Source organism: Hippoglossus stenolepis, chromosome 22 (genome assembly GCF_022539355.2).
Source record: "Hippoglossus stenolepis isolate QCI-W04-F060 chromosome 22, HSTE1.2, whole genome shotgun sequence".
Taxonomy (NCBI): domain Eukaryota; kingdom Metazoa; phylum Chordata; class Actinopteri; order Pleuronectiformes; family Pleuronectidae; genus Hippoglossus; species Hippoglossus stenolepis.
The window spans coordinates 2,512,424-2,579,817 of record NC_061504.1 but is presented as its reverse complement, the minus strand read 5'-3'; the positions used below and the strand labels follow the sequence as shown (position 1 = coordinate 2,579,817).

The following is a 67,394-nucleotide window of genomic DNA, read 5'->3' as shown; positions in this document are numbered from 1 at the left end:
GTTCTAATGGAGACTCATTCTTTATAATGGTTACAGTAACAAACAAATATGGTGGTTACAAGTAAAAAATGATCACTGTCGGTTTCAAATGAGAAGTGTTCCATATGACGTTTTCTTTAATCAACCAACAAGTCCACAGTAATCTCCTCCAAACACATTCTTTGTCTCTCTTCATGTAACCTGACTTCCTCCTTTTGCTCTTGTCATAATTATCACATAATTATGAAATAGAACTGTGGGTCATATGACCTATCAGACCATTTCTGTTGAAGTGAAGCAGGGAGTGATTTTGGTACAAGTCAAACCAAACAATACTTTTAAGACTATATTTTTTGAATTTCAGAGAAACTTTGGAAAAGCAAAGTCATCAGATGTATGGTGTGTTAGACCTGGGACACAGTCAAACTCATTTGTCATCTCCAAGATGAATTTTCTTTACAAATTTTAATTTTTTTTGTCAGTCTTTACCTCTGAATGTGACCACTATCAGCGGTTGACAAACCGTTATATCCTGAGCTGGCTGATGGCACATTAATTAAAAGCACAGTGCATCTTGAAATTGAAGAATGGATTTACAGCACACGTCTTGAATCACATAGTTTTTTCCTCTTCAGGCTAGGGGAGGATATTAAGTCATTCAGATGAAGTGATGTTTCCGTTAAAAGTTGAGCTGCAAGTTTATTCTCATTTTGTCGTCTGGCTATCATTCAGTCCCAGGCAGGTGACTCAGCACCTCTGACTCTTACTAATTACAGGGACAATAATCTACTTAAGAAAAGGTCATGATTATGAGATTGCTGACCTCAGATATATCTCAAATGTTCTTTTCTCAGGTATCCTTTGACAAAGTCTTACCCCACAAACTGGGTACTCAGCTTGTTTCCAACAGGCAGCTATGGAAAAAAAGCACAGACAAACCAAATGTATCTGCTCAGCATCAAACTACAAAGTCACAGACTAACTGTTGAACATAGTGGAGTATATAGCAGCTAAATAGACAAGACCAGAACTAAAAGAGAGGAAATGTTGGACTGGATTCATGAACTGGCCACAAAACATGTCAGAATGAATGATAATGCTGCTTTATGCCTGCAGGATGTGGAAATAAAAGCCATTTGCTCACATGGGCAAAAGGTTCTTTGAGTTTTAATGGTGCCTTTGTTGTGGCTCCATCCTCAATTTACTTTTATCTCCTCTACTCATCCCTACTGATCCATTAATCAATGTCACTCATTCTGTCGAACACTTTAGTGTTTGAGGTACATCTGCGGCCCAGAGAAGCTTTGAGTCATGTTCGTATATCCACCGGCTCTTAGTCATCATGACAAACGTATTTTTTGTCCCTGGTGAGAAGAGCTGTACGTGTCCGCATGATGAAGTAAAATGTTAAGTTTACAAATTAAACCACATGTGGAGGTTTGCTTGTTCAGCGCTGCTGGTGTAGCTGAAATGCAGGAAGGTACTCCAATTCCAACACTTTCTTTGTGTTCACTTTTTATGTTTCCCCACCAGAGTCCATGCTGTCAGGCCCTTTTACTTCTGGTGGGAGCTGTCAGGCAGTGACACTCTCCTGTGGAGGGGAATGTTTAAAAATGTCCAGAGGAGTCTGTGGCTGAAGTTTCTTTTCTATCTGGCGCCCTCTTCTGTTCATAAATGGTAAATACACTATAAAAATAACAGATGACTGCTATGATTCAACAATATGTGAAAAGATATATGACCTCGTGGGTCATGGGGCCCAGAGTGACCAATAGTGGTTGAAAGTTGTGTCCAGGGCGCGTTTTAACACCTCGGTGTGAAGTTGAAGCACCCAGGGAGACTGAGTTCTGGAGGCTCTGTTTTGTGTCCAGAACAAAGAAACATGTGTTCAGGGTTTGACTACACATGTAGGCCGAACTGTAGTTCACAAATACCAGGTCCCAACACAAGGCTGGTAAGTACCTCTATGTGAGTGCAGTGAGTGGTTAGGCACAATCCCCCCCACCTTTTACCTTGTCTTCTCCCTATTTTGAGGTCGCGTGGGCCGAAGCAGTCAACACAGTTCTTCCCGTGGTAGGAGGTTATTGAGAGCCATCTTTAACATTGCAAACTCACGGGGGGGCCTCATGTATGAAGTTAGGAAATGAGGGCGCTTCAATGTGTGGAGCATATCTTGGTCGGTCGTAGTTTCCAGCCTGCTGTTGCCAAGCTGGAGCTGGTCAGGGTTGTGGTATATAGGGTAACTGGTACTGATACAACTGATCAGGTTGGGAAGGGGGAGCAGGCTGTGATGAAGATGCAGACGGGGGTGGACATACAGGCTGGTATGGGTAAACATGAAGTGGGATTTGGGCAGCGTGTGTTGAAAGTCCATGAGCTGACTGTAAAGAAGCTATCGGTGCTTGGAGAGGAGGTAGATGAATATGCTGTGAACGAGTTGTTGGCACTTGACTCGAATGCACATGGGTCAGTGGGATTTGGCCTCGGGGTTTCATGGGCTACAGGCTGTTTACTCAAATGCACTGTGGTTATAGGCCTGAAAGATGCTTGGGCTATATCGGCTTGGTTGATAAGCACAGGAGCTGAAGACAGTTTGTTTGGAGTGTGCATAGGAAGGCTGCGCTTGGCTGAAAGGTGCGTGAGCTGGGGGCGCTTGGCTGGCAGGTAGAAGAACTTGGGGCACTTGACTGGCAGATAAAGTTGCTGGAGGCGTTTGACCAGCTGGTAAATGAGATCGATTCTCATTGACTTGAGGTGCGGGTCGGTTGGGCTAAGGTTTTCAGAGGTTTGTGGGCTGCGTTCATAAATTGTGCAGTGTCATGCTGTGGTCCACTCTCCTGCTGCCATGGGAGTGTTTGCACTGACTGAGAGATCCTACCACATTCGGTTACATGTGCAGACTCTGAAAGTGCAGGCTCTGAATTCGCTTTGTCATAAGGTGTGTATTTCTCTTTGTAAAAGGGCTTGTGCTGTTCACACACGTTCTCTATTAAACAGTTCGTCACTTCTTCGCTCCTCATCTTCTTCAGAATTACTCCGTTCATATTGTTCAAGTCTATCTTTAAGTTCATTAACCGTGCTTTTCAACTGTGCCATTTCTTGCCTTAATAGAACCGTCTCTGGAGGTGAAGGGCAGGTGGCTCCGTCCTGCGTGAGGGCCTGGTTGTACGGTCGTCTCGGAGATAACCAGGTGGCCTCCGCTCTCGGCGAGGCCTTCCACTTCTTTCTTCATCTGAACTCTATCTGGTTTGGCTCTTGGATCCATATCCAGTCTAGAGGTTCACTCCGGCTCAAAGGACCATGAGATAAAGATTATAAACTATATTTGATTCGGTTGTGCCGTATGACTGGACCATAGAACCTCGAGCTGGTGTGCACAGTCAAACACGAGGATCCAAGAGCCATTTAACCATTTACTAGTGGTGAGGTTGATGAAGGGATGGAGGAAGGGTAGGAAGGATGGTATAATGGATGATTTATATTAATGCGTTCTCTAGGGTAAGAAGTAATGCTTCAGGCCTTCCTTTGGTCAGGTTCTCTTTAAGGCTTCTGCCTGCTTGGTAACGATATAGCTTGGTTGGTGTGGCAGCATGGTCTCAAACAAAGGGATTTGAAGAGGACACACCCAGCCCTTATATAGCCTCCCCTTCTCTAGTCTCCTCCCCCGTGACAGGTAATTCTCTCCGCCCACTCCCGGTCTCATCGGATGAACAATTGGGCTTGAGATTCTTCAACAGTCTCCTTCAACAGGTGGTTGACCACCACAGCTCCAGTTCACAGAGCATGAACTCCATCCAACATTATATATGTTTTTTTCCTTACAATACATTAACTGCGGACAACAGATCGTGAAACGACTCATTTACTTGAGGAGCTTTTGGGCTGTTTCCATACTGAGACGCGTGGACTCCTGCAGCAAAGGGAAACATATAAAAATAAAAAATAAAAGTATTATAATCTCCCCATGTCACAGTGAATCCATTAGTTTTGTGAGTTCATCTCACAAAACCATTGTTGTGCCTTCTCTATCTGTCTCCAAAAAAGTGTCCTCTTGCAGAGATATTATCAACCTTCCTCCAGTTGTTATCTATCTAGCGTCCTATAACTCAACCTTGGGTCCTACACATTCTGCAGTGGAGAGAAGGGGACTCTTTATTATAACATACATTTAGGATGGATTAAGACAGATGCCTCTGACTTTACTCTTATCTCTGTTCGAGAGGCCCCCCAAAAAAATAACACAATGCATACTCTGTGAAAAAGAACAAAATATGCCTACAAACATTTCTACGACAAGACGGACCGTTTCTAGGTGAATTGCCTTGACCATGTAGCGACACATACAAGGGAACAATTAAATCAGCATAAATTATATTTAATCTGAAGCCATTGCGACCACAAACAGCTCCAAGCAGTTCAGCAGTTCAATCCCTGTCTCCCCATTCTGCATACCAAAGTGTCCTTGGATAAGATACTGAGCCACAAATCCAGCTGTGCAGTGCACTTATGATAGATAATGAGACGGACGCACCCTTTGAATGTGTATGTGAAAGAGTGAATGGTCAGACTGGACTGTGCAGAGCCTCGGGAACATCTGCCTGCTCTGTTTACACTGTGTCTGCCTGTCCAGCCTAGTCTGTCCGATCCAGAACCTCTGCACAACAAGTTTCAAATGTTTATAATCGGCAGTTTAAAAGTCTCTGAGCCTGTTGTGCAGATGTGAGTCTTGTCCCTATAATAAAAACAGTCATAACACAAATCTCCTGCCCAAATTCTATACACCGTACAGAGAAATACGGACAAATGTAAAAAAGAAAATGCAATAATGGACAATGTCAACAAGGTAGATCCATCATTCAGAGTTTGGTGTCAGGTTGTAGTGTTTTGACTTCACAGGACCCACCAAAGAAGCAGCAGGCAGTGCATGCAGCGAAGACTATTTGTTTGAAAAGGCAGACAGGGTTTGAAGGTAGGCAGACACAAAGAAAACTCAGATATCCAAACTCAAAGTGTAGACTCGCACGCACTACATTTCTGAAATTGGCCTGGTACTCACTGGTAATCAATTTCTTACGATATCATCCATAAGGCACTTAGATTGAACACGTATGATGTTTTTGTTCTAACAAACATTTCCGCTGCCACCCCCAGTGGAAAGTTCATTTGGCAACAAATCAGGATGAAATAGAAAGGCGCTCAGTAGAGTGAACTCCACAGGTGGCTCCTCTCGCAAAATAAATTGGCCATACTCTTGATATTAGTTTAACTTTTGACATTCCAGTCTCCAAAGTCCACATCCTAAACCCAGTGTCACAAGCAGGCAATTCTCTGATGCCTCCTCCTCTACTTTCATTACAGCTCCCCCTGCTGGTCTGGCCACAGAAGATCTAATGAGAATATTCAGTTGCACTAACCCTCACACATAAATTCCGTTTAACTCCATAACTGCAGTTGTGGAGAAGAACTGAGCAAAAAAAAAAGGAAAAAGTCTCACCAGCATCTGAGATCCTCTCTCAGCTACCAACAATTTATTCTCTCACATCATCAGATATATTCAAACACGCCAACAGAACCAAAGTGTCAGGGTTTAATGTTTGAAGGACCCAAATAACAAGCAAAGATTTAAAAAAAAATGAAATATACAGACTTACAGTCACTGGAAGGCAGGTAGACAAACTAGAAATACAAAATTCCAAAAGGCAAAAGAACAAAGTAGAACAACGATGGAGGAGTGAAACTGAAACGTCAGGAGCACAAAACCGAACAGACCACCTCCTTAAGACAAAGGGAAACTTTACAGAGACTCTTTACACAAGGGAGGCAGGATAATTGAGCACAGGTGAAACACATGCAGACGAGGGACATACAGGAAATGAGAAATTCAAAAGGGAAAACACAGACAAATCCAAAAATCCAAAAGCCCAGACACAGTTACTGATTTCCTAACGTAAAAAAGTCAAAAACAAACTTTACATCATGTCCTTACATCTTGGAACTGATCATCCCCTCTTCCATCTCTGGTCTCATCAGATGTGCTGGCCCACCACTGTCCATTCAACACATCCAGATGAAAAAAAAGTTGAAAAGAGGTGTTCAAGCATTTTAATTTGTTGGCTCTAAATTGTGGAATAATATACCACTGACAATTTGTCACCAGGTGGATGATGATGTTGTTCAACTTTGAAAAGGTGCGATGTGTGTTTGGATAAAAGCCATCATCACATTAGAAGCAGCTCTTAAAAAACGAGTAAAAATTCACATACGATGACTAAAATCCTTCATCCAGTCAAAACATCTAGATTCAAGATTCAATACTTTATTGCAATATCAACAAAGTTTATTGGAACTCACCCAAAAGATGTGGAAGATGTAGGCATGATGAACTTACGTCAGTACGTCTTTCTGAAGACAAACTTCTCCCAACAACTGTCACAGCTCAAACTGTCACAGAAATCCCATGTGTGAAAATACAACTGCTTCTGACACAAAGATAAAGGATTGTGTTTGGGATAAGCCCAAAAATTATTCATTCAGGGGTGATGGTGGTGATGATGGAGGTTGGAGCCAAATCAAGTTGTGCGTTTGTGTGTTTCCTTCATGCATATTGATAATATATGCAGTTTTTTTCTTATAGTGTACTTTATTAAGCAAGTATTTCAACAACTCTTTCAGTGAATGCATGATGCAAAAAATGAATCACCTTAACTACCATTTATTGATACATGTGTATATGTATGTATATTTGTTTTATTTTATATTCAACCTCCACATTCAAATCCACCCTGTACACTTTAATGCAATTAGCATTTACACTAAAATATCTGTTTACTACGTATATACCTATATTATTTACTATGTCTTTTTTTTCAGTGAAGAAGATGAAGATGAATACATTTGTAAAATGAACACAAATATTATTATTATATTTCAAACGCGAACTATACAACTTAGAGCGAATCGAAAAGCGGAACCTTGTGCAAGGTTCAACAAACTCACGGCTCTTTAATAGCGACGGACTTCCTGTCAGGGCTTGATCACATAACACAGACATTTAACTACACATGTAAATGCGGCCATTCCGGGTTATTAATTCTTCTTTATGATCGTGAATCATTTTCACATCCTTGTGAGTTTTGTAGAAGCGGTATATTAGAAAATAAAATAGCGGAAAACCGGAAGTGAAAGCAACTGACCAATCAGCTCCAGGGAAAAGTGTCATGCGCGTTAGAGCCTGAGATAGTGTGGTGTGTGTGTGTGTGAAGGTTACAGATTATACTGGAGCTTCAACATTAATAAGAAACAAATGGAGCTGTGGTCATTCAGCTAAGACTTACTTTCAATTATTCTTCACCGACTACAGACTGAGGTAAGACGCCATGTTGTTGAGAAGAAGTGAACATGTGAAGTCAGGACCCTGCTAACACTTAGCTCTAATGTGGAAGCTACCAAAATATAAACACATACAGTAACATGAACTCTTTCACTTCTACAGTTAAAGATATGGCTTCCACGTGTATCGTTGAAATCATGAATCAGATGGAACGATTTGCTTAAACTAGTGTGAAGAACCGAGAGGGGATTTTCAAGCATTTGATTTTATGCCCTAAAACAATGATATTTGTTCATTGTATGTTTGAATCGACAAACCAGTTTTCATGTTCACTACATGACTGGTGCCAGACCATAAAGTCTGCAGGCTGCCATCTTTGTTTTGATTCTGAAGTGCAACTTGGGAGATGCAGAAAATATCTTTTCTGCATCTTTCAGTGAACAGAGAGAAGAATATGGAAACGTCTGAGGGTGTGAACCTAGCAACAGGTTAAGAAAATGAAGAGTAAAACAATGTGAAACAACATTTTTAGTGTCTAAAATTGTATTTTGATTAGTTAGAATGATAATTAAGGAAATATATAGATACACTAGGACTAGTCGGAATTGCAGTCCAAGAATATGTGCAGTTGCTGATCCTGTCCATCTTGAAAGACATATTACCAGTCGGTACTCAAATTATTACAAAGATACATGTATCTCAATTGTAGTTTTGACTCATCATAACTTCAGTTTCTGATATAAAAACAATTATTGATAATATAAGTATAAATATTAGAAATAGTACACAAAAGCTGGGGATGTCCAAAATGAATTCTGAGCAGTTGAAGCCAAGCATGTTAGTAGATATCTTAAATCCTCATCCCGAGTAGTCAACATGCAATAGCATATATCTTGAATTATAATTGTTCTTATTATCAGAATGCACTTTTAGTTGGGGCTCACTTATGTCTCTTAATTCTCAGCATCACTTTCAAATGTTCTGCTTCACATGTAAAATGTTGATTGAAGGGAAACTGCACTGATTTTATTTTTCAAGACTCAAAACTCCTACAAACACAGAACGTCATCACAACCCAAACATATTCACCTTACAATTGTGAAGGACATAGAAGAGTGGCAAATTCTTACAATTGAGATTGTGAATATCAAAATTGATTAATTGACCAATTGCCTGAGGTCCAAGGACATTGCAATACAGAAAGAAATAGAATATAGTCAAAGATTTGAAGTCATTTAGACATGGTGTCTCCATCCCTTAGTTTGTCCACCAGACAGCACTTACAAGTGTGTTATTACTCTGTCCTGCTCACTACATACCTATGTGGTTAAAAACTCAAAGCATAAAGCTCAGTATCTCACTGGATCAAGTTTAACAGCATATGCTAATACCGTCGTATCTGTTCCCTGTGTGACAAGTCTCTCTGCTCTGCAGCCATGGCCAGTCTGTCCAGCTACGCCGTCCGCATGGCCAGGCTGAGCTCGCAGATCTTCAGCCAGGTTGTGCGTCCGACAGACCCCAAATCCATGAAGGTGGTCCAGCTGTTCCAGGAACCCCCCATGGCCAAGACAAAGGAGGTGTACGAGTGGTACCCTCATCACAAGATTTACTTTGCCATGACGCAGAAGCTCAGGTTCATGGGACTCTTCAGGTACTGTAGACACTGGTGACTCGGGTTGTGACTTGATCTTTGACAATATTTGCCTTGTTAAAAATAAACTCAAATGTTATTTTATGTATTTCTTTCAACATGCACAGCTGCTGATCACAAAAAATTACTGATACTGGCGCATTTGCACTTTAAGGGATTACACTAATGAAAGTGAATGGATGCCATTGAAATCATTCAATCAAAACAATTCAAAGCAAATAAAAAAAGATATAAGTCCCACATTGAGAAAATCTGAGTTAAAATCACTATAATTTACAACTAAATGTGTCTCAATTTCATTGATTATTTTAATTCAGCTTTACTTTGCAATGGTTTTTTGTTTTGATTGCTGCAATACTTCCTGCATTAAAAGCCCACCAGGGGAGGGAGGTATTAGATTCTTCGAGCTGCTGGAAAGGTTTTTAATGTGACACACGGGCTAAATGCAGGAAGTGTTAAGTTTCATTGGTGGTAGCTTGGCAGCAATCAAACAAGATGGCTGAGTTCAATGAATCAGTGAGAAAATCGGAAATATAAGTTTGGTTGTATCAGCATGGACACATAACAAATGTTTCCCCCTTCCTTTTCAGAGATGAGCATGAAGACTTCAAAGACGAAATGCGTCGCCTGAGGAAGCTAAGGGGAAAAGGGAAACCGAAGAAAGGAGAGGGGAAGAGAGCGGGCAAGAAGAAATGAGCTGTGACATGTCTGCGTTCTGCAATCGTTTTACAGGACTTACCATTTTTCTTTTGCCTTTTTATGGAGGCAGACAACAGTCGACTGTGTACACTATCACTATGTGTGTATGGGGGGGGCTGCTAATCCTGAAAGAATTCCATTGGTCGGGTCATGACTGTCCTGTTGCTTTGTCTGAACCTTCACTATGTTGCCATGAAGAATACCCAAGATCAGCATGAAACATACTCATCTACGTCTGACGTGCTCACGTGAATGCCATCCTTTGATAGTTGAACGTGGATGAGCTCTTGTATTCCAGTTGCAGGGGTTGAAAAAGTATGGAGAAGAAAATATTGTTATCTTACCATACGCTAAGGTCTTTAGGTACAATGTGATATAAACACACTGGTCACTATGATCGTACAGACAGACAGACATACAAGTTCTACTGTCGTGTCTTTTCAAGATTCATGGATTAATCACACTGCCCTCGTACCAGCTCAAGTTGTTAGCCGGTGCTAGCTCAACTTTCAAAGGAATGGTTGAAAAAGGATGTAAAGAAACTGATATCTTTTATGTTTTTCAAAATAAAATCAATGTGAGAAATGCATATCGTTACAAAGCCTATTGTTTAACACAATACATGGATGTTGGTCATTGTGCTGTGCATCGTGATAATAATGGCGGATCCTGTATCGTGTTGGCATCTGATAATGGTGGTGGACCACGGCCGAGGTGGCAGCTGATGGTGGATCCTGATGGCGGCAGTGGACAATGACCGTGGACTATGATTACAGCAGGACTGCTCGATATATATAGTATTTCTCCTCAGATACTCGACCATTACTGACAATAATCCATCAATTCATTGACCTTCAGTTATGCTTCAAAATGTTTATTCTTATCAATGCTGCTAAAACCCTTATCTTGATGATGTTCTCCTTTACACTTGACATCTATTGCACTTCTGTCCGTCCTGGGAGAGGGATCCCTCACATGTGGCTCTCTCTGAGGTTCCTACCTTCTTTTTACCCTGTTAAAAGGGTTTTTTTTGTAGTTTTTCCTTACTCTTGTTGAGGGTTAAGAGCAGAGGATGTCACACCTTGTTAAAGCCCTATGAGACAAATTAAGATTTGTGAATATGGGCTATACAAATAAAATTGATTGATTGATTGATTGATTGATCATGTCTTCCAAGTTTTGCTTTTAAGCTTTGGCAACAGAAGTGTCTCTCTGCTCTGTCTAACCATGTAGCTCCAAAACTCAAGGTCTTGGGAATAATCTGAACCTGCGCTGGGTCACTGCTAACTACTTGGGTAAATGGTGTGTGTTTAAAGAGCATCTAGTCTTGATGACCACTCAAAGCTCACTCCAGTTCAGTTTGTTTTGCCATTCACCCATTCACACAAACATTCATATAGTGCATCTATGTGCAGCACTTTCTCTAATCACTCACGCAGCCACTACAGATGTCAGGGGCAATTTGGGGTTCAGTGTCTTGCCCATGGACACTTCAGCACGTGGAATATGGGAGACTGGGATTGAACTGCCAACCTTCCGGTTCCCTCTATACAGCATCACATACAGAGGCCTACCTCCACATCTGGATCATACATTCAAGTGCACAGGCAGACAGCCTTTCTGGATGTCAGCTGGAATCAGATGGAAAACTCTCATTTTGATATCTAAGTCAATCAGATGTGGTCAATTTCCAGTATTCTATAGTTTTTTTTTTAAATAGTTGAAATTGTGTTATTTATTTTTATTTAAGAATGCACTATTTCTTACTGGAACATTTTTCGTAAACCTTTTAAAAACATTTCGGTCTCACAATTAATACTTTCTTCCCCTCAAAATTGTGTTTCTTAGGACAAAGTTCTGGGTTTTTATCTCAGAATTAAGACTTTAATATTCAAATGTCTTTCCATTGCAAACATGATTAGATCAAACTAGACCTTATTTTCTTGCATACGATAAACATGAAGAGAACCAAAATTCAGCATAAACTGTTTTCATAGTAAAGTGTGGATTTTAACCCAATTTTTTTTTTTGTTATAGCACCACGTGGTCACTTGATCGGGTATTTTTAACCTCGGCTAATGAGTTTCACTTTTCCCATCATCCAGTGGAAATTCTAGAGAGGGCTTGTATAACCATCCAGGCCATAATAACGACAATAGTGATGATGATCGCATATATTTGTGTGTAGTGGTTGTGTGCCATCCATCCACAGACCAGCGCTGTGGTCCTGCGCCTCCCTCTCTGTCTCCCCCTCCTGTCCTCAGCACCAGCCTGCGTTTCCCTCTATTATTTTCCACTCAGTTTCTCGCAGTTTAAAATGGCGGCGTTGAGCAGCGCCGAGTCCCCACCGCCCGTCTTTAACGGAGACACCGCGGAGCGGGAGCCGGGCAGGGAGCCGGGCCTGGAGGAGCTGGGCGCCGGGCTGGACGCCTCCTGCGCGCAGGGGATCCCCGGAGGTCCGCAGGATGAGGAGGTAAGCGCGCGCGGCGGCGGGTTAGCGGGTGGAGGCTAGGCAGGGGACACGGGCTCCGAGCGGAGGTAATTGGATGTAAATGTTCAGGAAACACCGGCTGGAACACGGATCGTGGGGGGCTGCAGTGCAGGGGGCAACGGGCGATGGGCTCAGTGTGAGCGAGCCGTCGGAGTGCCGGGTCTCCCGCGGCCCACGGCTTCCAGCGGACAGAGCGATGCGACAGAGCCGAGTGAGCGGGAGGGGGGAGCTTTTATTCGGCCGAGCCTGTGTTTATTTCGGGCCTTTATTCCACTCGCTCCTGGCTTCATTTTCCAGGCTCGCTGCAGCTGCAGCCTGGTGCGCCAACAGAGCGCGCACACATACACACACACACACACACACACATCGCACTCACACACACCTACCTCACGCACACACACACACTTGTCCCTCTATAGTTGTGAGGGCATAATACATTCCCTAGACCCTCACCCTAACCATCACACCTAAATGCCAAACCCTAACCCAAATCTAATTCTAACCCTAAACCCAAGTCTTAACCCACAAACAGCCCTTTGAATTGATGACCAGCCAAAATGTCCTCACAATGATGGTATTGAACCAAAAGTGGTCCTCATAAGTATAGATAGACACACACACAAACACACAATTACGCTGCTGTCCAATGCATTTCGTGTGTGTGCAGTCTGATGTGCACACATTTTAATTTTCACCAGAGGCTCCTCACCTCAGAGGGCTGATGATGATGATGATGATGATGGTGATGATGATGATGGAGGAGGGAGCCAAATCAAGTCGTGCTTGTGAGTGTGTGTGTGTGTCCGTGTTGTGAAGTGCAACTGAGATGCACAGGCTACTTTTATGCATATTACAGGCTTTACAATCACTGCCCCCATACACACACACACACACGGACACACACATTGCCCCTTCTCGTAAGAGAAAGTGCTGCAAATAGACATACTGTATGAATGGGTGAATGCCAAAAACCTAAAGCGCCTAGAGTGGCTATCAAGACTAGAAAAGCACTATATAAATACAGACTGTTTACACACACACACACAAACACACACACACCATTTAAAGCACAGTGACCATGTCCCATGTAGCCCGGCCTGGGAATCCGTCTCCAGTCTGCAAATCTGAGGCCTCACTGCTGGACCATGACAGCAAACTTAATCCCACCAGCAGGACATTTTAACATTCGAGAATCAATCGCGCTATGTTAAAGTTTCTAATACGCAACATCAGTGCTGAAATCAGGTGTTCGACCTCTACGTTAAAACCGGCTCACCATCTATTATTTCCCATCTCACTTCTGTGGCCTCTAGCCAAGTTGTAAAATCTGCTCATCACCCCAGTAAAGAGTTTTCCTGTGGCATCGTATGTTGGGGCAGCCGGCTGTCATCGTTACCATCTCTGTCATCGCTTATTCAAAAAGTCCATGGAGGGCGATCTCCCTGCTGCTCCTGTCGTTAAAGTGCTGTTGGGTTTGGTTTTTATCAGACAATGTAGTGATCATGAAACTATCAATTTGTCTCCAGAAAGGGCTAGAGCTTATCCTGAATGGAGATCTCCCTCACTCCTCTGTCTATCGGAGTGTGTGTGTGTGTTACTCTCTCGACTGTTACACAGACAGAAAACTAGTTTATGCTGCACGAGTTGAAACGGAGTCAGTTACAAATGAAATGTATAATTGAAATAATGTTAAGTCCACTGTCAATGTTAACAGATGTTTACTGGACACAAAAATATATCAGGCCTCTTTCAAGACCAAGCAGAAATAAACTCACACAAAGACAACACCAGCACTTTGTAACTTTGTTTTGAAAAGTGCAAAATGAATTAATATATTATCATTATTGTTATTATTATTATTAAGGCACATACAGGGTCACGCTAGCTCACAGACCTGGTGGAAACACACACATATGGGGCGGCTGTGGTTTAGGGGAACGTCAGTGGTTTGAAAAATGTCATGTGTACAAAAATGGCAAAAAACAAACTGTACTGTGAAGCGCTTTGAGTCATCAAGACTAGAACGGCGCTTGGAAAATGCAGGCTATTTACCATTTATACACACACAGGCTACAAGCAAGCATGAGCAGCAAATCCATGTTGAATGAACGTATATTATTACTTTACCCTAGTTCCGATTGATGCTCAGTCGTTCCCAAATATGGCCGGGGACCTCAAAACAAGATGAGCGTTGTGTCTTCAATTAGCCGTATTCCATCTGATCACCAATGGCCACACCTAGGGCACCGTTTCCCAGTCTGTCTTCAGGGAGAGCTCCTGGAGGCTGATTAGATATGTGCAGACTTAAAGGAAGTTCAATGATAAGCCGGTTGTAAAGTTGGGGGACTCGCAACAGACGGATATTTGTCACAGGCAGAGGAGTGATGCTCGTAAGTAAACTTGTGCTTATGTGCAGGGGTTTCCCCTTAATTTAATTTCAAATGACTAATATGTCAAGTAGATATCTTCATGTCATGTTTAAACCAGCTTTTAGCATTTCAATCATAGGATCAGGATTTCTAACCAGCTGCTGCCTCGGTGGAAGAGGAAACACTTTCAAAACCAAAGCACAAGTATTGTCTAATAAAGGTGTTATTGCACAAGAACAGGGTATTTTTTGATGATGTGTACATTTAGTGTTGTAGATTTAGTTTTGAAATGCTTCAATTTTCTGCAAGCCCAGCAATCCATGTCTCACAAGTCAAACCGTCTCTCATTTAGAAAAAGTATGAGCCTTGGTTGTCCCTCCAAATTGTGGTCAGCTGCGTCCCCTCTGCTTTAATTGTCAATGTGATGTGTCCAGAATTTGACCGGAGTCTATATCTGGCAAATTAAATTGGTTGGGGATGGTTTAGAAAGCAACGCAAGGTCTCACACTTCAGACTGCATGTCAGAACAAGACACGAAGTCCAAGGAACTCTCTGTGGTGAGGCATGCATCAGGGTTTTTAGCATAAAACAATTTCTAAAGCTTTGAGTGTCCACAGGAGCACAGTGACATCGATAATTTGGAAATTGAAGACATCTGGAACCAATAATACAGCCGTCACTGTAACAGAGCTTCGGAAGTTGTCTGCAGATATGGGAGAACGTACCAGAAGGACAGCTCTCCATCAATCAGGCCTCGGTACAGTGGCTAGACAAGTCAATTTTGAGTACAGAGCACATGACAGCCAGAAAGGGGGACAAAAGGGAACTCCGACCAACATTAGGCCATGGTCTTCACCCGGCTGATACATCCCTATGGTGAAAGCACAAAGGTGGCATAATCTTATGGAGTTGTTCCTCAGCTGTAAGGACAGGGAGACTGATCAGAACTGAGGAATAATGAATGCAGGGACGTCCTTGAGGAAAACCTGATGGAGCATCAGAGGATCTGACAAGAAGAACAGGATAAACTGAGCAAAGCTTGTAGAGACTTAACCCAGGATGATTTGAAGGTTTCTACAAAAGCAGCTTTTACATAGGACTGAATTAAGGGACGGAAAACTCTGGTAAATCAGAGATTTCAGTTTTTTATATTTTTTTAATAAATGTGCAAAAAATTGTAGAATCAATCGAGTGTAGACTCATAGGTCAAAATGTCCATTTTATCACTTAAAAAGCATGCAAACAGAAAAAGGGCCTGAGTAATTTCTTAGGACACTTCACATGTTGCACTGCGCTTTGAACTAAAATATCAACAAGTCCAGTGGTTTCACATGTGCAAGCAGGTTGTCAGTACTTTAAAGAATACCTCTTAACTTGATTTCCTTTTCTTTGGCCAGACTTCAGTTCATTTAAGTTCCAGATAATAAATGGCTGCATATGGATCATCCAATACTTAATATCTATAGCCCTTGTCCTGTGACTGTATTATGTCACAGGAATCCAGGTCAGGTCCCAGGTCAGTAAGGTCTGAATCCAATATTTATTTTCAGAATTTATTTACGTGCAGATTATTTTGTGAGGATAAGCAATTCATAGTTTGACAATAAAATATCAGTAAATGGTGAAAGATACTATTTTATTTTTTCAGAAATCAGATCTACAGATGTTTTGTCTAACTAACCCAAAGAGATTCCGTTTGGTACAACCCTTTAGGTTGGGACATTTTGTTGGGGATGACCTATATTTTGACTTGGGTACATCCGGATTAATTTCAGGAAATTCCGGCCTTACTTCCTAAAATGTTTTTGTAACAGTGCCTGTTAGCTTTAAGATTATGCGTTTTCCCCTTCTCTAATTGACCCCGAGCATCTTTTTTGGCTTTAGGTTATATCAAAAACAGGGTTAGTTCACATTTGACATCAGTACTGATCTATCTGATTGACTGATATTGATCAATGAAATCGGTCAACCAGTTGGTAGGGTCGTAATGTTTAGTGGTGCTAAGTAGAATTTCAGCTTTCAAAAGTGTCAGTTTTAACTTACATTGTCAGTAAGAGAGATACTAGCATTAATCCTTCACGCCGAGTTTGCTTTCATTATGAGGGTTAATAGAATCTTACACTGACTGAAATCAAGTAATGTCTCACTGTTGTTGTAGATTGGTGTTGCGTCACCTGTACCATCTCCGTGTTGCCAATTGCATCAGGGTCAGGAGGAAGCTAGAGAATGTGGTTTCTACCAAACTTTCAGATACGAGCAGTCAGATACAAGCTAAATTTGACCAAAACAAGACATCTTTTCACATCAAATTTTGCTTGGTCTATTTTTCATTAAATAGTATCGACAAATAGGAGAAATACTGTGTATCAATCACAGCCCTGCCCACATATTGTCAGGTTAGCTCAGGTGTATACCCCGCATCATACTCTCATGTTACTTCATCTTTCTTTATCATCTGGAATGTGAAAACATCATATTTCTGCATGGTCGAAGAAAACATTGGTGTCTCGGTCATCTCGGTTATGAGCCACACTGGTGTCTCTCGTGATGGCTGCTGACAGGTGCCAGAGCTGAGGGCTGGAATCAACAGAAATCGCTGCCCTCTTTCGTCCTGCCTGGTGTTGTGCTGCCTTCCCGTTTCATTACCTATCTGTACTTCCATCACAGTTGGATTTGTTATTCATGTTACAGAAAATTCAGTTTGTAAAGTTTCCAGCCTCGTTGTTCTTAATGATGAATTGACTTGCTGTCTTTTAGGGGACAGCCCTGTAAAGTAGAGGTGAATTCAGATTTACAGTGACCCGTCACATCATTATAAGGCAATAGCTACATATGAAAACAGGAAACAAAGAAAGAGAAAGAAAGTTAGTGAATAGTAACACTTGCTTCCAAGTAACTGAAAACAGTTACTTTAATTTGGGGTTCTGCTAGAATAGTTGTACATATTGTACTGCTCAAAATCAATATTTGTTCTCATACTGTACACTTCTGGAGTGCCTGTTTTCACCCTCTACAATGCTCTGCTTTAGCTCTTGAGTCACCTCCCCAAAAACCCACTTCTGATTGGCCCACTCTTTTGTGATTGTTCAACCACTTAGTGTATGTAGGAAGTGTCAGGGCCCGTTACCCAGATGCTTCCTGATCAGCAGTAAACACCGCTGTAGCCACGGTAATGATGGCGTCAGTTCTGCTGTACCAACTCTGCCTTCCTTCATCCTTCCTTTTGCGTTTGACGTCAGTCTAGACATTTTGTTGGGTTATAAAAAGTCCCAGAAGTATCACATCTCTAGTACTTTACAACATCTGCAGTACCTTTAGTACAAACTGTACCTTTAGAAGAACAAGCAACATGTTTTATTACAGAAGCATTGGTTCTACTGGCATTACCATTTATGAGCATTGCACTGCTCATAACTATAACTTAGTCATAACTAGTCCCTCTGGTTGCAGTAACTTGTACACTGATTTAACTGTTTGTTTAATTAAATGCTTCACCTGAGTAATGAACCATTAAGAGTGTTTGGCACCTTTTTTTTTTTTTCTGCACAACCATTTCCAATATGACCAAAGAATGAATATTTTGCTCTTTTGTGTTGCTGTAATGTCTTTGACTATTCACCTGATATAATTCTGATAGCCTGAGTAATTTCACTGGGTTGTGCGAAAAGTCTTCTTCTGGGTCATTGTGTGTCAGGTGATTAATTCAGCTAAAATGCTTCTTCTTTGTCATTGTGCGTTGTATTTTTTTGAAGTCGTGAAAGCTCACAGCCAACATGTCGCCCGCCATGTCACCCTGCCAAGTCGTGGCCAGAATTTGCGACTAGAACCTACTGTGACAGATTGGCAATATTAAAAGGCAAAAGTACGACATCAACGGAGGCCGAGTCATGGACAGATTCATTCTATAGACCTCAGACTAAGGCTGTTGTTCATTCGTTGAAAGAAACCAACTCTGTAACGTTGTTTGGTGTGTTGTCCCCACAGATCTGGAACATCAAACAGATGATAAAGTTGACACAGGAACACTTAGAGGCTCTTCTGGACAAGTTTGGAGGAGAACACAATCCCCCCTCCATATATCTAGAGGTAAGAGTGCTTTGACTTCGGTAAATATAACTTTGGAGACAACAAATCTTATGTATGACACTATAGGTTTTGAAGCTGTCGAGTCAGTGCTCTCTGGTGTGTCGCCCCCTTCAGGCCTATGAGGAGTACACCAGTAAGCTAGACGCCCTGCAGCAGAGGGAGCAGCAGCTGCTGGAGGCCATGGGGAACGGCACAGACTTCTCCTGCTCTCCCACAACCACGCCAGACCTTCTGGAGGTCAAGATGGGTGGCTGTGGGGCTGGGGGGGGGGCTCAGGCCTTTCCTTCTGCCCCCAACACATTGGATTGCCTGCAGACCCCCACCGACGCCAGCCGAGCCAACCCTCGCTCCCCGCAGAAACCCATCGTGAGGGTCTTCCTGCCCAACAAACAGAGAACAGTGGTACGTCAGGAGGATTTAAGAAACCATTTATTTTTTGATTTGCAATAGATATTTATTTTTATTCGCAACATTATACCTAAATGTTACCATTTGATGCTTTGTACTATACCAGGCTAGGGCTGATTTTCTGCTGCAATCCCCTGGCAGGTCACAGATAAAAGTTAAATATAATGACGAAATAGCACTAAGCAAACTAGACAAAGACTAAAACACATAATACAGCTTACACACAGCAATGCATCACACACCTTGTCTAACTTGAAAGTCAGAGCGCAGAAGAATCTAGACATGTCTGACCCATTTAAGGCCTCATCATACTCAGCAGTTCTGGGTCGTTCTAGATGAAAATTGACAGATGCGAGAGAAATGTGGTGAAATCTTTAGTTATCAATCAAAAGCATCGGTGTTGTGAATGTTTGATGAGCTCAAACCTAGCAGTTACCCCTCATCCAGCCTCCTCTGCTGTGCCGCGTCACTTCAGTGAGTGTTGTTGTGCTGTGCTCAGGTCCCAGCCCGCTGTGGGATGACTGTGAGGGACTCGTTGAAGAAAGCTCTGATGATGCGAGGCCTCATCCCCGAGTGCTGTGCCGTGTACAGGATACAGGATGGGTAAGTGTGTCTCTATTGTACTGCGGAGGAGACTAACTAATAATGCATATGCTGATACTTGACCCTTTCTTTTGTTGTGTGCTGTCCACACACTGGTATCAGGTTAGACTGTCTTTGATATCCAAACGCACTATATTTTCCCTTGGATATACATTTGTATATATTATTATAAAATGTACAGTGTTGTCCTGAACTTAATTTACATAAATTACCGTTCGTCTCTTAACTGTTCTGCTTTCAACCTGTTTGGAAAATTCTGCTTTTATATTTAAATGATAACACTGCGGTTTAAAGAGCGATGCACATTTTGGGAGATATGTGAACAAATACATTAAGCTCTATGACTCAGGTTTCTCCGATTTCTCTTGATCTTCTTTGAGATGTTTTTTACACATTGACCGGAGTCCCCATGTGGAATATCAAGTTGGTAAGACATGATTTGAGAAGACATGTACAAACTGTCCATATAATGTCTCATAGCTAATAGTACATATCGGAGCAAAAGACATAAGTTCGAAGGAGCTCAAAGGCAGGGTTGCGTCGAGACACAGATCTGGGGAAGGCTACAGAAAGATCTGCTGCATTGAAGGTGCATTGAGTGGCCTCCACAATTCTTAAATGGAAAAAGTTTGGAAACAACCAGGACTCTTCAGCGAGCCGCTCACCCAGCTGAGCAACCCATTCGCTCACATCAACTCCTGTGGACATTCTGCAGACGTTATGCCCGGTGGAGAAAATCCTCAAATGTCAGTGGCTCTCACTCGGACATTTGGGTTCACACCTCCTCCAGAGAAACCGTCGCAGAGCTCTAGAGATCCTGTGTGGAGATGGGAGAAACCTCCAGAAGGACAACCACCGCTGCTGCTCTCCACCAATCAGTGCTTCATGGCAGTGGCCAGACAGAAGCCTCTCTTTAGTGACAAGTGTTTAAAGGACTCTGACTGTGAGAAAAAAAAATATTTTGTGAAACCAAGACTAAACTGTTTGATCTCAGTTCTTAGGAGAGGATGTGCAAAGAACAATGGCAGAGAATCCCTTAACCCCAATGTGCAAAGCTTGTTGCTTTATACTTGAGAAGACTTGGCTATAATCACTGCCAAAGGTGCTTCAACTAAGTACTGAATTAAGGGTCTGGATATTTATGTTTTAAAATTTTAAAATCTAAGGTACAGTTTTTACTTAAGGTACAAATATTCTGTTTCACTTTGTTAAAAAGCAGCAACATAACGAAATGTGTTAAAAAAGTGAAGGAAGGCTGAATACTTTACAAATGCACTGTTCATATAAAATGTACATATGCATATGTGTGTGTTTTTACATATTTCATAATCACATAAATCATATAAATCAGTGGAATATGAACTTCCTGTTTCAGAGAGAAGAAGCCTATTGGCTGGGACACAGACATATCCTGGCTGACAGGGGAGGAGTTACATGTAGAAGTGTTAGAGAATGTGCCGCTCACCACACACAACTTTGTGAGTACGACCAGACAAACTCCGCCTGCTGATTATATTCCTCAGCCTTGTCTGGTGCCTGATTGTGTGTGTTTGCGTGTCTGTGTTTGATTGACAGGTGAGGAAGACCTTCTTCACACTGGCCTTCTGTGACTTCTGCAGAAAGCTGCTCTTCCAGGGTTTCCGCTGTCAGACCTGCGGTTACAAGTTCCACCAGCGCTGCAGCACTGAGGTTCCACTCATGTGCGTCAACTACGACCAGCTAGAGTGAGTTTCACACAGCGTTGTTGCACCATGATGCTGTAACCCGGTCGGGACTGAACCTCCTGTAACATGTTGCACACAGGAGAGGGACTTCCACTGCGATCTTGGACTTTGGATTTCATCGCACGTGTCCAGTAAAATACACCTTTATCCTGCTGTAACAAACTGCAAAGTGTAGCTGTGTAAGCTTTTGTGTGTTAACTCGTGTTAGCTCAGTTAGAAGGGTGCTGGATAAGAGCCTAGATTTGTACTTGTGGATGGGTCTATTAGCTGGTGTGTAATACTGAAGTGTATGTCCTGGAAAGTGACGTGAAAGTTGCTGATGTTAACTCTACACATCATCTATCGGTTTCATCTTGGGTTGGGTGATGTCTGAACTGGCATATGACGATGATGACATAGGGGCAGTCAAGGTGTGACGAGCTCTGGCACAAAAAAAACTCCATTAGCATTAACAAAGCGATTTAAAAAAAAAAAAAACCGATCAGCTGCAGATTCTCATTTCAACCGGATGCTGAGCGTCGCTACTTACAATAACTACGCAATGTTGGTTCGTGGTTTCACATATGTAGGTATTTATCTAGGTTACATGTCAAAATTAAAACATGTCTGTTGTCTCAGTGCAGTCAAAGATGGATCGTGAAAGAAGGCTGTACAACCACGAATTAACTGTTTCTGCAGTTCCAACAAATCAACCTTGGTGTTTCTGCCAAGGTGGGCAGGACATGAATAGTAATAAATAAGAAACGAGTAATGGCGGTCATGATGCTGGGCTCATATCTTAATGGCAGTCAGTCACCAGTGATGGATCCCTATGTCGTTCAGCAGATCATATTTTGTAGTTTGGCTAACTCCACAAATAAATCGGAATCTAGACTTGATGTGAAGGGACATTTAGCTAGAAATGGTCATTGTAGTGATTTGCTCAAACCCTGAATTTACTGTATACATGTGACAGTACAGTACTGTTCATCTGGCTGAGCTTCGTGCTCTGTGCTTTTCTTTGTCTGTCACACGACTACAATTTGTGCAGTGTTTCCTGATTCGGTTCTAAATAAGTGCGACTTCATTGCTGAGTCAGGCTGGGAGTGACTGAGTACTGAATTATTAACTAACCCTGACGATTTGTGTCCTGCAGCTTATTGTTAGTGTCCAAGTTCTTTGAGCATCACCCGTTCACCCAGGAGGAGGTGTGCTCCGAGGGAACCACCCCCGTGTCGGAGGCCTGTCCGTCACTTCCCCCGTCCGACTCCATGGGGTGAGTCGTCCACCGCCACCGCTTTGCAGTTGTTCATTCCAGAATGTTACACTCGCTGATGCTTTTTAAGTAAATGTGCAGAGTGATGTCTTGTGCTTTTTGTTTTTTCGCAAGTACTCTTAACTAGCAAACCTTATCTTTCCAGGTCTATGTGCCATGCCAGTGTATCACCGTCCAAGTCCATACCCATCCCACCCAGTTTCCGGCCCAGCGAGGAGGACCACCGCAACCAGTTTGGCCAGCGGGACCGTTCGTCCTCGGCCCCCAACGTCCATATTAACACCATCGAGCCTGTCAACATAGACGTGAGTCTGCTTTCCCTCTGCTAGTATTATGATGAGAAGTGTCAGCCATGAACTGTCACCCAGTGATCAGATTACAATCAGGCAGAGCTTGACCACATGGAAGCACAAGTGTAAATGCACCCGAGACAGATTGTGTCCGAACGGTCAAACCCCCTCCGGCGGTGGTCAGGAGACGACTGCATACACCCACTACTTGGGCAGAATTACACACTCACACACACGACTGTTCAGACCAGTGAGCCAGCAGCAGCGAGGCAGCTTGCAGCCATTAGTCAGGAAGCAGTCCTCTCCTCAGTCCTCACGTTATTCAAAACAGCTCTGAATAGAGTGAAGAAGAGACCAATCAAAAAAGACAATAACACAGCTTTATGGATGGACACCATGTTCTTCTATTCTTCGTCTGCTGTCTTTTAGTTTTGTTGTATTTGGACCTGCACAAATGATAGGAGGATGTAATGTGTAATGTCTTTCTGATTACACATGTCACCTGGTTTTCACCAGAATAAACTTACTGAGTTGAATTCCTACATTTCCCAGCCTGCCTATCAAAACCTCCCAAAGGGGTGGGGGTGTATGGTCACATGTTGATGATATGTATTAATACCAGGAGTAAATGTGATCAGGTTAGAATCCTATCTGACACAGTCTGGATGCCATGTGTGAACTGAGTGGTCCACTTTAATGAGGATGACTGTTGGCACAGACTGAGCAGAAAGGTCCTAACACCGACTAACCCAGATAGATAGTCTGATAATAAACTCTTGACCACAGCTATGTTACCGATAAAAATTACAGATTTGGCTTCTGGTTAAATCGGAAACTTCGCAAAATAGGTTCCTTGTCCTTTTATTGTACTTAATACAGAAGAAATAAAACCAAAGTACTTTGCAAGAAAACTGCTATTAAATAAAGTCTATTATTCTTGTTATTACAATTGAGGCACATTTCCCTTCACATTATTTCAATATGTTGCTTCTAAAACGACCCTGTGAATACAACGCAAACATGGGTGCACCTTCTGTTAGAGCCTGGCTACAGTACATTGCATATTACAATATTAAATGTGTGTGTAAATAATTACACATGTTGTTCATATTACTGATTTTCTTTCCTCCTTTCATTTCAGGACCTGATTCGAGATCAGAGCTTACCACGATCAGATGGAGGTACGGTTCACAGCAGCAGACGTCTGCAGCTTCTGTTCCCACCATCCTGCGTCTGTGTGCTCTTAGTCTTTTGTGTGTGTGTGTATGTGTGTGTGCATATGTGAGTGTGTGTGAATGTGTGCGTGTGGAGCTTTGTTTAGTCCTGCAGCCAGTCACTGACAGTAGTAGGTTTTATTTTTCAGATCTGTGGGTCAGGGTTTTTGGAAAGGACATAACCTCCACTTGTGCAGACCAGTCCTACTTAAGAGTTGCTCTGCCAGGTCAGGAGGAGACATGCGTAGCTGATGAATCGTTTCAGCTGTAATTGCTAAAGTATTCATGGAAATAAAGTCACCCGGAAGCTCGACAGTAAATCCGCGGTGTGCTGTGGGCGGCTGGTTCCCCCGCGTCTACTACTCGTCTCGCTCTCTGACACAAAGTCGTTCCCGTTGCGTTAAATGATTCCAGATCGACGCGTGAACGTTTCGGCTGCGTGAAAACCTGCAGATACCCTGACTAACAGAGCTAAACTAGCGTGCTAGCAGCGTAGGGAGGTAGCGGGGCTCCTCATTCGGGAGCCCGGCTGTGTCCACGGACACCAGCTAGAGGTGAGAGGGGCAGGGTGAGTAGCAGTGATGGTCTGTCTGTCTCTCTTTGCCCTGCAGCCCCCCCGACCCACCCCGCCCGCTGCTTGAGGAAGCACCGAACACGGACCTCAAGCCCCCTCCTATACTCCTACCCCAATGACATAGTGTTTGATTTTGAGCCTGAGCCTGTTTTCCGAGGTAGTTAGGCCTCTGCGTGTTCCTGTGTCCTTCCACATCCACCCCAACCCCACCTGTCCAAACCCTCCCCACCACCACCACCACCCCCATCCCCCCACCAACTTCCCCACACTCCCTGTGTCCCATCCACGACCTCCACTGTGTGTGCCCTCTCTCTCTTTTCCTCTGTGTCTTCTCGTGCTCTCTCTCTACCACACAGCCGACACTACACGGGTTACACAGGGATCTCCCTTCACTCTGATGAGACACTTGTGATTGTGTGGATGGTGGTTTGTAACATACTGTAGTGTAGAATGCATCAGAAAGTAAACCAGGGGATTTAACAGCACATTCTGACCTAAGGTTGGAACAGTTTATACACTTCGAAGAAAAGATTATTTTATCCGATCAATATTGTGATTGCAATCAAAATTTTATTATGACTTATAAATCAATCCTTAGTCCTGTGTATAGCTTTGTATGTTTGTACTGGACATCAGCACTAATGTGTCCTCTTTCTACATCAGTAATCTGAGAAATTAGGATGTATGCTTTTATTTTACAACTTAAAAAGAATAACAACACTGAAAATGCGTTTGAGCACTGAAGATAATTTTGCTACCGGCTCTCGAGAAGTGTGCTTAATGATATTGTGCCAAAAAAAACAATTCAAGTTAATACATAACATCTGATAGGATTTGATCAGATAAACTTGTTTAAGAGAGCACCATCATCTTCGTCACAGACTCAAATCTAACTCCTGTATGTTCATAATGTGTTAAACCTTTAAAGGGGAATTCCAGTATTTTTCACCCTGGGCCTTATGTTTATATACGTGGGTGTGTAAATGTATGGTAGTAAAAATCAGTCCAGTAGATCGTCTCCACTGGCAGCCGTGACAGGTGGGAGTTGCTACAACGTAATCTTATGGGGCAACTGCGACAGTCTTCGAAATGTTCACTCAATTTATTTACCTGGGTCTTTGATAAGAGTGAAGCAACATTAAACAAGTCTCACTCATAACCGTGCAGCAGCTCGGTGTGCGAATCATTTCCACAACCACATTTATGATCTTAGGCCCAGGTTAAAAAATACTGGAATTCCCCAACCACTTTTTTTAATGTCTGAAAACGGAGACTCAACCCACTGTCTGTTAATGACAGCATCCTATGTTTGAAGCTTTTTCACTCAATGTTTGCTTTAAAGAACTGCACTTTTCAAAAATAGATTTTATTTTCTTAATTTTTAAAAAGAGTCGAACCCCAATTCAGATTAATTTGTAATATTTACTTCAGTTAATTTTATTCAATATTTTCCCTAAAAATGTCCAACTCGTTTATTGCAACAAGTTTTCACGTTTATAGCTTTTTTAGTAAACAGTTCAAACTGTTTAAATCAGCTAAATTCCTCTCCAACATCATAATATTTTTTAAGTTAATAACATGTATCTGTAAAGTCAAGATGATTAAACCATTAACTACCATCCAACCAAGCACCTCGCTCACCTCTCCTCTGTGCATGTGACCAGACACACTCGACTGATTCAGACGCCTCGGTCCCTGTCCTCGCCTACAAACCTCTCCTTCTCTGCACCTCTACTTCTCCTCCTCTCCTGTTTGACCTGCGTTTCTCATCCTCTCTCCTTCTTTTGTCGCCCGCGACCCGTCTCCAGGCTCCACCGCAGGGCTGTCGGCCACGCCGCCCGCCTCTCTACCCGGCTCCCTGACCAACGTCAAGGTTCCACAGAAGTCGCCGTGTCCGCAGAGGGAGCGCAAGTCGTCGTCCTCGTCTGAGGACCGCAATAAGATGGTAAGGGGTTTGGTGCTGAGTGTTTCTGCAGTTCAGTGTGTGTGTGTGTGCTGACTATGTGTCCTGTGGAACAGAAAACCCTGGGGAGAAGGGACTCCAGCGATGACTGGGAGATCCCAGAGGGTCAGATCACTCTGGGCCAGAGGATAGGCTCTGGATCCTTTGGAACTGTCTACAAGGGAAAGTGGCATGGTAAGAGCAACAGCACCCCCTACTGTCAGTCCACCACCTTCTGGTGAGGAAGCAGTTTACATCCTATAGGCATCAAATCGCAATTCTATTGCTTCATTACCATGAACACACACAGTTTTTTAGCTCAATCCTACATAAACGTAATTAATACAAGGAATCAGAACAAAACAGTCTCTATTCCGGTCTATTTCTTATTGGGTTCCAGATGTTTGATGTATTTTTCACATGTCTCTATGAGCTTTCTGAAATGTTCCGACATTGTGGACGAAGCCATCTTGCACTATTTGAGAACCAGCTGTCCTCTCCTCCTCTCAGGTGACGTGGCGGTGAAGATGTTGAACGTCACCGCGCCCACGCCACAGCAGCTCCAGGCCTTCAAGAACGAAGTGGGAGTCCTCAGGTAACTTCTGCTCTGGGATCAGGAGAATCTGTGCACCTTTTTTTTTATAAATAAAACAGCCACACAAAACACATGCAGACGCGTAGTTTCATCGACCTGTCTGTGTTGTTTCCCTGAAGGAAAACGCGTCACGTGAACATCCTGCTGTTCATGGGCTACACCACCAAGCCTCAGCTGGCCATCGTGACCCAGTGGTGCGAAGGCTCCAGTCTGTACCACCACCTACACATCATCGAGACCAAGTTTGAGATGATCAAGCTGATCGACATCGCCCGGCAGACTGCTCAGGGCATGGAGTGAGTGCCCCTCCCCACACGCTCACACAAACAGTCTCAAAGAGTCAGCAGTGTGTTTAATCCCTTTTCTCTTCCTCCTCAGCTACCTGCATGCGAAATCAATCATCCACAGAGATCTGAAGAGCAACAGTATCCTTTGTCACTTTATGTCACTGAGTCAAGTCAAGCTTTAGGCAGAGGCCTTTAAGTAAACTTGCAATGAAAATATAAACTCTGCATAGAATTCATGGCAAAGATCATAGGTATGGAAGAAAAGAGTGTGTTTCCATGACGACCTCTCCTCCCAGATATTTTCCTCCATGAGGATCTGACGGTGAAGATCGGTGACTTTGGCCTGGCTACAGTCAAGTCCCGCTGGAGTGGCTCCCACCAGTTTGAGCAGCTGTCTGGATCTATTCTGTGGATGGTCAGTATCACTTCCCTAAATTTTACATTCACTCTGTCTTTTATTTTGTGAGACCTCTGCGCCGTCGACAGCCAGTGGCCGGAGACATCATATTTTCGTGTTGTCTGATCGTCCTATCCTTGTGAACATGATAGTTCAAGAACGCCTCAGGGGAATTTGTTCAAATTTTGTACAAACATCCACTACGACTCAAGGATGAACTGATTAGATTTTTGGTGGAAGTGTCCTTGGGCAAGACACTGAACCTGCTGTGCTGCTAATGTGTTAGCGATGTATGACAGAGAAAGTGCTGCACATAGATGAACCGTGTGAATGGGTGGATGGGAAAACTGTACTGTAAAGCCCTTTGAGTGGTCATCAAGACTAGAAAAGCTCTATATAAATACAGACCATTTCCCATTTGTGCTCCCTCAGGCTCCAGAGGTGATCCGGCTGCAGGACAAGAACCCCTACAGCTTCCAGTCAGACGTCTACGCCTTCGGCATCGTGCTGTACGAGCTCATGTCCGGAGTGCTGCCCTACTCCAACATCAACAACCGAGACCAGGTGGGAAACTATTAAGTTTGTTTAAATTTCGGTTTAATATATTGTCCTGATTTTTGGATTTATCCATACAGAAACGTAAGTGCTTGTTAATTTACAACGTGTTTCATTCAGTCTTGTTTGTAATTGAACACTAATAATAATGTGGCTGTCATACTCGGATTATTAAACACCACAAACAATAAGCTGCAGTGTAATTAAATCTTTGTACACCGGCTAAATAAATATGATCAGGAAAAACGAGAGCACAGGGGAACTGTAGAGCTGCTGGTGGTTGGTTTAACAGTTTATTAATCTATTGGACTTTAAAGTTTGACAGTCGCGTTGTAGTTCCATTTAGCTGAAATGCGCTGATCTCTTGTTTTTAAGTGTTTCCGCTCCACGACAATGTTACACTGTCACTTGTACAAATGATTCCACACCATCTACAACCTCAATAATCAGTTAGAGGTGCTGCCATTGAATATTCTTTCAATAATAGAATAACAAAAAGTCAAATTCTTTTAATTCCATTTTAAAATATAATTGTTTATAAGTATTAAAAAAAATGTATGTTCAATTTAAACGTACTAATGTAGTGGCCACTGAACCTGCAGAGTATCTTGTTTTGACTCATGTTTCCATACGTCAAAGTTGACCTTATTGTGAACTTCAAAAATCGTGTTTGCCCATTAGCAGCAAACTGCACTATGGGCCCTCACCTTTCGTAAGCTGTAACCATATACACGTATTAACACAAAACAGCAATAGAACCACAACTTAGTATATTCCACTAATCAAAAATCATTACTGTGCAAATAATATTAGCCCATACTTAGCATGTCATAATAATATATTTACCAAACAAAGACATGTAGTGAAGTGGCTCCTACCGCTATGGTGAAGCGACGGCCTGTTTTTATCTCTGCAACCACACATTCTGATGCCTCCTGTCTTCTCCTCCCGCAGATCATATTCATGGTGGGTCGAGGTTACTTGTCTGCCGACCTCAGCAAAGTGCGCAGCAACTGTCCAAAGGCCATGAAGAGGCTGATGGCCGACTGTCTGAAGAAGAAGAGGGAGGAGCGACCTCTCTTCCCTCAGGTCAGAAAGAAATGTTCCTGCTCCTTTTATTTCATTGGGAAGACGGCAGATAAATACAATAGAATAAATACAATATTTGTGTTGGTGAAGAAAAAAATTATGCCGTTTTTTTTTACCTGGTCTGAGTTTCCATGTGTCCCCATGCGAGTGTGAGGGAGCGGAGTCAGGAGGGGCTGAATAAAAGAATGAAGACAGATGTAACTCATTTAAGAAAACTATCAATTACATTGTGGCCAGTATTGATAATGTGGCGGTGGTTACGAACAAGTCATCATTTAAACTGCAGCGGGTCAGAGACGTCAGCTTAGTCTGTGTGTCATCACGAGAGAGAGAGTTGAAAGTGAGCGAATGGAGTCAGGATGAAGAATACAAATGTATGTAGGTTAACAGTTTGTACAGTTGAATTGATTCTCGGAGGAAAAACCATTATATCAGCAAAATAAAATGACCAGTCGCACAAAACGAAACAACCGACGCTGGGCTCAGCCAATCGCAGATAGACGATGTATTCCTCCAATCGCTAAGCCCTTGCAGATATTTATTTTCAACAGGCTCAGAGACAGTTCTTCATTTCTAACCGTCCCTGTGATAAAAGACAATAAAATAAAAGCCCTGCATTTTCTCAAAGGGCAGAAGGCATCCCGCCATTTCTGCAAAGCTCTTAAACTTCCCCACTCCTCCCCCTGTTAGGAGCACGTCACTGAGACGGATTACAATGCAGCTCACAATATTTGTCGTGGTTTTGTTTAAATGCTGTACCAGTGACTGATGGATCTGTGGCTGTGCGGTGTGTTCTTACAGATCCTGGCGTCCATCGAGCTGCTGGCTCGCTCGTTACCCAAAATCCACCGCAGCGCCTCGGAGCCTTCGTTAAACCGAGCCGGCTTCCAGACGGAGGACTTCAGCTTGTACGCCTGCGCCTCCCCCAAAACCCCCATCCAGGCCTGTGGCTATGGTGAGCTCACACACACACACACGTACACAAACATCTGACTTCATAGCACCCGGGAGGAAACTAGTCCACTGAAGGATACAGTGTTGGCAGCAGCAGTACTGTGGCTGTTACAGCAGAGCTCACACACTTATTTTCTCCATGTTTTCTCTTGTTTTTCAGGGGAGTTTTCAGCATTTAAGTAAGTGCTGCAGATCCCACCACTCCATCCCTCGTCACTTCTCAAAAGTCTTGTGTCTCTGCGGTGGATTAATTACTGGAGAAAAAAAGAAAAAATTTGTCTCAAAGAACCTGAAGAAGACAACCAAAAGCTGTCCTGCAGTCAAACAGCCACTGCGACAGACAAAACTGAATTAGGAAAAATAAAAAAAGAACAAAAAAAGCAACTTGAATGACACAAAAACAAAAAATAACATCCATACCAAAACCGTTTTTCCCGCCTGCTGGAGGGAAAAGATGAAGGCGACAATGAAGGGGAGACGGCGGAGGGACGTCAGGAGAAGTCGAGGCTGTGGACGCCGCTCGTCTCGTCGTTTCCAGTGCGAACGAGGAGGGGGGCTGGTTTTCTTTTCAGCCGGGCCGCCGCCGCCGCCGACCTGCACTTGGAGTGACGGCAGAACGGGGCCTGTGGAAGGAGACGCAGCGCCCCCATCTGACGGGGGGTAGAGATGGAAGGTCGGGCGCCGGCCTTGTTCCCCCCACGAGAGCTGGAGGTCACTGGGCAAGGGGGTTAACCCCACCACCCCCTCCCCTTGAAGAGCGATGACTTGAAAGATAGATCTATTTTTACTTTTTCGTTTGTTTCTCCCGTTTCAGAGTTAAGCTAGCATTAGCTAGGAGTGATGACCTTTTTCTGTCCTTTGTTCCTCTAGAGGAGATGGTAGCTGTGCGACATGCAGCACTGGCCCCCTTTTTTTTTTTTGTTGTCCTTTTGGGCTTAATGCTGACCAAATTCTGCAAAATACTGAGTTTTGCCTTCTTGTTTGCCTCCAACAAAGTCAACACCGGTGATGAAACGGCCGCAGCTCTTTATCTCTCTGGAATAGATTGTGCATGCGAAAAGCAGGAGAAGCAGATTTGCAGGAGTCCCGAGCACAGTAGCTGCTCTCTGGGAGGAAAAATGCTAATTTATTTGGTGATGCTGGAAACAACGCGAGAGGGAGTTCGTAATCGATCTAAAAAGAACCTGGTCGGAGTTAACTCATTAGATTGGACTCGATTCGCAAGGTTTCGCGATGTTGGATAATTCGACGGGGACCCTCTACCTTTTCAAATGATCTCATCGGAAGTGGTTATTTGTGTGGCTTCCGTTTGGAAACTCCCATTGCGCGGCGTGAAGGGAGGAAAGACGCAGGCTTGATAGATGATGGAAGCTAAACAAGGTTTGTTTTTTTAAAGAGCCGAGTCTAAGCCAAGCTGCTGCCCCGGGGGTTTATACTGAGCTAAAGAGTGTGTACAGTGAGTTGTTACACAGCATCTTTGCAACTAAAGCTTTTCATTCGCTTCTGCCGCTTTCCCACAGAACCCAACCTCTACTTTCTTTTGTGACACCAAGTGCATGTCTTTCTTCTTTTTATTTTTTTTTTAAATCACGTGGCTTTAATATTGCACTCTGCTTAAGACGGGGACCTTACTTGTTGCCGCTGCTGACCAATGAGCTGCAGCGTGATCTGCTGAAGGGACACGTGGTCTTCTGGCAGGTTCTGTTAGTCTTGGAAAAAAACAAAGTTCTGAATCGTTCCTTTCAGTCACACCTTTCTAACCTTTTTCTACACACATGCACCTGTTACTCTTTTCATTCCAGCGTGTGTTGTAGGTGTTACACATTCTTTTTTTCATGTTTTTTTTCATTATTGTCATTGTTTGCCTTTTTCTGTACAGGCAGGCCTGCAGATATTTACTTATTTATGTGAATCTTTTCTTTTTTGTTGGTTTAACTGATTTAATTTCCAGAACCGCTTTATTTGACGCTCTTGTCTTTCTCTAGACGCTTGTTTTAGTCTTTGTGACTCGTGTACTTGCACTTTGTAGAGATGAGACGGATCGAAGCAAACGAGCGACTTGCCTTGACTTTTTTGTTTTGTTTTTTTTTTAAATTGAAGAATAAATTGTGACATACAGAGCTGATGACCTAAAAACCCACCTAATGCATGAGTCATCTGCCGAGGCCCGAGTGTGAATATTTTTTTGCCGAGAATGACTCTTTGATAAAGCCTCCACGAGCCGAGTATGTCACCATGTGTGATGGGGAGCGGAGAAAATGAGGCTGCTGGCTTGATGAATGGATGTTTTTGGAGGTAGAGCACACAGTTGAAGCGTCCATCCATCCAAATACGATAACCTGGTTCTTCACATTCATCATGGATCATGCCTTTCCATCATAAACGCCATGAACTAAACCCCCACTCCCCCCCGACCCCCAACCGCTTCATGGAACTGTCCGGCTTGTGAGGAGATACACTTACTTATCATCTTACCCACAAGTCCCATCTTAGGGCTGCAACGGATTTAGCCTAGCTTAGCACAAAGACTGGAAGCAGAGGGGGGGGGGAACTGCTAGCCCTGACCCAGGACAGTCTTACAGCTTATCCCAGTCCTGGATCATACACCTCCTTTTTAGTCACAGGGCAGCTCATGAAATGTGTCACACTTGCATATTGAACATGCAAGTGTGGTTAAAACTTAAAGAGTGACCAAACCCACATTTGTGTGAAGCCTGGCATCTACTGGCGAAAGCAAGGTACTTCATTCCCACCGGCTATTGTTATGGTAATCATTCTTAGCATTATTCTGTCATTGTCTCAGCAGTGTCGGCCACGTCGCTGGTTCACATGATGCTTTGGTTCAGGTCTTGTAAACAGCTTGTGCCCTCTCGTGGTAAAATGCTTAATTTATTGAGCACAAGTTGGTGTTGGTTTTAAAAAGGACAGCTCGAGTTACGTGCTTTCACCAGGAGATTTGAAGCTCCACGTTGGGTTTGGTTTGTGCTCTTCTATAGTCTGTAAATTCCAAAGACATAGAAACAGTATTGGTCTCTTACATGTTACATATCCTTTGGTATGAGTGACGTTCGTCTCTATCCTTTAGCTTCAGTAAGCATCTGAAGAAAAAAACCATCGGGTTCAGGTTGTGAAGGAGACTTTGAGTCATTAGAGAGACAACGAGGCCATGGTCAGGAAAGGCTAAAGGTTTGGAGATAAAGATAAAAAAAAACAGCTTTAGGTGGAAGTGGAAGATGAGGTAATTGGTCAAGGGTTCTAAATTGAATCATTACATTCTACTAACAGACTCAGAAACCTGATTTAATCCTCTCCTCTGCCTCAGAGCTATAATTATGGCTTTATATATATATATATATATTTATTTTTTATGAAGTCAGGGCTCTGACGCAGGCCTTGGTCATTACAGCTCAAGGATACACATCTCCAAGCACTGGACCACACAGTCTCAAACACTTTCACATAAAGGACAGTTCAGAGTCTGGACTGTGGCAGGAATCTGCAGGGAACATACGCAGTTTACAGAGGAAGCCGCTGTCAGCCTCTACTCACTGAAACTGACTTTATTCTCACAAGAGTTTAGCTTCTTGAGAAAGTTACACAAAATACATTTTGTCACTTCTCAATTAATTGCCGATTAAGGTTGGAAAGCAGGTAAACTCTGTCCAGGCTGTTCTCTCCAAACCCAAACACATGAAACCAAAACCGTCTGCGTGGAGAAATCCCACCAGAGGTTGTTTGCCTAACGGTCTCTGCTCAAAGTCCTCTCACATGGAGCTGTTGACTGTATCTCATGGTCTTCTTCAGCACGCTGAGCTGACACAGTTGAAAAAAATGCAGATGTTCAAACTTTGATCGATGATTCCGATCAAATCCTTCTTGTGCATGTCGGGGGGAAAAATGGCGACCATGGAGGTTCATTCTTGACGTTGGGAAGAACCTCAGCTCCAAGTTTACTTACTGGCTTGTTGTAACAAATGTAGATCAATGTTAAAGCCCACACATTCGAATCAATTAAACGTCCAAACACGTGATATGGTCCAGAACCAGTGAGTAAGTGGACTTGTTTGGTAAACTTCAGTTTACTAGGTCAACAATGAACTGGCGACTGGAAAATATCCCGTGGTCCCAGTCCTCTTCCACAGGCATCGGTGTGGTCCTCCAGAAACTAGCAGATAGTAGTAATCTGGGATTTCATATTCTTCATTGTTACCAGGACAGGACCTGAGGGAGTAAACAGCAACGTCTTGAAGAATGCTGTATTCATTATCAAGTTTTCTGATGTCCGTCTATAAACCGGAGAGTTTACAGGACTGACTCTCCTCCGCCGCCCTCCTCCTCTGATCTCACTCTCTCACTCTCTTCTCCTCCACGTAATGCACAGCCTTGCTCTCTCTTCATTCCTCCTTTTTTGTTCTTCAGACACATTCCCCTCCTCCCTCCTCCTTGCCTGCACCTTAAACCCAACAACTGAGAACTATCATGAAAAAAAAAAACCTAACTTTATGGAGACATTTTTTTGGGGGTTATATGTTTTGTTTCACCTGTAAATAGTTGTACAAAGGAAATACTGTCAGTTTGCTAGGAGGCATGGAGACCACAAATGTAACAAATGATAAACTGTTGAAAAATGAAGAGACGAGGATTAAAAGATGTTTTGATAGGCAGACTTCTGAGAAAACCAGTTGAGTGTAAAAACTATTTAAGGCTGTATCATAAGAAGAAAAAGCTTAATGTATTTGTTGTGAATATGAAAAACTGATATATTAAAGAAGTGCATGAAAACTGTAGCTGGGTTTCTGTCGTTTGTATGGTGACGTGTTGGGGGGGTGTCCTCCTCCACTGATAGTGTCCGTCCACACGGTGGCAGCACCTGCTCCTGTAATGCTCCCAGAAAGATGCTCTGCTGTGACGCGAGCCGTGAAATGATGTCAAAGTGGAGCTCAACATCTTTTCCTCTTCTGTGACGAGTCTGCCATCACAATGTCGGTGTTTTTAAACACACGTGTCGAAGCTGTCTTCTCTGATGGACAACCAGTCCCAGGCCCTGCAGGGAAACCATCGCAGCACTGGGCAGCTCCTTCAGAGAGGTATCTGGTAAGACTGTACAACCAGCTCTGCTCCCAGTACACTACACGCACCTTTAATGGACCTCTGCACTTTAACCCAGGTTCACTTTTTAACTGTGCAATTCAATAGCTAATGTGCAATCCATTTCACTGTACACATGTTCACACTTTACATATTCTGTTTATACTGTAGATTAGTTTTTTACTCCATTTATATGTGTTATATTTTTCTCATGTCTCCTTACATTAGAAGTATTGCATGCTACTTATTACTTTATCGATGTTTATTTTTGACTTCCCTCTTGATGCTGTAACGTTGCAGATTTCCCCACTGAGCGACTAATAAAGATTTTCTTATTTTATACTTAATCTGTGCACAAAGTTAGAGTTAATAAATGAAGTCAGTTCATTCACTCATCTGCATTATTATCTGGAAGTTTCATTTGGTTGAAACAATGTGCTGAAGTGTCCTTGGGCAAGACACTGAACCCAAAATTGCCCCTAATAGAAAACATGCTGCCCATAGATGCACTGTATGAACGTGTGTGTGTGTGAATGGATGAATGGCAACAGCCTGTACTGTAAAGTGCTTTGAGTGGTCATCAAGACTAGAAAAGTGCTATATAAATATTTAAATACAGACCATTTTTAAAAAAAGAGAACATGCTTAACTCACAGCTTGTAATTCAGGACTGTAGGACGTGACAACACTTGACTTGATAAGAATCCGCAAGTGTTGTGGTGAAGGAGGCACATTGAACCTCGAGTCTTTTGTTATCACTGACAGGAGCTCCATGTTTCACTGTACACACCATCACACTGAGAAAATACACTGATCAGTCACAACATGAAAACCAGTTCTGATCTATGTACAATATGTTTTCTTTTTGACTTTTTATTTCTACACATTTGAATGTTTTTCCAAGGGTCTCATGATTTCCTGGTTATAGGGGAAACTGTTCAGTAGGGGCACTGTCAGTTAATGAGTTCAAATGAATTGATGTCAGCTGAACATGCAAATGTCTAATTCGTCTGCAGGCCAGCATACGACACTGTACAACGACACCACAATACCTGCCTCATGTTTTTATTTACCCGTTAATTTCTATATTCTCTAGTTTTCAGGAGACTTTATAAGAAATAGCTGGCAGTGAGGAATTAAAGACTCATAGGAGGAACTGTCACTGAAACAACATCATCCCGAACATCAAGTGAAACCCGTGAGTCAAACTTTGCAGTCACTGAACAGAGACACGCGTCTCTCCTGCCCTGAACAGGAAGAGGTCAGGAGGCTCCTTCATATTTAAGATTTGATCGATGTGTTTGCACCATTCTGCTTTATAGATCAATCTTGCTAACCAATATTTTAACAGCCTCAAGGCATCAGATATATTTTTTAAAGGTTTCCAAATAAATCAAAATTTATAGACCTTTTTTTAAAAGCAGACATTTAAACGTACTGTAGCAGTAGAAGCAACTGGCACAACCTTACAATGTTGATCATGTGAAGTAACACACTGCCTCAATTAATGATGGTTGTAGTTAGACCTATGTTTGATACCTATATGTTCACGTATGTATCTTTCAGTTATATATTTATTTTACCTTTGGACATAACCGAGCCATGACCAGAGCCAAGTGAAGCCTTAAACGACCTCGTTGGAAACGTATTGAGATGTAGTGTTGTCTCGGGCCATGGCTCTTTTCCCTGCTGCAAAGAAAATAAACTAAAGTGACTTATCGACAGCAGAGCATCTCTGCTCGCTATTTTGTAGCCTCTGCCCCTCTGTTGCTGTCTGTGACAACATTGTACTCACCAAAGTGGCTGCTGAGAGCTGAGAAACAGGCCCAGTGGGGCAATGAACAAGAGCAGCACTGACGGGCCGGCCATCTGGCAATTGGGCAAATGCCAGAAGGGCCGGCCCATGTATGGGCTGCTCGGGCTGCTCCGAATGGGTCATTGCATTGATTTATTTTGGATTTCGATGCAAAACATAATTTAATTTATGCAGCAACTAAAAAAAATTGATGTGCCCAATTGTGCCTTTTAATAAGCACAATCAGGATCTATTCAATGTAGCCAGTGGGTCATGTGAGGGTGGGAACCAGGATTTGTGTGTGTATGATACAGCATCGCATGAGCAAGGGAGTGACCAGGCTAAAGAAAATGAATCAGGGCACCAAATGACCAAAGAGGGCAGAGAACAAACAAAGACAGCTCACGTGGCTGCAGGCGTAAATGTAGTAAATTAACGTAATTAATGTATACCTTTTTAAAGCGTCCACAGTGCCAATGTTAGCGTGTGCCAACAATAACATGGACACTGCAGACAAAAAAAAGAGGAAGACACTGAAGAATCAGAGTTGGACACTGGACTTGTGGCAGAAACTGATGCGGAAAAAAAAATGTAATAAACGCCTGGGAAAGTGGATTACAGGGAGCGGTGGGAGCGGACTTGGAGGCAACTGAAGCAGGAGGAGGAGCGGGACAGCCACTGGTGCAACAAGTGTGGCCTCAGAGGATGCTCAACTATACACATTTTTCCAGGCGTCTGAATGTTTATCAAGTTGTACTCAAATATGGAGACTTTTATGCTGATGATTACGGTGAAAGAGATCCTAATGAGCCAGGACTTCATAGCTTTTTCACTACAAGATCATCTTGTAATTGAATGTGCTTTAATTTGAGCACATCGTGTTATAGCACCTAGTGCTTTGCTACTCTCAGATGTTCCCTCGCTGTTGTCAGTCACTAGTGATTATAGTGAGTCTCATTTGTGTGCATCTGTATGGTTTTACCTCAAGCTTCTAATGTGTACATGTGGGTGGGTTCATGGTTGGACACAGAGCCGCTCGGTCGCAAACGTCAGCGCCATTTCTGATCTCTGTCCATCACTGAATGGCAGTTAGGTGATCTCACAGACTGCCTCACAATGGATTGATTATTTGATTGATAGAGAAATGATTTCCCCCCCCCTCCCCCCTCAGGGACCACCATCATTCACGAGTTCACCCCGGAACCCACCAACAGGGTAAAAAGTTTGAGCGAGGACATGAGGTCTGCAGTTATTTCCCTCAGGAAGTTGTCGTTTCCAGAGCTTTATTATCTGAAAGCAGTTCTTCATCGATGCTGCAGGAGTCACCAAGGAGCTGCAGAACAACACGGAGTGACTGGGATGAAAACACACGCACGTACACACACGCACACACATATAAATACTTATCAGATGACTTGGAAACTTGGCTTGCCACTGAAAATGTGATCCAGGAGAAATTAATTTCACATCATGTCAAATTCATTCACCTGCATTAAACACTTGTCGAACAGAAGTTATTACTTAGGGAAAAGTGTAAGTAGGTTCATCAGTGTGGCTGTGCTGGTATCACATCTCACGTGCACGCACGCGCGCGCAAGAGGCTGTTTGAGACATGCTGCTTAGCAGATAAGCAGCTTAGCAGATAAGCACACTCAACCCTGTCTCCTAGAAATTACATTTAGTTAGATATAACTAAACTGCAGCAGCAAATGTGTTTTTTGTGAGAAATGGAAAAGCAGGCTGGATGTAATGGCTCATATGCTCTGAGGCAAAGTTTTTTTGGGGGGGGAGTGAATGTAGGAATCATGTAATAATAAAAATAAAGTCTCCAGAAAGTGGTTGAGCGAGAGTTGGGTTTACATCCACAGTCTAGAATTCTGACTTCACTGTTTGTGTACTAGTACACGTGAAGAAATGGGATTTTCTCCAACATAAGCTCGGCTCACGTGCATCGTGGCTGTATGATATGTACAGTGACATCAGAAAGAATGGATGGAATTGCCATTTAAGAATTATATATCAATAACTCTAATACATAAATTTTTTAAATATCCAGACCCAAAGGAACATGATACTTGATAGGAGCTCCTTTGGCAGCTCAGCACGTGAAACAACAGCTTTGACTCTTCTTGGTAACGTCCCAAAAACCTTTTCACTCCTGGATTTGGAGAGTTTATCCTGTTCACATCCTCTCAAGCCCCATCAGATTGGATGGGAAGTGTCTGTAAACTTCGTCTTCGGGTGTCTTACACGGATGTTCCAAGGGTTTAAGTCTGAGCTCTGGTTGAGCCACTCAGGAACAGTACCCCGCATACACGTAAGAGGTGACTTGGATATATGCTTCAGGCAATGTCCTGTTGTCCCAGTCCATTTGCACTCCGGAGCATGTTTTCTTCAAGGACGTCTCTGTATTTGAGGGCGTTCACTTTTCTTTCAGTTCTGACTAGTCTCCCTGTCCCTGCTGCTGAGAATCACCTGCATAACATGATGCTGCCACAAAGATTCTTTAACATTTGGATGGCATCAACCAGTGAACCGGTGTCTGCAGGACAAAGTATTTACAGTTCTGCCCGAATAAATTCCCTTTTTCATACCATGTGCCTTTTACTCAGAGCGGCTTCTGGGTTCTCGGTCACCTTCTCAACCAAGGCTCTTCTCGCCCACTCAGTTTGGCTCGACTTTCGTCTCTGGGGGAAACTGTTCCACTCGATTCAAACTTCTTGCCTTTTACAGTTATCGATGCCACCGTGCTCCTGAGAACGCTCAAAGCTTGAGACACGATTTTACACCTTTACCCTGATCCGCGCCTCTCCACAGTTTTATCACAGATGTCTGCAGGGAGCTCCTCGGAGTTTATGTCTTGGTTTTTCCTCCTGACATGTAGTATATATATTGTGGGACCTTATATACCCCAGATGTGTTGCTTTGTAGACTATGTCAAATTATTTCTATGTGCCACAGATGGACTCCAGTCGAGTACTACACACATTTCATGCATAATTCAAGCAAAAAAAGGGTCCATAATTTGATGAGTTCAAACACAGGATGAATACTAAATAGTTTTTTTAAATGAGATTTCAGTTTGGGATTTTTCAATAAATGAGTAAATAATCCATGTTTTATATACATGATGTTTTACCTTGTCATTATGAGTCATTGATTTCAGATGAACGGATAAGAAACGGCATTTTCCTCCAATTCAAATGAGATCCACGGCTCGGTCAAGTGAAGGAGGATCTGTACGTGGGCACATTGAAGTGGAACATGTTTGTCTATACGGAGGTGCACGGCATCACACCACACCCCGAGTCTATCTACATTTTCCAGCCGCGTTCAGGCCGTCTGCGCTCTGAAATATGACCGTGCACACCATTAAACATATTTACAACCCTTCATAAAAAATCACAGGGACTGCCTGTCTCATATCTTATTCCCCATTTATCACCGCTGTGGTTACAATATGGATACCTTTATTTATATGACAGTGTGTAATAGCTATAAGATCCAAATCCGCCCACACAGTGCAGCAATATGAAACATGCGTCAGGCGGGAACATAGAATGGGGGGGGGCGAATGAATCACCCTCTGCCCTCCCTCATCTGCACTGGAGGTGATGGGGGTGACTCCCCCGCTGCTCCGACGGAGCACCTCACATTGTGGAGGAAGTTCCCGGTGTAGAGAGCTCACTTGGCTCCCTTTAGAAAAATGATGGTTCACATAAGTAGTGAGCAAAACAAACACACACATACACACACACACACACATCTTACTTGTCCAGGTGCTGAGACCAAGTAAGTCAAGCTAATGGATGGATGGCGGCACAAACACAATAACACAATTAGACCGTGAAGAAAGTCTGGGAAACTAAATGAAACAGTGGTTTGTCAGAGCGTTCCTAATTGTTATTCACAGGAAAGCTCCAGCCGCAGCCACATGGTTGCTTTAAACGTCGGTAAGGCCGGAGATACATTTGCTTTTAACTACTCGAGTGCACATAATAGCTGCCTCGCGGTTCCTGCATCTGTTCGGAGCGTCAGCGCGCACATTCTCAGAAATGAATGCTACCCATACACAAGATGCAGTATGCCCATTAATGGTAGGGGGCAGCGTAGGGTCAGCATGGCAGAAAGTTTGCTAATAGACCAAGAGTGCAATGTACGATGTGCCATTGCTGTTCTACCGTGACACAAATGCTTAGCTTAAAGAATAAATGGAAACAAGTCGGAGACAGTTACATCTGTGCATCTTTACTTCAGTCAACTGAGACCAAAATAATACAAAAGTTGTAATACATGTTTAATGTTCACATCATGCAAATCAAACAGTTCTGTACGGTCTGAAGTGTAGCCCTAGAGGTTTCCTCTAGTACCATAAGGGGTGAATTGAAAAGCAAGTATATCTCCATAGGTTACACAAAATTTGTATTCATTGTATATATACACACTAACGAGTTCGTGCAGATTCATTATGTGTGATGATGATGTATGCCACGCCCATTCTCCCACTACCTCTATCATTACAATTGTCATTATTGCTCCCTTCATCTCTGTCAGACATTTTCTTCTGGATAAATACTTTAATCATTGATACAACTCTATTTATGTGAGACTCTGTCTTTTCATTGTTAATGTTGTTATTTTGTTGATGTGCTCTGGTACACGTGTCATTTATTGCACCTTTGTCTCTCCTGGGAGAGAAATCCCTCACATGTGACTCTCTCTGAAGCTACTACAGTTTTTTCCCTGTTAAAATGTTTTTTAATGTAGTTTGTCCTTACTCTTGTTGCGGGTTGAAGGTCGAGGATGTTCACATTGTTAAGCCCTATGAGACAAATTATGATTTTAATGAATCAATGACTTCATTTCTTTAGAAACATCTTAAATTACATTAGAAACATCATTAATAAGTAAATATCCCATTCAACAGAGTCACAGAAGTCGTTTTATTAAATCATTTACAAGAATCGCTCTAACAACCCCTGCACGTCTCTCAGGATACGAGCTATAGTCCATTTGAGGAAGGTGGAAAACCTGTCAATCATTTGGTGGATATTATTTCACTGAAGAATCCTTGAATTCCCTGATGGTTAGCTTCTGCTGTGATGGTGGAAGTTAAACATGGAGCAGGAGCCCAGCTGAAACTGTGTGTCCCCCACTTGTCCCAATCTGGTGTGTGTGTGTGTGTGTGTGCAGATCTGGAGCTGTCAGCGGTTGGCAGCATCGAATCAGTGCCCCCGTTGGCCGAATTGAAGCAGACACTGAATGGTGTTCACAAGCAGCGGTCGTACTCCACACAGACTTCCCGTGAGAGAGCCGTGGGTGTAGATGTGGTCAAACTGGGCCTCCGCACACGTCCGCAGGCTCTTCAGGGATTGGTGAAGAACTTCAAAGTTACCCTGGTTCACTATTAGAACCATGATGGTGACCCAAATAACAGTGAGGCCAGTGGACTTCTTAACTGGCTCTGAAACGGTCTATTTTGATATTGCTGCCTCTTTATGACCTACAACAGGAAATTAGACAATCAGGGAGAAGTTTGCCTCTTAAAAGGTCCAGTGTGTAAGATTTAGGTGAAAGGGATCTATTGGCAGAAACTGAATATAAAATAATCCTTGTGATGATTTCACTCGTGTGTGATCATCTATATTGTATACATTGTTGTTTTCTTTACCCTAGATTGGGCCTTTATATATAAATACTTGATATTTACCTCGGTAGCGGGTCGTCTCTACGGAGGCCGCCATGTTTTTAAAAGTCGTCCAAGCTGGACAAACTAAACACGTTTTTAGTTTGTATGACAACTGAAGGCTCCCACAGGTTCTCTTTCACGTTTGGAAGGGGAGGGTGAGGTGAGGGGTATTCAGCTGCAACATGCAACTTCACCACTAGATGTCACCACTAAATTCTACACACTGGACCTTTAATTATTCTCAATGTCTGTGATCGGACAAAAAGATACATTACAGCTTTGAAGTTCCTGGTAGGGGCTTTAATTGCTGTTGTTACTGAATGAATTAAACTAAATATATTTATATAAGCCCTAAATATCAATACCTGCAAAGATATTACTGTTGAAACATTAAACAAGTATAATCATGATAAGATCATACAATTAACGTGAATAATATTTTCACATACAAGCCTATATCATATGGAAGATTTTCAACGTAATGGTAAATATTCCATATATTCTGAGCACTGACTGTGGAGCACTGTTCCACCATAAGACAACCTGGCGTGTCAAGACTCAACCACACCTCCTAATCGTCCCCACACACCACCATCACTGGAATGCTCACTCATATGATCCGAGTCATGCTGTGTTCACCACGTGTCACACTCACTATTAACCTCCTGTCTGTATAACACCTTATTTCAGGGTCTCTCATCTCTTCATTTCCTGTAGCAAACACCTCCTCTACTTTACTTTCTGCACTTTCTATTCATGCAGCAGCATCCCTCCGTCCGTCATCAGCTATTCCATCCACAGAGCACGCTCACTGCTCGGGCCCTCAGGCGTTGCCGCTCCGGAGTGATTTATCGTTTTTCCAGGCCTCTTTGAATGCTCGCAGCACCTCTGTGAGCCTCTCGCCCCCCCTCTGACAACAGAGGGGAGGGAACCTCACCCTCTGGGACGTCACTGTACTGTTCAACCTCCTGACATCCACACATCACCGTACAGTGGTGCTGGGCTGGGTGCTGCTTCGGGGCTTTGTGTCGTGTGCTTCTGGCAGCAGGTATCAGAGTTTGAAAGACGTGGGCTTGTGAAGCAAAGATCTTCACAAAAGCTATAAAGAAGTTTCTATCCTCTGTTCAAGTTACTGCACCAAATGGCCACATTGTTGTTTTCATATTGTTTTACATTAGATTGATAGGATGACCAACACTCACACACACACACACACACACACACACACACACACACACACACACACACACACACACACACACACACACACACACACACACACACACACACACACACACACACACACACACACACACACACACACACACACACACACACACACACACACACAGGAGTGAAAACACCTAAGCTGGTGTGCAGGCTAATCATCGATTTTCACTAAAGTTGTAGTAAACACAAGTGTGTCTATTTTACAAAACATAAAAGATTTCGAACTTAGTACTTTGTGCCATTGCATCATTGCAGAACCCTTCCCTCTCAAACGTATAACTCCTGACAAATAATCTTTTCTCTACAGGTCATTAAAAAAAGTTAAATCTCTAAAAACAAACTGAAACCATTTGCCAGCTTATCATTCACACTTTTTCATGACAGTGAAGCTTTTGCAGCTGCCGACATGAATTCTTTAAAATTCCAGAGCCGTGTGACTTGGTTTCCCCTCAAGCCGACTTTGCTGCACAGTTTTGATCCTGCTCTGCAGATAGAGCCCTCCCTCGGCAGATGGGGATCACTCAGTCTACCTTGGCCAGTTTGGAACGCTTAGGATTGGATTTCAGTAAAATCACTGACAAGGACTTCACCAGCCACTGAGAAATCCAAGCCTCCATACCCACAGTGCGCCGTCATCACAGAGAAGGCTTCTCATTATGCCACCGTTGAGAGCAACTGTGGCAAGAGCTGACTTGTCTTCGATGTTAACCTCTTGGTCAAAATGACCGATAAAAGGTTTTGGACGGCACCAGCAGCCAAATTCACTGTAAACAGGACGATTTAAATGTCCTCCTGTCACCTTAGTTCTCATTTCAAATATATGTAGAGTAACATTTACAAATAAAACATTAGAACTTTAGAAAAACGCTTATATGAGACATAAGCTGTGTCCCAATTCAGGGGCTGCATCCTTGGTTGTGACGAGGATGTCCCAATTCGAAGTCTCCTCCAAATGCAGCCGACAAATGTGTCCATCCAGCCCTGACGTTTTCAAAGAGGTAATGGCTGCAACATGTGAGGGGAAAACGTCAGGAGAATTTATTTATAAATATAAGTTTAAAAAAAAACATGTTTTCAACATTTTTAATCAACCGAAGAACATTTTGGTCTGTAGCTTTGTTGCTACAGGCGACAGCTGTAATGGCGGGACAAGCTGGTGACGCAATAGGAAGACCATCCTCCAACAGCCGACATCAGCATCTTAGGTTATTAATACAGGACTGGCCCATTCGAAGAACGATGCGATACTTTTTCTCTGACTGTGCTGAGGAAATGTCAGATCTTCTACGTGTTAATCTACATTATTAGGTCTTTGTTGCAGATCAAATCCTGATGCAACTCACTGGCAACACTCCTGCCTAACTGTCACAGTATTACGTTCAGTAAGACTTCATTTGATAGCTTGATGAAAGAAAAGACAAAAGGAAAAGTAAGCAGCAACTCTAAGCAAAACTATGCAACCTTCTTTTTTTTTTTTTTTTACGGGGCAACTTTCAATGCTGCTCCTCATCCCGTAGGTCTGTTCTTGCTCCGTGGAACTTTGGTGAGGATCTCCTGTGAGAAGTGTGGAACCGACTGATAGTGGCAGCTTCAATTGCCAGTATCAGGTCCAGCAAGTTCAACAGTGATGGGGATCAGCTAAAAAGAAGTAGAAGTCATTAAAAACTAGTGTTTATTTCCAAAAGTTCAAGGAAACAGAGTTTGGTGTATTTGTTACAGAAGTAGCTCTTCCCCAAAAGTCCCCTGAAAAACCCCTGGATTATACTCCAGCACAGACGACTCACGTGATCACTTTAATGGGGGTGTTCTGTCTCTACCAAGCAGTGTTGTTTATTTGTGTTGCACATGTATATCCTGTAATAACCTGTAACACAACCGGGGCATGCAACTGATCATGAAGACTCTTCAGGACACGAAGGCACTCCAACTGACCTTTGCAAAATCTACTCCTGCTCTCCTCTCTACACGACAACAAGTGAGTGAACTTTGCTTATGAATTAAAATTCCATCATCCCACCTTCATTCTATTGCAGCTGGGTAAACGGTAGTGGTCTCACTCCTCTGCTCTCCTCCTGTAATAACACTGTCCACACATTTAGTGCAGACATAGCTGTGACATATGAAAACCAACGAGGCCATTTCTCTCTATCAGCAAGAGGTTCATCCTGTCTGGAGGGAATGTTAACGTTCCCCGAACTGCCCAGAAATGGCCAAAGGAAAGTGCTGATGTCAGACACTCTGTGTGTGTGTGTGTGTGTGTGTGTGTGTGTGTGTGTGTGTGTGTGTGTGTGTGTGTGTGTGTGTGTGTGTGCCGACACTGCCCATCTCCTCTCTCCTCTTCATCCCTAGATTACACTAACAAAAGATGATACTGCTGAGATTACAATCCTGCATAACACTGATATATCCCCACACTGTGCTTTGAGGGGGTACACATGTTCCATGGTTTGTTGTGCACACACAGTATGTGTATGTAGAGTATATGTACATTCCCATGGTATGTCTGCTTTTGTTTCTCTATGGTATTATATATAGGTATCATATCTGAATGTGACATTTAGATCATGGAAAATATTTTGACACACACAAAAAGTTATATCTTATGATTGTGTAGCTTTATATATATATATTTATTTACATATATTTACATATGTCGCTTTAAATTTAGAAACTGTTCAGGACAACCACTCTACTCACACTATGGGGAAATCTCTGTAGTGTTTAATGCTGCTTAGTGTGTAAATGCATCTATGTGGATATTTATAGCATATACAATGGCCAAGTCTTAAATAAAAAAGAAAGTAGAATTACTTGTACTATTGTGTGATCGCTCTCTTGATAAATGCACATTTTACTTCTTACATTCACGGTCTTAGGGCTGAACCCGTCGCTTGAATCCAATTTGGATGTTCAATGTGAATTTTGGTTATTATATTGTCTTTTCAAGCAATGCTTCACGCTACTAGATTTCAGAATGGGGTTCAGCGAGACGTTCAGGGTCACACAACGGTCACACAATGGATCCGACGCATTAAGGTATCCCTTTGAGCTTACGCGTGCTGACTACACTGGCGATGCATTAAGTTGCAGTGAGCTGTACTTTGTCTGGCTCTGGGCAGAAGCCTGACCACAGCTGCCTCCGTCTCACTCACACTTCCCCTGGGTCCAGGTCTCCACAGAAGAAAAGCCGAGGTAGTAGAATTATGTTCCTACAGAGAGCAGCATGAAAACAAGGAGCGCTCACTCCGCAGCTACTTCGGGGGACCAAAATACCACAAAAGTACACATCAGATTGAGTGATCTCAGACTGATGCTTTTAATCATCTAGTGAATCCACGAAGGATTATTTTCTTTTTTTAATGTAAAACATCTTTGGGAGTTTCACTTTTAATAAAATATTGTGAGGAAAATAAAAAGGAGGCCACGTTAACAAGGCTCAGCTACGAAATGATCGAAGCCTCAAGCAAAATAAAGTAAACATTATCTGTCAGCAGCTCCACCTTGTAAAGAAAATCTGAATGCTAAATATTTTTACTTCCGCCATCACCGCTGATGGAAATATAATGTAACGTATTCGTGATGTATTTTTAAGTGATCGTGCATTTGTGCTTATTGATTTTTAATCACCTGCGAAAGAATTTCCCTTCTCTGGTATTGAAAGCAGTTTGTCCTCAGGTCACCCACAGTTCACTTACTAGAAGAATAGTGCATCATCTGTCTCTCGCTGTCAAAGAGAGTTTAACTTGCTCCCTTCCCCCAATGGCAGTTGCCTTAGCAACCAAGGTCGTAGTACTGTATGATAATGTAGTTAAGCATGACAAAGAGCCAGTGTCTCAGAGTCTCTTGGTTAGTAACAGAGCTATTGGGTTACACAATGGGAGATATGGGTAAAATGTGGAACCAAATATCATCTTCACACATGTATGAAGGATCTGCCTCCGTGAAAAATGACTTTATTCGGACGTATAGTATGTGTTAAGGTTAAATATGTGGAAGGAATGCTTCAGAACTGGATGTGTCAATACATTTTTTTCTTTTTATGTCATGTTGGTTTACACAATGCAAGAAAATGTTTATTATATGTACAGCTACATACAGGGAAACCTCTTAAGGGTCGTGCTTTCCCATATGTGAATAATATCCTATAAAATATTTTTTCACATAATAATACTGTGTGCACATTTATTCATAAGGCTGTATGCTACTCTTTTTGTATCCCACATGATTCACACATATCCCGCACAAGGACACATCAGTACGTGGTCTGAAGGACCCAGGCATCGAACCAACAACATTCTGGTGAGTGGACGACCCCCCACCCACAACCCACAGCCACCCCTTTTAGAGAACACACATACAACCCCACAAGTGAACAGTTGAATTGATCAGATGACATACATGCAATGAACAATGCACTTTGAAGAACCAGAAAGAGAAGGCTGCAGAGATAATACAGCGGCTGGGTTGACGCCCTGAATTTGGAAGAGGGGCGGACCTCGCTGTAAACCAGCCGCTAACCAAAACTACTCAACTCACTGTAAATAAAGCAGAACAATTACCCAACAGGCTCAACCCCACTTTTGTGAAAAATAGCTTGACCCAGCATTTTTCTCTTTGTACAAATGTAGGTTTTACTTTTGTGACTTTATCACACTTTTGGGTATCCAGTTTCCACAAGACACCCATGTATCGAAAGGTAAATATTAACATAAAAACATCTTCAGTTGTTGTCAATCTCTGGTCAGCACCAGCAGGCCACCATCTTGTTCTGTTGGGTGGGAGACAAAAGGGCGAAGGAGGTGAACAAGTCCCATCTCTGCCAATCGTGCTTGTTCAGCGACTGTTTTAATACATTAATCTAATAGCCTTTTTATTCATAAAGTTTTCATTGTACTTATAGTAACGGGCACAGTTGTGGTAACTTGAGAAAATGCATCCACCGGGTTCTCTCCCTCCTCTGTGGCCTCACTGCCTGCCAGGAGTGTAAATGTGTGTGAGTGTGTGAGCTCAGCCGTGTCCTCAGGCAAACAGACATCAACATGGAGCTAGTTTTCTTTATGCACGATAGAAAATCTGTCCTCCCTGATTTTCTAAAAACACAGCAGAGTACTATCGATGCTATTAGGTAAAGGAATTACCCCTGATGACTGTGCCGTTCTCATAGATATATAACAAAAAAAGTGCTGACCATAGATGCACTGTATGAATGGATAAATAGCAGAAAACTGTACTGTAAAGCGCGTTGACCATCAAGACTAGAAAAGCTCTATGTAAAATACAAACCATTTACCATTAATGTTAATGTGATTGTTACAACCCTGAGCTCATCTGGGGATGGGGAACAATAAACTATGTACTCTATGTAAAGTCCCTTGGGATGTATATTATGATTTGGCGCTATACAAATACAAGTTTATTGAAACAAAATGTTATTGGTTAAATGAAATGATTTGTTTTGCAAACGCCAAAATCGATATTCCAGAAATAAAAGAGGTGAGGCAACTATAAAAGGAAAACGGGCTGAAGGATATTGTCCAACTCAAAGAAACAAATACAACAAAATGAGGACTCTAAATCTAAAGTTAACTGATTAAACAAAAGAAAACAGTAATGGGAAAATGGAAACAACCCCCCCCACCACCGCTATCTAACGATTTCAAACCAAAGAACAAAGGGGGCAGCAGTCGTAAGCCTAGTGTGGATAATACACACAACATGTATCAAACTTGTAATCAGCTTTGTAAACTAGTACCCGGTCCAAGTCTCCAAATAAAGTAATGAGTGAGGAATTTGAGGAAAGTGCCTCATATACAACAATCACAAAACTAGCATACAGGGTATAACAATAACACACAAACAGCACTTCTGGCAATTCTGGTACAGCTGACATGACATGTGGGGAGTCTGGGTTTATATACCCTTCAGGTTTCCTGGCTTCTCAGGGGTTGGTGGAGCGGGGACTGGGCTGGCCAATCAGGAAGCAGACATCAGGAACGGGAAAACGCGCAGCTGGCGAAGATGAGGGAAGGCCACACCTTCCTAGCTGCAGCCAACCGCGGAGCAGGAAGGGCACACCTTGATTTACATCGACAAAACTGCACAGAAAAAGGGGGCCATGACAGTGATACAAGTCAATGCTCATGAGCGTTACCGACTTACAGACCTTTAACAGCCTGTTGCACACTTCAGTAAATTTAACTTGTATTACGTTTAAAAAACAATTAAAATACTACATACTTAATGTACAAGTCCCAAAACGACCGAATGCACATGGACATTATGGCTGTTTAGTACTTGGAATTTTCAGTTTGATGAATTGAGTTATTTAAGTACAAGGGACTGGCAATAAAGCTGATCCCTTGTACCATATTTCATCAGGTTAAAAAGTTGACTCGATCGGAGCAACAAACTTTATCTGGACAGAAAGTAGCCGATCTGGACTCAAAAAAAAAAGAATAGTGAGGAAACTTGTCCCTCACTGATAGTAATACAACGCCTGCCTCCCCCGACACTCACAAGCCTTTACACCTCACCTCAGCCGGTGCTGCAGCATCCGAGCAGAGTGACAGACGTTTCATTTTGCTCTTACCATCTCCGCGGAGGTATGAAACAAACTGCTGGAGTGTGAACGTGCAAAGATTTCGTAAAAGGAAAGGAATCGAGTGTTCCCAGTGCGCCTGCACGCACATGTTTGCATAACCCCCCCCATCCCGTCATTGTTCTCTCGGCAGTGCACAACATTTGTTCTCCTCAGTATTTAATCTCTGTAGACATATACTAGTTTTGATGCTGATTGGGATGATACTGTTAATTCACAAATAGCAAATCAACTTCTTATAATTTGATGATTAAAGACAACATTTCCTCTTTGTCTCTATAAACGACATTTTAGGTGTATTTAGGTAAAGGCTACACATAAGATGATTTTAGTCATATCTGTATGTCATTTGCATTTCCGTCACAGCACTTTTCATATGGTATTCGGTTATTACGTGACAGCGCCCTCTATTGGACATATTGAACTATGCGGACACCACTTTCTATAGAGCACTTTTTCGCTGTGTTGGACTATAAGCCCCAAGGAAGGGGAATCTCAATGCTCGGGCATTGTAGTTATATTTGAGACTACTCTTTCAACTTTCTTTCAACAGTAAGTGTTTCTTTCTTGTCTTTTTTAAGGTGATATTTAAGTATTTTGGGTTCCTGTGCACACAAAGCCAGCTCGATAAAGAAATGGATTTCCCTGTTTAACCAAAGAGCCACATTGATTGGTGCAAGTGAGTGTGGCCTGTCACATCTTTGCTCATAACTGAAGATGCCTTTGAGGAAAATGTATCAAATTCACTGGAGACACCGTGTGGTTTCAAGATACTAACCGGAACTGGAAATTGCTGTACAAAGATGCACTGTATGAATGGGTGTATTGTTATTTTATTGACTTTTATCTCGTTTGTTATTGTGAAGTTATGAAACTTTCATCATTTTGTCAATCACTAATATTCACCTGTGGCTGAAAGTTCAAATTTTTGATACCAAGAATGTTGCCAATTTTTAAGACTAGCTGCAGCATTGGGTGTCACATTTCTCTGAGTGCACCTCCAGTTGTGTTTGGCAGTGTAGAAGAAAGTGGAAAAAATAGTCCTTATATTTTTATTTTAGGGTTATACCAAAAAGATTACAACTATGCCAAACCAATTAATGCATACTGGCAGATATATGTCAAGTGTTGGGCAAAAGCTAGCAAAAAAGAGTCACTATAAACAAAAAATTGTATTTGAAAAAGGTCTGAACTGAGACAATTTACAGCTTCTGTGAAATACATGGATTTGTCATATGATGAAGAGGTTGAAATGAGCTCTGCCCGATGGGAAGTATTGCAATATGGTTATATATTTTTTGCCATTTGTGCCTTATTATCATTATTTGTTCATTATGTGCTGATACGGCACCCATTTGTTTGCTTAATGTTGTATTCATTACATTTCATTTGGCTGTATTAATATGTATGTTTACAAGAATGTTTCAAATTAATTATTTATATACAGCCTGTATTACTTGACTTTCATTTGTCGTATAACACATAAATTTATTTCCAGTTTATGTAATGGACAAAAATAGATCATTTGGAAGTGGGGGAATCATGTTTTTACAAAATCTGAAAGTGTTGCATATTATTATTTACCTAACAAAACTGTACAATTCTTCATTAGTATTAAATAGGGTCCCCTCTGCAATTTATCAAAACCTGTTAGACTAGTTGTTATCTGAACAAAATCGAGACAGCCACCAACAGGTCAGGATAGGTGAATATAGTTAGGTTAAAATATCCAGGTGACATCTCTTGGCACCAAATCCATAGAAAATGAAGAATAGGCACACAACCTACAGAGGGGTCACCCAAACTGAGTCGGACAAGAAATTAATCGGAAGCAACGGAGGCCATGGAACTCTGAGTGCAATCCCAGCTGAGGAGATCGTCCAGACAACTTATCGTCTATCCACAAATCGCCTTGAAGAGCTGTTGAAGGATAAAACCGTTGTAGAGGTGAACAGCAACATGTGAAGAAGTGATGAGACAATGACTTTTTGGCCTCTGCAAGCATACCCACTGCCCATCACCTGAGCACACCATCCCACAGTGAATATGGTGGTACTGCTGGATGGCAGGTACGAAATGTCAGAAGAGGGAAGATGGATGAGCCAAATACGAAACTGAAATCTGACAGTCTGCAAAGACTGAGGGGCGGTTCATCTTCAGCGACAATGACCAAACATACAGCCAGGCTACAAGATGGTGATTAAGAATGTTAATGTCTTAAATGGCCAGTCAAGCCAGACTCAATCAATAGAATCTATGCAAGACTTGAGTGCGGTTCACAACGGTCTCCATCAATCGACTGACTTCATCTTTTTGCCAAGAAGAATGGACAAACCTTCATCTCTAGATGCAAGCTGGTAGACATACCCAAGACTGCACTGTAATTGCAGCGAGGGTTCTTATGAGGTGAATATATGCCCAACAGATGTCACTTTGTTCTCATTATTGTTTGTGTCACAATAAATTTATTTACTCAAGTACTATGCATGTTTGTTGATCAAACGAAAGTTATTAAGTCTATTTGATTCAGTTAGTAACAGTACATAATGGAAAGTCCAAGGGGTGAATACTGCAGGCACTATATGGTAAATGGTCTGTATTTATATAGCGCTTTTTTCCAGTCTTGATGACCACTTAAAGTGCTTTACATTTTATTATATGTATAAATACATATTTAATGGTCTTGTGTCTGACACCCCTGCAGCCCGGTTCCAGGGCGGGACACCCGCACAGTGGAAGCTCTTGTAGCAGCACACTGACGCCCATGGTTTTGGATGGGCCTCAAGTTTGGGTGTTAACAAACCATATAAGTACATGAACTGCTTTGAGGTCGGTGTTAAAAAAAAGGTGTTAAAAATTGAGCTGGCGTTTTAGGAGTAAGGTTGATGTTAAATATCACTTAGGGGTGAGTGATTACGCATCGTAAGTTATGCCTCTGAATCTTGGCGGCCTCACGGACAATCATATGAAAATTTAAAGACACTGTTGCATCTATTTCCTTGCATGGCCAAAGCATTTTATATCAATGTGTGTGCCTAGGGGCAGAAAGCTGGGATAAAAAAACTGATAGGTTAATGCATGGCCTCACCCCAGTTATCATCATAAGGCTAAAAGCCAGCATTCTGAATAAAACCCATTACAGTTTTAGAGAATTATTACATCACTGCCCTTATATATGCGTATAAATTGTTTACTGTAAAGTAGTCTATGAATTTATGTTGTAAGGAGGTTAATAATGATCAATTCCTCTTGTATTTGGTCGATGTATTTCAGACCTATTACTCTTTCTTGGGCTCAATACTGATGCCCCAAAATTGTGTTGTCGATTTAACGATGCCCCTCATCGGCTCTGGAGTAAGTTAAACTGTAACAGGCTCCGGAGCAGCCATTACAGGACAGACAGCAGCTCAGTCGCTGTCATCGGGTCTGATTCTGGCTGTTTAATTGAAATAGTCAGTGTGATCTAACACAGGGCATTATGGGATGATGTGGACATCTGCCGCAACGGCAGTGCTGCTGAATGATGGGCACTGTCTGTCCCATATAAAACTCTCACAGATTCCCATACGGGGACATATGTCATATGGGTGAAATGGGAACAAATAAATCGATCCATTGTTGCTTTCCCTCATGGTTCAGCTCGTCCACTTATTCATATCTGCCACACTCTGAAAACCAAGTTGTCCTGGAGTGACCCCGGCCCTGTTTGCCATTCCCCCGGTTTCCCCTCTTATCTTTCCCCCCCCCTTTCCCTCATTAGTTCACTCAGCATTGCAACTGGCCCACTTTCACTCATTCCCTGCCAAACCTATTGTTCCCCTCCCGCTGTAGATTCAGTCTGTATTCCTGCCTCCCTGTTTCTTGATCCCCCCGCCTGTTTTTGGACTTTGACTTCTTGCCTGTTTCTTTTGATCTGCCCGGGATTCCTGCCTGTGCCTGTCCGACCCGAGCACAACCGTGGACTTTGCCTCTTGCTATTACCTCCTACTTGCTTTCACAAACTTTCAGTGAGGGTGAAAGTTTGTTGATGTGTGGAAAAATACGTATAAGTATATTTTTACCGTTTTTTAACATTTGTATCAATAATCCATTTTCTACCACATATTTGGAGATGGGCAATGCGGTCCAGATGTCTGTCTCCCCACCAATGTTTTCCAGTTCCTCGTGGGGAACCCTGATGTGTTCTCAGACTGAAAGAGATCAGTTAAACCCAGGAGGGTTGAGGCTGGTGGGTATGGTTCGCCTTTATCTGTGCAAAGGTTCATGCCAACGTCATGATGGCACCACAGTTAAGTCAGGGGATCACCTAAATCTGAACTCATGCAGTATTTGTTAGGGTTGTTGAGGAGGATCTATCCACAGAGATATACTTGCATCTTCTGACTGGGCTGTTGTTCCGTGGATGAAGCCGTAAAACATGTCCGGACAGCCGAAGGGTTGCGGATACCAGCAGCACTACACTTGCATTAATTATAAATGCAAACATGTTTCCACTTATTGAATCTGAATGGCATAGTAAAAAAAAAAACTAGATTTAGTGGGACTCGTGAAAAAATGTACAACTCAACGTTGGAATCCTTTAATGATCTGTAGGTAGGAATTCAGATCGAGTGGCCGTGTGGATGCACCCGTCTTTATGATGCACATTTGTTCTGATGCATTAGAGCCGGCTTCAGAGGTTTGCGCCAGGAAAGACAAACAGACCCTGACCACTTCGAAGAATTAACTGTGTTGAATAAATCCTCGGGCCTGCAGCCGTGTAGCATGTTACAGTTCACTTTACAATCTGTTCACAGCTAAAGAGTCGGAATTTGCTGGTGAGTTAAAGCACAATCGTAAAAACCGAGCCTCGCAGGCCACAGATGCATATGGATGCACCTTTAATGGACCATCTTTCCTGAGAGCACGGTGGAAAAAAAATCACACAAATTCGTCTTCCAGGTCCTCCACCCATCTGTTTGTCCTTTATCTCACTGTTAAAACACATTAAATTCCGTTCACTTACTGTGGCTCTCAGCCCCGAGCACATTGGTTCTCAATGAACGTGTGAATCCATCTCACAAATGTTGTGTATAATTTCATTAATAAACAAAAACCTTCACTAATTTCCTAAACCAGGCAATCTCGGAGCCCTGCAGCTATCGTCTGTAGATGAATTAGCCTCTGGGGCCAACAGCCAATATTCTGGGGCTCACAGTGCAAAAGGGATATCTGGGCCAAGACTCCTCTTCCATTAACCCTACAGTTGAACATTTCTCCACACAAAACACAAACAGTGATACTTTTTGAGATGTTGTAGGTCCAGATGAAATTTTGGCTAATCTCTATTAACAGCTGTATTTATATAGCACTTTTCTATTCTTGATGACCACTACAATTTCTTTACAGTACAGTTTATTGCCATTCACCCATTCACACACACATTCATACAGTGCATCTATGGGCAGAACGTTTTTCTATGAGGGGCCATTCGGGGTTCAGCATCTTGCCCAAAGACACCTCGGCATGCAGATGGGGAACGCTGGGATCGAGGATGACCGCTCTACCCCTCAGCCACAGCCGTCCTCGCTAGATAGCGAATGCATTTCAGTCAATGTCAAATATTCTGCCTCATTTGCTGTCTTTGGGGGGGGGAGGGGGCAGCAGGATGGTGTATGTCAGGTTGAGTCGAAATAAACTCAGCTGTTCGAGTACTGCATTTAGAGGATCATTAATTGGTCCTTAGAGGATGAAATACTGACTTTTACTCCAGCAAACTGTTTGGTTCAAACTTCTGTTTGGACAACTATTGGATGCACTGCATTATACATGATTGTTGGCTGTTGGCCATACTTTTCATCTGGTGCCATGATCAGGTTCAAATCTGTAGCTCGATGTAGCTTGGTTTATGACTGATTAGTGAAGGCGAGCTAAAGGATGAACTGAGGGTGATGGAAGGTGATGATGGGGTGGTCGATGGATGATTTCCTACTTGTGTCACCAGCTTGTCCTGCTCCCGCCCACCTATCGGATCCTTGGGAATGGAAGGACACATTTCTTGGCTGTTTTTTAGAAGGAGCCTTCGAAATGGGACATTCTAGCTGTGATGTCATTGGTCTTCAAATCCATGCAAAGCTGGTACGATTGTTTAAATATCTCATGTCAAACTCACTCCATGTCTGTTCAAACTGGAAGCTAAGTAGCTGGTAGCTAATAGAGATGACGGCAGACGCATCACGTATCAATGGTCTCTTCAACAAACTGTTGTTCCCTCGGAGACCTCCTTCAACGCGAGCAGAGAGGAGCTGAAGACAGATGAAGTATTATCTGAGTGTGCGGCTGGTACACAGTGCGATATATAAACACAGACATTAGAATCATTAAGCCAAATTCATAAGAACACGGACACTTAACTTAGTTTTTACACAACGTGACCTTGGTTGAGCAGCTGAATAAATAGCACTTCCTTCTGTTTCCATGGTAACCATTAAGTGGAGATTAGGAAATACACAGACGTGGTTGTTGTATAGGGTTTAGCGGTGCTGCTCTACTTATTTTATTCTAATAGTGGGTGTTAGTCCTGTGGGAGGATGCCACCGCTGCAGGATGGAAGACTTTGGAGGAGAGAGATGTAACTGTTCATGCACGCCTGTCTTCTGGCTTTTTGTTTTGGTTTGTTCTTAAATCAAACACTTAATAAATCATTGATTATGCTAAGTTAGTGTATTTAAAGACAAGTCTTTCATCGACTTCCCCTCCCTGTACTCCCTTAGAGTACACAACAGAATAGTGTATATAGCATAATAAGTATAATACAGAATAAGATGTTTTATGCTTACATAAATAAGGCTAATTATTTTAACTTTGGTTTTCAGGTTTAAAATAATTCAGCTTCTAGTGTCACATCATCATACCAACGCTCTTCACATTTTATATTAAATCCAGTAGATTGGAATGAAAAGTCATGAGTGCAAGTTCCCAAAAAGAAATGTGTGTGGTTTTTTTTTGGAGAAAGACATGAGCACCTGAATCACAATTTGTTAAACCACGATAGAGTACATGTCTTATTTTGAAAGAATAAATCAATACCGCACATGATGAGGGTACTCTTAGGAGGAGACTTATTGAATCCATACATAATGCTACACTGGCAAAGATAGACGGGTACAGAAAAATCTATACATTCACATCCCATTCTAGGAAATAGTTTCTATGTGACCCAGCTGTCAAATGAACTGAATATAAATCAACGACAAAATCACTTAGACTTTTTTTTTTACGTATATCCTGTCCTGACAGCCGAGCTGATTTGAAAGCGGCGCCTGCAGCGGAGGGGCGACCCCACGGTGGAGGCCCGCAGGCAGATCGCCGTGAACTGTGGAGACATGTGACAGCCTCCGCACAGTCACTCTGCCGCTCTCTCTCTCTCTCATGCAGGAACCGATGAGCAAAGGTTTGATGTACAATACGACCCCGGTGACAAACACTGAGCCGAGCGAGGACTCCTTCAATTCAACAGGTGATCACCTTGGAATAACTTTCAACAGTGTTCAAGCTCAACTGAAAGCATGTGAGCTGTGAGAAGATATGAGATGATTCCAGGATCACTTGCTGCACTATCCAGCCCAGTATTCCCAATATAATAAAATGAATGCTAAAGCTGTCTCCCTTAAGAAAGGTCAACAACCACTGTGCACAACCCGCAGCACTTTATCTATGAGGGGCAATTCGGAGTTTAGTATCTTGCCCAAGGACAGTTTGGCATGCAGATGAGGAAGACTGGGATCAAACCGCCAACCTTCTGGTTAGGGTACAGCCGCTCTACCCCCGCAGCCACAGCCGCACTGAGTCTCATCTTGCAAGTACCTTGCAAGAGGGCAAAATAACAGTGTCACAAACTGCCCTCAGTCACAAAAAGTGCTGTTGAGCAGTCGATGACTCAGTAATCTGTTTATCACAGTGCTACTTCAAACCTCCTGTCTAGTCTGGGTATTGTTCCAGGAGTTATTTTTGCTGCTGACCGACTTTCTTTTGTTGTTTTTTCCTTCTCTCTGCTGCATTGTCCACAGCACACACGCCCGAATCATCAGAGACCAAAATGATAGTCGTTGTAGCTAAAGTGATGAAACTGCTGCTTTTCTAGACACTTGACGCACATCGAGACGTTACTGCTGGATGGGATTTTATACTATCCATCACAGTGCCACCTAAAGCATCTTGAAAGGTCATGTTTGAACTTTATCTGGAGTCACACTGAGTTCAGTGGATCTTCGCTTCAATTTTTTAACTTGCAAAAAAAGGACATGAGTTTTTAGTTTGAACAAAGTTTGGTCATCATCGCTGCCAAGTACCACAAAACTAAATATTCATACAAGGACTCCAGATTTTCTCTTTTTTAGGACAAACTATCATACACTCAAATCCAAACCACCCAGACAACTTAAACCAACATGCCCCAGATCACAATACAACCATGGGTTGATCAAGTTGATACCATAGACAGTATATAAAGATGGAGGATGTGTCTCCACTTCTTTCTATGAGTTTCACATCTCGTCGGAGCTGGTGTACAAGACTCAAGACAGACTTTCTGTGAGGCTGTGACTCATCGGCTGTAATTTCCACCCGGAGGAAACTCTGTGGTTTGGTGAAGAAAAGGAACAGACGTGAGTTTCAAGAGCACCTAAGTCAATTTTATTTTAGAGTCATAAGGGTCATTAATTGTCTGCAAATGGTTACAATGGGACCAAGGTAAAAGTAGATTTCTATATTACAAAACACATTATGAACACAATTTTGAAACATTATGTCTCTCGTGGAAAATTACAAGTAAATGAAGGTCCAAGGGAAAACCACACGGGAGGAAGGGGGGGAGGGAAGGGTTCCAGTGTCACAACCAATGGCAAGCAAACCTCCACCCAGCAACCAACCACCTGCAAGGATTTAGCACACACTCAAAAGGAATCGCACTCCGCTCTTCATGTAATGCTGTGATAGAGTAAGAGATAAAGGCTAACACTACCTTCAGTTAGCTCACTGCACCTTATTCCTTTGTTGGTCCCCCTCAAAACAGTGGCAGTGTAGGAAGAAACAAGGCAAAACCCTCGCCCTAAACACCTAAATTACCAACATTAGATTAGCCAAATGTCAGTGCAAGATAGAGGGAAGCTAAAGGGAGTGAGTGCAACCTATTAGAGATATGATATGAAGTCTTTATGACAAAATGTACAAAATTACTATATTTGAGAGTCTATAATTTGTTAAATTCTTTGTTTTTTTTGTCCACGCATTCACGTCACACTGTTAAAGGGATGTGGAAACATGTGGCCCAGCCCACCTCCGGATGTGGTGTGGCGTGATCGGAACTGAGTGCGTTCACACCTGAACTTCGAGCTGTCCTCCTGTGATCGGACCACAAAACCCACATGTTAATACCAGGTGCGTTTGGGGTGAATGGTTTGTTTCTCTGCGTATGGCAGCCTTGTGATATGCTGGCGACCTGTCCCAATGTCAGCTGGGATTGGAACCAGCTCCCCCAGTGACCCTCGAAAGGATAAGCAGTATAGATAATGGATGGATGGATGAAAGTGTGTTGGAGGCATTCCTTAGGGGTTTTGAGGGAAGTGCTGTTCCTGTTGGACTTACCTGAGTGGAACCAACACTAATGAGATGAAGTTTAGCAGCACATATGTTTATTTATATTAAAATTGCCCTCAAGTATTTTACTTTACTACCTAAAGTATATTAGTAAAGGTTTGTTTATACTTAAAGTGCCAATATAAAGGTTCTGTCAACAATTGTGTCAGTGTTTCTGAATCCACTAAATATGTTAAATAGCAACATGAGTGCTAGCTCCTAATGGGCTTCTGTCGCTTTCCAGATGACAGCTTCCACTTAATCCTCTCCACTTGCCATTTCAGCCACATTACTTTACATTATGCCTATAATTAATTTACTTTCACTCAAAGCTCTCAAACAGATAACAGGTGCAGAGGGTTCAGAGCAGGGGCGATACAGTCTCCCAGTAATGGCCCCTTCACAATGCCAACATATATTCTCCAGGCCAGTGCAACTTCCTCTTTCCCCCCCCCAGTGTTTCTGGAGCTGAACATCCTACGCGGAACACTCACAGCTGACAGGGCCGCCGTTGTAGACTGACAGGAGTTATTGGGCCGTGCCATTGAGGATCAAGATACCTGTCAGTCAAAGAAACAGCCAATTTATTTCTTCAAACACATCAAAACCATGGACCTTTAACAAGGACAGCACAGGGTGGCACTGTGGGAAGATTCTGATTTATGTTAAAAAAAATCCAATGTTTATATTTGTATGCGTACAATGAATTTCTTGAATCCTTGAACTCTTGGATTAAATTGTAAAAAATGCGTCCTTATCCACACGCGGTATTGGAACCAGAAACATACACATGAAACAGAAGACCTTTTGGAGCATGAAAGAAACATAGAATGACAATGTGACCAAGTAAATTCTAAGCATGTGACAGCATCGAGGGGGCTGGGAAATAAACGTCATGTTAAAAATCAACTCCCCACCGTTGAACCTTTGAATAAAGTGGGTTAATCAAGTCATCGGAGAGAATGTGCCGCTGGTCGGCCTCAGCATGTTATTGGAAACATTTTGAAGCTGCTCCGTTTTGAGCTGCTGAAATTGGCTTCGACATTTGGCCCCTTAATACAAAATGCGACAACCTGTCTGAGAATGAGTTCAGTGCACTTCAATGGCCCCAACGTTCACCACATTTGAAGCCAATATCTGTAGAGAATGATGAGACAAATCTGCAGAAATGATGTGATGTCCACATGCAGTGCAGTCTCAAAGGATTCTGTAACACAAAGTACTGAAACCACTTAGAGAGCAATGGGGAGATAAACCCAGTACTAATATGGTGTTATTAATAAGAGGACTATACTATTACATAGCAGTTTCATTACCACATCCATGCAGCACTTCCATTCACTGCTCTCTCACTCATTCAGGACAGTGACACAATGACAACTTGGGGTTCAGCTTCTTTCCCAAGGACACTTCAGAATGAGCAGCAGGGGATCGAACCACGAACGTCTGACGAAGGGGCGACTCGCACTACACTCTGAGCAATAGCCGGACAATAAAACGTCTGCATTTAGGTGTATATCTATTTTCCAGGAAAGAAGTTACTCATACTTATTACGCCTTTTCAAAACATACTTTAGAATTTTGGGCTTTGGGGAGAGTAAAATCATTTTAGCTTCCAGGTGCAGTCACAAGCCATTGGTGTTAAACTCATCGTTAAACCTTATTTGAATTTGCCAAGTGAAGTGCAAAGTCAATAAAGTCAATAATCCAGTCAAGGAATCCCATGAGCAAACTGGTTTTGTGGACGTGGTTTGTCTCTGAGGGCTACGCCGCAGTGTTCGGACCAATCACGTCATACATGTTGTTTTAACTTCCTGTACAGACTGCCAAGGCTATTAGAAGGTGTCTTGACTGCAGCTTCTTGTCAACTGCCTACTCTCATCTGCTCTCCAGACAAGGCACAGTCCATCCCAGGCCTGTGTCTTTACGGCTGACAGGAGGGTTTTAGGTGTGGTTATGTTTTAAAACTTCAGCTCGAATCACATCCTGTTTTATTTGAGCAATGAATAATTGTAACTTTAACATTTGGGACAACGTGTTTATCCAATTATCAAAGTTCAACTATAAATCAATATCCCCTCTGTTTTGTTTTGGTGGATGCTGCTACCTTTAGTTTATTAAAGGACACTCACTTGTTCAACAGTTTGAGGTTTCGCCTGCTAAAGACAAACCTGAGACGTTGTGTTCAAGTTAATTCCCCCGGAGGCTGCCCTCAAAGTTCTGTCACCCCCCCCACACACACACACAAAAATCAATACAGGCATTTGTCCTCAGATGTCTTCATCGTGACATGTCTTTGCATGCTTAATGAACTTTCCCTGTTCCACTGTCCAAGGATGTATTGATCCTGAGAGCGGCTGGTTTTCAGCGGAGGCCTCCATCGGGTCCGGGGGCCGAGCCCAGGCAGAAAGCTCCATAGATCACACAGACAGACGGAGTGCATTGTGCTTCCCTTTTTCGGATTCAAGCTGTTCAGCCACTGGCCATTTATCCGCTGTCTCCTGCAGACAGCTGTTGAGGAGAGGTGAAAAGGGGAGGCACTGTGAATCTTAATCTAATTAAATGGAGGAAAAGTCGGTGGGAAAGTCTCTATCGGCTGTCGACTGTCTCCGCGTATCTCTCGCCCTGCAGATACCGGTGAATAATGAGCTCCAAGGTCAGCAGTCACACAGCCACGCCTGGATTTACTCTCCTCTCCACTTTCACTCATGCCACGCACAACACTCTTTGAACCAAACCCCCCTTCAGAGTAACGAGGAGGAGTCCGTGCACAGGGCTGCACTGACGGTTCGAGCACGTTTCACTTTCTTTGGCTTTCAATATTCTTCAACAGGGCAGAGAACAAACACACAGAGAGACACAGTACAACGGAGAAGACTTTTCGGAAGAAGTTTTGGATGACTTTATAACCGTATGAAAACTCATTGACCCTGATGTAGCCTATATTGGCTGATTTATAGATGTATTAGGAATAAACATATGATTTAAGACATTTCAGCACCAGGCTTTGATGTATTTCAGAACATGTTTTTTAAATGAGTCGCACAAACAGGGCATGCTAATCGGCTGGTAACTCTGAACCGTTGTTGTGATATATGCAGGTGTTGAGTTATGGACACCACAGATTATAACGTAACCATAATTCATGATTCATAAATGGTTAAGCATATTCGCTGTTGATCAGTGTGCAGCACTGAGCAGTTTCTGTGGAGTTTTTTTGAAATATGCAATGACTGAGCGTTGAATAGAATACGCTTTCTATATAAAGCAGCATTTAATGATAAGGGAAGTTGTACAAAGAAGGGTAGTAGCATACCATATAAAAATTACAAGAATTTGACATCAGTTCCTTTAAAGAAATTTTATTTTTTGGGACAAATTATCAAAGTATATGTCTAAAACCTATTATGATCCAGATATCGTTTTACTATGAAACAGTTTCAAGATGAGCCAAAGAAAAGGCAAAACACGTAGAAACATACAAAAATAAAGATATTATATCAAGTTAAGTGTCACATAGTGTTAACTGATGGACCCACAAGCCGACCACAACATCAATTCAAAGTTTGTGGATAAAGCAGGCAGGCAAACAAACCTGTGTCCAAATTCGGAGAACCCGGTCAACGCAGTCGGCGTCGTCTACATCCCCCATTGGCTGCGTGGACCCAAAATGGGTCTTGTTATTGCGTCACCAGCTTGTCCCGCTCTTACACCTATCGCCTAGCAACAGAGCTATGGACGAAAAAAGTTCTTTGGTTTAATGAAATATTGAAAAGATGTTTTTTTTACCATTTGTACGCTTAGCTGTTCGGTTGGGTACTTGCATTCAAAAATGAATTCTTCTGATGTCTTCGCCTCGCTTGCTGCCACCATTACCTCTTTGAAAAACAGTTTGGCTGTGTCTGAAATCACCCACTCACCCACTCACACTTCCCTCCTACACTAAAAATGCCTTCGGACACTACTCTTTGCATTTTCACTGCGCAGGTAATTGTCAGTGTCGTACATTTATGCCGACAACAACAACAACAGCTACGTCGGGCCTTTGGAAAATTCCACAGTAAATTAAAAAACGTTTTTTTACACTTGATTTAATACTTCAAGGTTAAAAAAACATGTTGAATGATCGTCTTTAACAGTCGAAATAAACTTCCCACAGTTTGTGGTCTGTGATGCGCTGCTCTGCTCGTATTTACATTTGTACGACAGGTCGGTCTGTTCCTGCTGCCATTTCTCCTCTCGCCTCTCCGCCACAAGCGCAATGCATTATGGTCTATATTGCTCGGTTAGTGACCATCGGTTGTACACTACTTTTTCTTGATGCATTGTGGGAAACAATGAGTGCACTATATGAAACACTTCATTAAACATTCAGACACCACTGCAAAATGACGAACTCACTATACAGGGCACTGTAGTGATGATTGAGGGATTTGGGACACAGCCTATGTCACTGTAACACAATGAATCATGGGATAGGTAGGGTTTTGGAGGATCCACCGTTGCTTGGAAAATAACATATTTGTCAGCAGCATTTGAAGGAGCCTTGGAATTTAGACAGTCTAGTGCTGTGGTGCAATCAGCCTTCAAATCGCTACACAGCAAATCATGTAGGAGGGAAACTGGACAAAGACAGGGAAGTTTACTTCAGAGGGAAGTAAAGTGAGAGGGACAGAAGGAAATAAGCTTCAAAGTGCAAACAAAGATAAATCCAAATCTAATTTAATTCCAACCTGAAAGTACAAATTCTACCAATTCAAAAATGTGTGCAATAATAATAAAAAGTCGATACAACAGGAAGCCTTTCATTCCATTTAATTCAATTCATTTTAATTCCATTTTATTCATACAGTGCCAAACAACAGGACAGGGACAGAATCATGAGAGTAAGGACTCGTGTGATGTGTGGATAAAGGCAAGTGTCAGGCCTGGACATTTGCCGCTACAGAGGAAGAAGACAGTGAAACAGTTATGTAAACAGTGTTAGGGGTCTGCAATGATTGTTTTCCAGACCCTGGAGGGGACCACCAGTGATCTCTTCAGACCTCTCCTTTATTGCTCTTCCCCCTGTTTTGTGACCAATTCAGACAACGCTGTGCAGAGAATAGACTTCCTGCGTAGAACTGAGGTCAACATAGCAGGTTGGGCATCCTCATCTGTTGCTCGGAGTGGGCCCTCTGTCGATTGTTTCAATGCTGGACTCATGTCCTGAGGGATTGCAAATTCCACAAACCTCAGGGGTTCCCCCGGCTGATACAACACTGTTGAGTACGGGGGTGAAGGATGTCAGTGAAAACAAAATGCAGGAAAAGAGGCTTTTAGCACTAATGAAGCCCACAGGTTTTTTTTTTTCCAAATGAGATTTCCAACTCCTGCAGTTCTTGTACACTTACAGTATTAGTCCTTATAATTCCAAGAGGTGGTTCAAGCACCATAAAATGTGATATTGATGGAGAGGGTCCCCACTGATCCACTTGTAATAAGAAGATATTTGCTTAAATTTACGACTTCAGGTTTCGAGGTGATATTATATTATGTAGAACTATATTTTGTACCAGATTGTGTTGTTTTGTCTCAGAGTTTAGCATTGTTGAGTCCTGTGTGAAACGATGTATCCATGATGAAAATGACGGTAAGCCTGGTGGATTAATATTATTATATGAATATGAAGGTATATTTGTCCGGTAGTAGGAGAGAGAACGCTTCTCTACAGAGGAAACACCATGCGCAGGAGCAGAGTGTGCATGTAGCAGACAGTGTTCATCTGTTGTGCACATTACTATCCCGATAATGAGCATTCAAATAACAGTGAAATACTGCACCACCGACTTCAGATGAGCTTTGTGCCGGGTGTAAGACAGAGCCCCCACAGAGCTACGTTTCTTCTCCTTGATGTATTGTAAATAAACGTGGAACCATTGAAATGAAGCTACAGTCGTGGTTCCAGTAAGTAATGGGGAAACAAACCGACAAAGAAACAAAAACATGCTCGCTGCAAAACAACAGCCTGCTGGAATCACTGTGCAGGAGTCTGGAGAAATACAATCCACAGAGAGCTGGGCCGTGGAAACCACTATATCTACTTTTCACTGGTGGATCACCTAATGAGTGCGTTCACACCCAACGCGATGGAAACAAATTTCCGGCCAATCGCATGATTTGCATCGCCTGGATGAACAGACGCAAAATTCTCGTCGAATCATGTCTTTGCACTGACTTTGTATGTAATCTGTGTTTGGTGTGAACGCACCACAATACATCTGTTAAGCCCAATTCATGCCTCTGCGTCAAAGCTACATGTAGCCTACGCATAGACATGTACCCTACGCCGTACCGTGACCTACAAATGTAACTACGCAGAATACAACAGCTGTGATTGGTCCGCTTGGTAGCGTCGCATCTCCGCCGATTATTTAATTGAGTTTTAGGAACGAAAGGCGGACAAGGTCTTTCTTTCCTTTGTTGCAGCTTTTTAAGAAAGAGTAATTGCTCTTCAGCATCTATCGGCTCCATCTCCAACACGATCCGCTTAGTAACACTGGCCATTGTTCTGAGGTAAACAGAGACGCCAGAGAATTTGTTAATGAGCGGACCAGAAACCGGAAGAAACTCGACCCCAGCATCAGAACTCTACCGCCCAATAAAGGTTCGGCGGTGTTATCGCAGAGCGACTCACACACACCTACGCACAAGGGCGGCTGTGGCTGAGGGGTAGAGCGGTCGTCCTTCAACCAGAAGGTCGGCAGTTCGATCCACAGTCTTGACCATCTGCATGCCCAAGTGTCCTTGGGCAAGGTGCTGAACCCCGAATTGCCCCTCATAGAACAAAAAAGTGTGCCGATCGGCCGTGTGCGTATATGCTACATGAGCACCTACGTCCTAGCTTG

At 42.7% G+C, this 67,394-nt stretch overlaps 2 protein-coding genes across 4 annotated transcripts; both read left to right on the top strand.

The window, feature by feature from the left end:
* Window positions 1–7,180: 7,180 nt before the first annotated feature.
* On the top strand, window positions 7,181–10,248 carry mrps33 (mitochondrial ribosomal protein S33). Of its 2 annotated transcripts, none has more exons than XM_035148082.2 (3): window positions 7,181–7,345; window positions 8,728–8,960; window positions 9,551–10,248. In XM_035148082.2, the coding sequence occupies exons 2-3, from the start codon at window positions 8,746–8,748 to the stop codon at window positions 9,654–9,656; spliced, it is 321 nt and encodes a 106-aa protein (XP_035003973.1). In that variant the 5' UTR covers window positions 7,181–7,345; window positions 8,728–8,745; the 3' UTR covers window positions 9,657–10,248. The 2 variants fall into 2 exon arrangements, with proteins under 2 accessions (XP_035003973.1, XP_035003972.1); XM_035148081.2 differs by having other exon boundaries at window positions 7,188–7,345; window positions 8,744–8,960.
* Window positions 10,249–11,944: 1,696 nt separating this feature from the next.
* On the top strand, window positions 11,945–35,279 carry braf (B-Raf proto-oncogene, serine/threonine kinase). 2 transcript variants are annotated; one of them, XM_035147441.2, is made up of 20 exons: window positions 11,945–12,132; window positions 18,504–18,605; window positions 18,720–19,007; window positions 19,513–19,616; window positions 20,992–21,094; window positions 21,192–21,340; window positions 22,476–22,595; window positions 22,741–22,900; window positions 24,027–24,066; window positions 24,711–24,830; window positions 26,482–26,618; window positions 26,693–26,810; window positions 27,126–27,210; window positions 27,330–27,506; window positions 27,589–27,635; window positions 27,794–27,912; window positions 28,327–28,458; window positions 29,404–29,538; window positions 30,340–30,493; window positions 30,653–35,279. In XM_035147441.2, the coding sequence occupies exons 1-20, from the start codon at window positions 11,977–11,979 to the stop codon at window positions 30,673–30,675; spliced, it is 2,469 nt and encodes an 822-aa protein (XP_035003332.1). In that variant the 5' UTR covers window positions 11,945–11,976; the 3' UTR covers window positions 30,676–35,279. The 2 variants fall into 2 exon arrangements, with proteins under 2 accessions (XP_035003332.1, XP_035003333.1); XM_035147442.2 differs by lacking the exon at window positions 24,711–24,830 and having other exon boundaries at window positions 11,946–12,132.
* The last annotated feature ends 32,115 nt before the right edge of the window (window positions 35,280–67,394 follow it).

Coding starts and splice junctions, on each gene's coding strand:
- braf (XM_035147441.2), top strand. CDS start 11,977: ATGGCGGCGTTGAGCAGCGCCGAGTCCCCACCGCCCGTCTTTAACGGA. Junction 24,067..24,710: donor CTTACCACGATCAGATGGAG/GTACGGTTCACA, acceptor TTTGCCCTGCAG/CCCCCCCGACCCACCCCGCC. Junction 26,619..26,692: donor CTGAGGACCGCAATAAGATG/GTAAGGGGTTTG, acceptor CCTGTGGAACAG/AAAACCCTGGGGAGAAGGGA.
- mrps33 (XM_035148082.2), top strand. CDS start 8,746: ATGGCCAGTCTGTCCAGCTACGCCGTCCGCATGGCCAGGCTGAGCTCG. Junction 8,961..9,550: donor AGGTTCATGGGACTCTTCAG/GTACTGTAGACA, acceptor CTTCCTTTTCAG/AGATGAGCATGAAGACTTCA.